This window comes from Sesamum indicum, linkage group LG5, assembly GCF_026168435.1.
Source record: "Sesamum indicum cultivar Baizhima isolate 11 linkage group LG5, ASM2616843v1, whole genome shotgun sequence".
NCBI classification, from domain to species: Eukaryota; Viridiplantae; Streptophyta; class Magnoliopsida; order Lamiales; family Pedaliaceae; genus Sesamum; species Sesamum indicum.
Window position 1 is genome coordinate 10,247,812 of NC_142661.1, and position 72,089 is coordinate 10,319,900.

Below are 72,089 nucleotides of genomic sequence, written 5' to 3' on the forward strand. Positions count from 1 at the left end.
AGTGTAAAAGGAAAACAAATTTGCTTTAATAAAATTGTGCAAAACAGCTAACTTTTGAACGTTCTACGAATTCGACGAAACTTGTCCCAAACATTGGTCTATATCCAAGCATTTGTGTTGTCTATTTGCTAAGCTTAATAATAACTACAAGTTAGTATAAAAGGAAAATGAATTTGCTTTATAAAACCATGCAAAAAAACTAAATTTTGAGCGTTCTCAAAATTCGACGAAACTTGACACAAACGTTGGTCTACGCCCAAGAATTTGTGTGGTAATTTTGGAAACCATAATAACAACTACAAGTTAGTACAAAAGGGAAACAAACTTGCTTTAATAAAATCGTGCAAAACAGCTAAATTTTAACGTTCACAGAATTCGACGAAACTTGACACAAATGTTGGTCCAGAGCTGCGAATTTGTGTGGTAAATTGGCTAAGCGTAATAATAACTACAAGTTAGTATAAAAAGGAAATAAACTTGCTTTAATAAAATCGTGCAAAAGTTTTGAACGTTGTCAGAATTCGACGAAACATGACCCAACCGTTGGTCTAGACCCAAAAATTTGTGGGGTAAATTTGCTAAGCGTAATATTACCTACAAGTTAGTATAAAAGGAAAACAAACTTGCTTTAATAAAACCGTGCAAAACAGCTATATTTTGAACGTTCACAGAACCCAACCGTAGGTCTAGACCGAAACATTTGTGTGGTAAATTTTCTAAGAGTAATAATACCTACAAGTTAGTATAAAAGGGAAACAAAAATAAAGCCGTGCAAAACAGCTAAATTTTGGACGTTCTCAGAATTCCACGAAACATAACCCAACCGTAGGTCTAGAACCAAGAATTTGTGTGGTTAATAATACCTACAAGTTAGTGTAAAAGGAAAACAAATTTGCTTTAATAAAATTGTGCAAAACAGCTAACATTTGAACGTTCTACGAATTCGACGAAACTTGTCCCAAACATTGGTCTATATCCAACCATTTGTGTTGTATATTTGCTAAGCTTAATAATAACTACAAGTTAGTATAAAAGGAAAATGAATTTGCTTTAATAAAACCGTGCAAAACAGCTAAATTTTGAGCGTTCTCAAAATTCGACGAAACTTGACACAAACGTTGGTCTACGCCCAAGAATTTGTGTGGTAATTTTGGAAAGCATAATAACAACTACAAGTTAGTACAAAAGGGAAACAAACTTGCTTTAATAAAATCGTGCAAAACAGCTAAATTTTAACGTTCACAGAATTCGACGAAACTTGACACAAATGTTGGTCCAGAGCTGCGAATTTGTGTGGTAAATTGGCTAAGCGTAATAATAACTACAAGTTAGTATAAAAAGGAAATAAACTTGCTTTAATAAAATCGTGCAAAAGTTTTGAACGTTGTCAGAATTCGACGAAACATGACCCAACCGTTAGTCTAGACCCAAGAATTTGTGGGGTAAATTTGCTAAGCGTAATATTACCTACAAGTTAGTATAAAAGGGAAACAAACTTGCTATAATAAAACCGTGCAAAACAGCTAAATTTTGAACGTTCACTGAATTCGAGGAAAGACCCAACCGTAGGTCTAGACCGAAGCATTTGTGTGGTAAGTTTTCTAAGCGTAATAATTCCTACAAGTTAGTATAAAAGGAAAACAAACTTGCTTTAATAAAACCGTGCAAAACAGCTAAATTTTGAACATTCTTAGAATTCGACGAAACTTAACCCAATCGTAGATCTAGAACCAAGAATTTGTGTGGTTAATAATACCTACAAGTTAGTGTAAAAGGAAAACAAATTTGCTTCTAATAAAATTGTGCAAAACAGCTAACTTTTGAACGTTCTACGAATTCGACGAAACTTGTCCAAACATTGGTCTATATCCAAGCATTTGTGTTGTATGTTTGCTAAGCTTAATAATAACTACAAGTTAGTATAAAAGCAAAATGAATTTGCTTTATAAAACCGTGCAAAAAAACTAAATTTTGAGCGTTCTCAAAATTCGACGAAACTTGACACAAAAGTTGGCCCACGCCCAAGAATTTGTGTGGTAATTTTGGAAAGCATAATAACAACTACAAGTTAGTACAAAAGGGAAACAAACTTGCTTTAATAAAATCGTGCAAAACAGCTAAATTTTAACGTTCACAGAATTCGTCGAAACTTGACACAAACGTTGGTCCAGAGCTGCGAATTTGTGTGGTAAATTGGCTAAGCGTAATAATAACTACAAGTTAGAATAAAAGGGAAATAAACTTGCTTTAATAAAATCGTGCAAAAGAGCTTACTTTTGAACATTGTCAGAATTCGACGAAACATGACCAACCGTCGGTCTAGACCCAAAAATTTGTGGGGTAAATTTGCTAAGCGTAATATTACCTAAAAGTTAGTATAAAAGGAAAACAAACTTGCTTTAATAAAACCGTGCAAAACAGCTATATTTTGAACGTTCACAGAATTCGAGAAAACTTGACCCAACCGTAGGTCTAGACCGAAGCATTTGTGTGGTAAATTTTCTAAGAGTAATAATACCTACAAGTTAGTATAAAAGGAAAACAAACTTGCTTTAATAAAACCGTGCAAAACAGCTAAATTTTGAACGTTCTCAGAATTCCACGAAACATAACCCAACCGTAGGTCTAGAACCAAGAATTTGTGTGGTTAATAATACCTACAAGTTAGTGTAAAAGGAAAACAAATTTGCTTTAATAAAATTGTGCAAAACAGCTAACTTTTGAACGTTCTACGAATTCGACGAAACTTGTCCCAAACATTGGTCTATATCCAAGCATTTGTGTTGTCTATTTGCTAAGCTTAATAATAACTACAAGTTAGTATAAAAGGAAAATGAATTTGCTTTATAAAACCATGCAAAAAAACTAAATTTTGAGCGTTCTCAAAATTCGACGAAACTTGACACAAACGTTGGTCTACGCCCAAGAATTTGTGTGGTAATTTTGGAAACCATAATAACAACTACAAGTTAGTACAAAAGGGAAACAAACTTGCTTTAATAAAATCGTGCAAAACAGCTAAATTTTAACGTTCACAGAATTCGACGAAACTTGACACAAATGTTGGTCCAGAGCTGCGAATTTGTGTGGTAAATTGGCTAAGCGTAATAATAACTACAAGTTAGTATAAAAAGGAAATAAACTTGCTTTAATAAAATCGTGCAAAAGTTTTGAACGTTGTCAGAATTCGACGAAACATGACCCAACCTTTGGTCTAGACCCAAAAATTTGTGGGGTAAATTTGCTAAGCGTAATATTACCTACAAGTTAGTATAAAAGGAAAACAAACTTGCTTTAATAAAACCGTGCAAAACAGCTATATTTTGAACGTTCACAGAACCCAACCGTAGGTCTAGACCGAAGCATTTGTGTGGTAAATTTTCTAAGAGTAATAATACCTACAAGTTAGTATAAAAGGGAAACAAAAATAAAGCCGTGCAAAACAGCTAAATTTTGAACGTTCTCAGAATTCCACGAAACATAACCCAACCGTAGGTCTAGAACCAAGAATTTGTGTGGTTAATAATACCTACAAGTTAGTGTAAAAGGAAAACAAATTTGCTTTAATAAAATTGTGCAAAACAGCTAACTTTTGAACGTTCTACGAATTCGACGAAACTTGTCCCAAACATTGGTCTATATCCAAGCATTTGTGTTGTCTATTTGCTAAGCTTAATAATAACTACAAGTTAGTATAAAAGGAAAATGAATTTGCTTTATAAAACCATGCAAAAAAACTAAATTTTGAGCGTTCTCAAAATTCGACGAAACTTGACACAAACGTTGGTCTACGCCCAAGAATTTGTGTGGTAATTTTGGAAAGCATAATAACAACTACAAGTTAGTACAAAAGGGAAACAAACTTGCTTTAATAAAATCGTGCAAAACAGCTAAATTTTAACGTTCACAGAATTCGACGAAACTTGACACAAATGTTGGTCCAGAGCTGTGAATTTGTGTGGTAAATTGGCTAAGCGTAATAATAACTACAAGTTAGTATAAAAAGGAAATAAACTTGCTTTAATAAAATCGTGCAAAAGTTTTGAACGTTGTCAGAATTCGACGAAACATGACCCAACCGTTAGTCTAGACCCAAGAATTTGTGGGGTAAATTTGCTAAGCGTAATATTACCTACAAGTTAGTATAAAAGGGAAACAAACTTGCTATAATAAAACCGTGCAAAACAGCTAAATTTTGAACGTTCACAGAATTCGAGGAAAGACCCAACCGTAGGTCTAGACCAAAGTATTTGTGTGGTAAGTTTTCTAAGCGTAATAATACCTACAAGTTAGTATAAAAGGAAAACAAACTTGCTTTAATAAAACCGTGCAAAACAGCTAAATTTTGAACATTCTTAGAATTCGACGAAACTTAACCCAATCGTAGATCTAGAACCAAGAATTTGTGTGGTTAATAATACCTACAAGTTAGTGTAAAAGGAAAATAAATTTGCTTCTAATAAAATTGTGCAAAACAGCTAACTTTTGAACGTTCTACGAATTCGACGAAACTTGTCCAAACATTGGTCTATATCCAAGCATTTGGGTTGTCTATTTGCTAAGCTTAATAATAACTACAAGTTAGTATAAAAGGAAAATGAATTTGCTTTATAAAACCGTGCAAAAAAACTAAATTTTGAGCGTTCTCAAAATTCGACGAAACTTGACACAAACGTTGTTCTATGCCCAAGTATTTGTGTGGTAATTTTGGAAAGCATAATAACAACTACAAGTTAGTACAAAAGGGAAACAAACTTGCTTTAATAAAATCGTGCAAAACAGCTAAATTTTAACGTTCACAGAATTCGTCGAAACTTGACACAAACGTTGGTCCAGAGCTGCGAATTTGTGTGGTAAATTGGCTAAGCGTAATAATAACTACAAGTTAGAATAAAAGGGAAATAAACTTGCTTTAATAAAATCGTGCAAAAGAGCTTACTTTTGAACATTGTCAGAATTCGACGAAACATGACCAACCGTCGGTCTAGACCCAAAAATTTGTGGGGTAAATTTGCTAAGCGTAATATTACCTAAAAGTTAGTATAAAAGGAAAACAAACTTGCTTTAATAAAACCGTGCAAAACAGCTATATTTTGAATGTTCACAGAATTCGAGAAAACTTGACCCAACCGTAGGTCTAGACCGAAGCATTTGTGTGGTAAATTTTCTAAGAGTAATAATACCTACAAGTTAGTATAAAAGGAAAACAAACTTGCTTTAATAAAACCGTGCAAAACAGCTAAATTTTGAACGTTCTCAGAATTCCACGAAACATAACCCAACCGTAGGTCTAGAACCAAGAATTTGTGTGGTTAATAATACCTACAAGTTAGTGTAAAAGGAAAACAAATTTGCTTTAATAAAATTGTGCAAAACAGCTAACTTTTGAACGTTCTACGAATTCGACGAAACTTGTCCCAAACATTGGTCTATATCCAAGCATTTGTGTTGTCTATTTGCTAAGCTTAATAATAACTACAAGTTAGTATAAAAGGAAAATGAATTTGCTTTATAAAACCATGCAAAAAAACTAAATTTTGAGCGTTCTCAAAATTCGACGAAACTTGACACAAACGTTGGTCTACGCCCAAGAATTTGTGTGGTAATTTTGGAAACCATAATAACAACTACAAGTTAGTACAAAAGGGAAACAAACTTGCTTTAATAAAATCGTGCAAAACAGCTAAATTTTAACGTTCACAGAATTTGACGAAACTTGACACAAATGTTGGTCCAGAGCTGCGAATTTGTGTGGTAAATTGGCTAAGCGTAATAATAACTACAAGTTAGTATAAAAAGGAAATAAACTTGCTTTAATAAAATCGTGCAAAAGTTTTGAACGTTGTCAGAATTCGACGAAACATGACCCAACCGTTGGTCTAGACCCAAAAATTTGTGGGGTAAATTTGCTAAGCGTAATATTACCTACAAGTTAGTATAAAAGGAAAACAAACTTGCTTTAATAAAACCGTGCAAAACAGCTATATTTTGAACGTTCACAGAACCCAACCGTAGGTCTAGACCGAAGCATTTGTGTGGTAAATTTTCTAAGAGTAATAATACCTACAAGTTAGTATAAAAGGGAAACAAAAATAAAGCCGTGCAAAACAGCTAAATTTTGGACGTTCTCAGAATTCCACGAAACATAACCCAACCGTAGGTCTAGAACCAAGAATTTGTCTGGTTAATAATACCTACAAGTTAGTGTAAAAGGAAAACAAATTTGCTTTAATAAAATTGTGCAAAACAGCTAACATTTGAACGTTCTACGAATTCGACGAAACTTGTCCCAAACATTGGTCTATATCCAACCATTTGTGTTGTATATTTGCTAAGCTTAATAATAACTACAAGTTAGTATAAAAGGAAAATGAATTTGCTTTAATAAAACCGTGCAAAACAGCTAAATTTTGAGCGTTCTCAAAATTCGACGAAAATTGACACAAACGTTGGTCTACGCCCAAGAATTTGTGTGGTAATTTTGGAAAGCATAATAACAACTACAAGTTAGTACAAAAGCGAAACAAACTTGCTTTGATAAAATCGTGCAAAACAGTTAAATTTTAACGTTCACAGAATTCGACGAAACTTGACACAAACGTTGGTCTAGAGCTGCGAATTCGTGTGGTAAATTGTCTAAGCGTAATAATAACTACAAGTTAGTATAAAAGGGAAATAAACTTGCTTTAATAAAATCGTGCAAAAGAGCTTACTTTTGAACGTTGTCAGAATTCGACGAAACCTGACCCAACCGTCGGTCTAGACCCAAGAATTTGTGGGGTAAATTTGCTAAGCGTAATATTACCTACAAGTTAGTATAAAAGGAAAACAAACTTGCTTTAATAAACAGTGCAAAACAGCTAAATTTTGAACGTTCATAGAATTCGAGGAAACTTGACCCAACTGTAGGTCTAGAACTAAGAATTTGTGTTGTTAATAATACCTACAAGTTAGTGCAAAAGGAAAACAAATTTGATTTAATAAAATTGTGCAAACCAGCTAACTTTTGAACATTCTACGAATTCGACGAACCTTGTCCCAAACATTGGTCTATATCCAAGCATTTGTGTTGTATATTTGCTAAGCTCAATAATAACTACAAGTTAGTATAAAAGGAAAATGAATTTGCTTTATAAAACCGTGCAAAAAAACTAAATTTTGAGCGTTCTCAAAATTCGACAAAACTTGACACAAACGTTGGTCTACGCCCAAGAATTTGTGTGGTAATTTTGGAAAGCATAATAACAACTACAAGTTAGTACAAAAGGGAAACAAACTTGCTTTAATAAAATCGTGCAAAACAGCTAAATTTTAACGTTCACAGAATTCGACGAAACTTGACACAAATGTTGGTCCAGAGCTGCGAATTTGTGTGGTAAATTGGCTAAGCGTAATAATAACTACAAGTTAGTATAAAAAGGAAATAAACTTGCTTTAATAAAATCGTGCAAAAGTTTTGAACGTTGTCAGAATTCGACGAAACATGACCCAACCGTTAGTCTAGACCCAAGAATTTGTGGGGTAAATTTGCTAAGCGTAATATTACCTACAAGTTAGTATAAAAGGGAATCAAACTTGCTATAATAAAATCGTGCAAAACAGCTAAATTTTGAACGTTCACTGAATTCGAGTAAAGACCCAACCGTAGGTCTAGACCGAAGCATTTGTGTGGTAAGTTTTCTAAGCGTAATAATACCTACAAGTTAGTATAAAAGGAAAACAAACTTGCTTTAATAAAACCGTGCAAAACAGCTAAATTTTGAACATTCTTAGAATTCGACGAAACTTAACCCAATCGTAGATCTAGAACCAAGAATTTGTGTGGTTAATAATACCTACAAGTTAGTGTAAAAGGAAAACAAATTTGCTTCTAATAAAATTGTGCAAAACAGCTAACTTTTGAACGTTCTACGAATTCGACGAAACTTGTCCAAACATTGGTCTATATCCAAGCATTTGTGTTGTATGTTTGCTAAGCTTAATAATAACTACAAATTAGTATAAAAGCAAAATGAATTTGCTTTATAAAACCGTGCAGAAAAACTAAATTTTGAGCGTTCTCAAAATTCGACGAAACTTGACACAAAAGTTGGCCCACGCCCAAGAATTTGTGTGGTAATTTTGGAAAGCATAATAACAACTACAAGTTAGTACAAAAGGGAAACAAACTTGCTTTAATAAAATCGTGCAAAACAGCTAAATTTTAACGTTCATAGAATTCAACGAAACTTGACACAAACGTTGGTCCAGAGCTGCGAATTTGTGTGGTAAATTGGCTAAGCGTAATAATAACTACAAGTTAGAATAAAAGGGAAATAAACTTGCTTTAATAAAATCGTGCAAAAGAGCTTACTTTTGAACATTGTCAGAATTCGACGAAACATGACCAACCGTTGGTCTAGACCCTAAAATTTGTGGGGTAAATTTGCTAAGCGTAATATTACCTACAAGTTAGTATAAAAGGAAAACAAACTTGCTTTAATAAAACCGTGCAAAACAGCTATATTTTGAACGTTCACAGAATTCGAGAAAACTTGACCCAACCGTAGGTCTAGACCGAAGCATTTGTGTGGTAAATTTTCTAAGAGTAATAATACCTACAAGTTAGTATAAAAGGAAAACAAACTTGCTTTAATAAAACCGTGCAAAACAGCTAAATTTTGAACGTTCTCAGAATTCCACGAAACATAACCCAACCGTAGGTCTAGAACCAAGAATTTGTGTGGTTAATAATACCTACAAGTTAGTGTAAAAGGAAAACAAATTTGCTTTAATAAAATTATGCAAAACAGCTAACTTTTGAACGTTCTACGAATTCGACGAAACTTGTCCCAAACATTGGTCTATATCCAAGCATTTGTGTTGTCTATTTGCTAAGCTTAATAATAACTACAAGTTAGTATAAAAGGAAAATGAATTTGCTTTATAAAACCATGCAAAAAAACTAAATTTTGAGCGTTCTCAAAATTCGACGAAACTTGACACAAACGTTGGTCTACGCCCAAGAATTTGTGTGGTAATTTTGGAAAGCATAATAACAACTACAAGTTAGTACAAAAGGGAAACAAACTTGCTTTAATAAAATCGTGCAAAACAGCTAAATTTTAACGTTCACAGAATTCGACGAAACTTGACACAAATGTTGGTCCAGAGCTGCGAATTTGTGTGGTAAATTGGCTAAGCGTAATAATAACTACAAGTTAGTATAAAAAGGAAATAAACTTGCTTTAATAAAATCGTGCAAAAGTTTTGAACGTTGTCAGAATTCGACGAAACATGACCCAACCGTTAGTCTAGACCCAAGAATTTGTGGGGTAAATTTGCTAAGCGTAATATTACCTACAAGTTAGTATAAAAGGGAAACAAACTTGCTTTAATAAACAGTGCAAAACAGCTAAATTTTGAACGTTCATAGAATTCGAGGAAACTTGACCCAACTGTAGGTCTAGAACTAAGAATTTGTGTTGTTAATAATACCTACAAGTTAGTGCAAAAGGAAAACAAATTTGATTTAATAAAATTGTGCAAACCAGCTAACTTTTGAACATTCTACGAATTCGACGAACCTTGTCCCAAACATTGGTCTATATCCAAGCATTTGTGTTGTATATTTGCTAAGCTCAATAATAACTACAAGTTAGTATAAAAGGAAAATGAATTTGCTTTATAAAACCGTGCAAAAAAACTAAATTTTGAGCGTTCTCAAAATTCGACAAAACTTGACACAAACGTTGGTCTACGCCCAAGAATTTGTGTGGTAATTTTGGAAAGCATAATAACAACTACAAGTTAGTACAAAAGGGAAACAAACTTGCTTTAATAAAATCGTGCAAAACAGCTAAATTTTAACGTTCACAGAATTCGACGAAACTTGACACAAATGTTGGTCCAGAGCTGCGAATTTGTGTGGTAAATTGGCTAAGCGTAATAATAACTACAAGTTAGTATAAAAAGGAAATAAACTTGCTTTAATAAAATCGTGCAAAAGTTTTGAACGTTGTCAGAATTCGACGAAACATGACCCAACCGTTAGTCTAGACCCAAGAATTTGTGGGGTAAATTTGCTAAGCGTAATATTACCTACAAGTTAGTATAAAAGGGAATCAAACTTGCTATAATAAAATCGTGCAAAACAGCTAAATTTTGAACGTTCACTGAATTCGAGGAAAGACCCAACCGTAGGTCTAGACCGAAGCATTTGTGTGGTAAGTTTTCTAAGCGTAATAATACCTACAAGTTAGTATAAAAGGAAAACAAACTTGCTTTAATAAAACCGTGCAAAACAGCTAAATTTTGAACATTCTTAGAATTCGACGAAACTTAACCCAATCGTAGATCTAGAACCAAGAATTTGTGTGGTTAATAATACCTACAAGTTAGTGTAAAAGGAAAACAAATTTGCTTCTAATAAAATTGTGCAAAACAGCTAACTTTTGAACGTTCTACGAATTCGACGAAACTTGTCCAAACATTGGTCTATATCCAAGCATTTGTGTTGTATGTTTGCTAAGCTTAATAATAACTACAAATTAGTATAAAAGCAAAATGAATTTGCTTTATAAAACCGTGCAGAAAAACTAAATTTTGAGCGTTCTCAAAATTCGACGAAACTTGACACAAAAGTTGGCCCACGCCCAAGAATTTGTGTGGTAATTTTGGAAAGCATAATAACAACTACAAGTTAGTACAAAAGGGAAACAAACTTGCTTTAATAAAATCGTGCAAAACAGCTAAATTTTAACGTTCATAGAATTCAACGAAACTTGACACAAACGTTGGTCCAGAGCTGCGAATTTGTGTGGTAAATTGGCTAAGCGTAATAATAACTACAAGTTAGAATAAAAGGGAAATAAACTTGCTTTAATAAAATCGTGCAAAAGAGCTTACTTTTGAACATTGTCAGAATTCGACGAAACATGACCAACCGTTGGTCTAGACCCTAAAATTTGTGGGGTAAATTTGCTAAGCGTAATATTACCTACAAGTTAGTATAAAAGGAAAACAAACTTGCTTTAATAAAACCGTGCAAAACAGCTATATTTTGAACGTTCACAGAATTCGAGAAAACTTGACCCAACCGTAGGTCTAGACCGAAGCATTTGTGTGGTAAATTTTCTAAGAGTAATAATACCTACAAGTTAGTATAAAAGGAAAACAAACTTGCTTTAATAAAACCGTGCAAAACAGCTAAATTTTGAACGTTCTCAGAATTCCACGAAACATAACCCAACCGTAGGTCTAGAACCAAGAATTTGTGTGGTTAATAATACCTACAAGTTAGTGTAAAAGGAAAACAAATTTGCTTTAATAAAATTATGCAAAACAGCTAACTTTTGAACGTTCTACGAATTCGACGAAACTTGTCCCAAACATTGGTCTATATCCAAGCATTTGTGTTGTCTATTTGCTAAGCTTAATAATAACTACAAGTTAGTATAAAAGGAAAATGAATTTGCTTTATAAAACCATGCAAAAAAACTAAATTTTGAGCGTTCTCAAAATTCGACGAAACTTGACACAAACGTTGGTCTACGCCCAAGAATTTGTGTGGTAATTTTGGAAAGCATAATAACAACTACAAGTTAGTACAAAAGGGAAACAAACTTGCTTTAATAAAATCGTGCAAAACAGCTAAATTTTAACGTTCACAGAATTCGACGAAACTTGACACAAATGTTGGTCCAGAGCTGCGAATTTGTGTGGTAAATTGGCTAAGCGTAATAATAACTACAAGTTAGTATAAAAAGGAAATAAACTTGCTTTAATAAAATCGTGCAAAAGTTTTGAACGTTGTCAGAATTCGACGAAACATGACCCAACCGTTAGTCTAGACCCAAGAATTTGTGGGGTAAATTTGCTAAGCGTAATATTACCTACAAGTTAGTATAAAAGGGAAACAAACTTGCTTTAATAAACAGTGCAAAACAGCTAAATTTTGAACGTTCATAGAATTCGAGGAAACTTGACCCAACTGTAGGTCTAGAACTAAGAATTTGTGTTGTTAATAATACCTACAAGTTAGTGCAAAAGGAAAACAAATTTGATTTAATAAAATTGTGCAAACCAGCTAACTTTTGAACATTCTACGAATTCGACGAACCTTGTCCCAAACATTGGTCTATATCCAAGCATTTGTGTTGTATATTTGCTAAGCTCAATAATAACTACAAGTTAGTATAAAAGGAAAATGAATTTGCTTTATAAAACCGTGCAAAAAAACTAAATTTTGAGCGTTCTCAAAATTCGACAAAACTTGACACAAACGTTGGTCTACGCCCAAGAATTTGTGTGGTAATTTTGGAAAGCATAATAACAACTACAAGTTAGTACAAAAGGGAAACAAACTTGCTTTAATAAAATCGTGCAAAACAGCTAAATTTTAACGTTCACAGAATTCGACGAAACTTGACACAAATGTTGGTCCAGAGCTGCGAATTTGTGTGGTAAATTGGCTAAGCGTAATAATAACTACAAGTTAGTATAAAAAGGAAATAAACTTGCTTTAATAAAATCGTGCAAAAGTTTTGAACGTTGTCAGAATTCGACGAAACATGACCCAACCGTTAGTCTAGACCCAAGAATTTGTGGGGTAAATTTGCTAAGCGTAATATTACCTACAAGTTAGTATAAAAGGGAATCAAACTTGCTATAATAAAATCGTGCAAAACAACTAAATTTTGAACGTTCACTGAATTCGAGGAAAGACCCAACCGTAGGTCTAGACCGAAGCATTTGTGTGGTAAGTTTTCTAAGCGTAATAATACCTACAAGTTAGTATAAAAGGAAAACAAACTTGCTTTAATAAAACCGTGCAAAACAGCTAAATTTTGAACATTCTTAGAATTCGACGAAACTTAACCCAATCGTAGATCTAGAACCAAGAATTTGTGTGGTTAATAATACCTACAAGTTAGTGTAAAAGGAAAACAAATTTGCTTCTAATAAAATTGTGCAAAACAGCTAACTTTTGAACGTTCTACGAATTCGACGAAACTTGTCCAAACATTGGTCTATATCCAAGCATTTGTGTTGTATGTTTGCTAAGCTTAATAATAACTACAAATTAGTATAAAAGCAAAATGAATTTGCTTTATAAAACCGTGCAGAAAAACTAAATTTTGAGCGTTCTCAAAATTCGACGAAACTTGACACAAAAGTTGGCCCACGCCCAAGAATTTGTGTGGTAATTTTGGAAAGCATAATAACAACTACAAGTTAGTACAAAAGGGAAACAAACTTGCTTTAATAAAATCGTGCAAAACAGCTAAATTTTAACGTTCATAGAATTCAACGAAACTTGACACAAACGTTGGTCCAGAGCTGCGAATTTGTGTGGTAAATTGGCTAAGCGTAATAATAACTACAAGTTAGAATAAAAGGGAAATAAACTTGCTTTAATAAAATCGTGCAAAAGAGCTTACTTTTGAACATTGTCAGAATTCGACGAAACATGACCAACCGTTGGTCTAGACCCAAAAATTTGTGGGGTAAATTTGCTAAGCGTAATATTACCTACAAGTTAGTATAAAAGGAAAACAAACTTGCTTTAATAAAACCGTGCAAAACAGCTATATTTTGAACGTTCACAGAATTCGAGAAAACTTGACCCAACCGTAGGTCTAGACCGAAGCATTTGTGTGGTAAATTTTCTAAGAGTAATAATACCTACAAGTTAGTATAAAAGGAAAACAAACTTGCTTTAATAAAACCGTGCAAAACAGCTAAATTTTGAACGTTCTCAGAATTCCACGAAACATAACCCAACCGTAGGTCTAGAACCAAGAATTTGTGTGGTTAATAATACCTACAAGTTAGTGTAAAAGGAAAACAAATTTGCTTTAATAAAATTATGCAAAACAGCTAACTTTTGAACGTTCTACGAATTCGACGAAACTTGTCCCAAACATTGGTCTATATCCAAGCATTTGTGTTGTCTATTTGCTAAGCTTAATAATAACTACAAGTTAGTATAAAAGGAAAATGAATTTGCTTTATAAAACCATGCAAAAAAACTAAATTTTGAGCGTTCTCAAAATTCGACGAAACTTGACACAAACGTTGGTCTACGCCCAAGAATTTGTGTGGTAATTTTGGAAAGCATAATAACAACTACAAGTTAGTACAAAAGGGAAACAAACTTGCTTTAATAAAATCGTGCAAAACAGCTAAATTTTAACGTTCACAGAATTCGACGAAACTTGACACAAATGTTGGTCCAGAGCTGCGAATTTGTGTGGTAAATTGGCTAAGCGTAATAATAACTACAAGTTAGTATAAAAAGGAAATAAACTTGCTTTAATAAAATCGTGCAAAAGTTTTGAACGTTGTCAGAATTCGACGAAACATGACCCAACCGTTAGTCTAGACCCAAGAATTTGTGGGGTAAATTTGCTAAGCGTAATATTACCTACAAGTTAGTATAAAAGGGAAACAAACTTGCTATAATAAAACCGTGCAAAACAGCTAAATTTTGAACGTTCACTGAATTCGAGGAAAGACCCAACCGTAGGTCTAGACCGAAGCATTTGTGTGGTAAGTTTTCTAAGCGTAATAATTCCTACAAGTTAGTATAAAAGGAAAACAAACTTGCTTTAATAAAACCGTGCAAAACAGCTAAATTTTGAACATTCTTAGAATTCGACGAAACTTAACCCAATCGTAGATCTAGAACCAAGAATTTGTGTGGTTAATAATACCTACAAGTTAGTGTAAAAGGAAAACAAATTTGCTTCTAATAAAATTGTGCAAAACAGCTAACTTTTGAACGTTCTACGAATTCGACGAAACTTGTCCAAACATTGGTCTATATCCAAGCATTTGTGTTGTATGTTTGCTAAGCTTAATAATAACTACAAGTTAGTATAAAAGCAAAATGAATTTGCTTTATAAAACCGTGCAAAAAAACTAAATTTTGAGCGTTCTCAAAATTCGACGAAACTTGACACAAAAGTTGGCCCACGCCCAAGAATTTGTGTGGTAATTTTGGAAAGCATAATAACAACTACAAGTTAGTACAAAAGGGAAACAAACTTGCTTTAATAAAATCGTGCAAAACAGCTAAATTTTAACGTTCACAGAATTCGTCGAAACTTGACACAAACGTTGGTCCAGAGCTGCGAATTTGTGTGGTAAATTGGCTAAGCGTAATAATAACTACAAGTTAGAATAAAAGGGAAATAAACTTGCTTTAATAAAATCGTGCAAAAGAGCTTACTTTTGAACATTGTCAGAATTCGACGAAACATGACCAACCGTCGGTCTAGACCCAAAAATTTGTGGGGTAAATTTGCTAAGCGTAATATTACCTAAAAGTTAGTATAAAAGGAAAACAAACTTGCTTTAATAAAACCGTGCAAAACAGCTATATTTTGAACGTTCACAGAATTCGAGAAAACTTGACCCAACCGTAGGTCTAGACCGAAGCATTTGTGTGGTAAATTTTCTAAGAGTAATAATACCTACAAGTTAGTATAAAAGGAAAACAAACTTGCTTTAATAAAACCGTGCAAAACAGCTAAATTTTGAACGTTCTCAGAATTCCACGAAACATAACCCAACCGTAGGTCTAGAACCAAGAATTTGTGTGGTTAATAATACCTACAAGTTAGTGTAAAAGGAAAACAAATTTGCTTTAATAAAATTGTGCAAAACAGCTAACTTTTGAACGTTCTACGAATTCGACGAAACTTGTCCCAAACATTGGTCTATATCCAAGCATTTGTGTTGTCTATTTGCTAAGCTTAATAATAACTACAAGTTAGTATAAAAGGAAAATGAATTTGCTTTATAAAACCATGCAAAAAAACTAAATTTTGAGCGTTCTCAAAATTCGACGAAACTTGACACAAACGTTGGTCTACGCCCAAGAATTTGTGTGGTAATTTTGGAAAGCATAATAACAACTACAAGTTAGTACAAAAGGGAAACAAACTTGCTTTAATAAAATCGTGCAAAACAGCTAAATTTTAACGTTCACAGAATTCGACGAAACTTGACACAAATGTTGGTCCAGAGCTGTGAATTTGTGTGGTAAATTGGCTAAGCGTAATAATAACTACAAGTTAGTATAAAAAGGAAATAAACTTGCTTTAATAAAATCGTGCAAAAGTTTTGAACGTTGTCAGAATTCGACGAAACATGACCCAACCGTTAGTCTAGACCCAAGAATTTGTGGGGTAAATTTGCTAAGCGTAATATTACCTACAAGTTAGTATAAAAGGGAAACAAACTTGCTATAATAAAACCGTGCAAAACAGCTAAATTTTGAACGTTCACAGAATTCGAGGAAAGACCCAACCGTAGGTCTAGACCAAAGGATTTGTGTGGTAAATTTTCTAAGAGTAATAATACCTACAAGTTAGTATAAAAGGAAAACAAACTTGCTTTAATAAAACCGTGCAAAACAGCTAAATTTTGAACGTTCTCAGAATTCCACGAAACATAACCCAACCGTAGGTCTAGAACCAAGAATTTGTGTGGTTAATAATACCTACAAGTTAGTGTAAAAGGAAAACAAATTTGCTTTAATAAAATTGTGCAAAACAGCTAACTTTTGAACGTTCTACGAATTCGACGAAACTTGTCCCAAACATTGGTCTATATCCAAGCATTTGTGTTGTCTATTTGCTAAGCTTAATAATAACTACAAGTTAGTATAAAAGGAAAATGAATTTGCTTTATAAAACCATGCAAAAAAACTAAATTTTGAGCGTTCTCAAAATTCGACGAAACTTGACACAAACGTTGGTCTACGCCCAAGAATTTGTGTGGTAATTTTGGAAAGCATAATAACAACTACAAGTTAGTACAAAAGGGAAACAAACTTGCTTTAATAAAATCGTGCAAAACAGCTAAATTTTAACGTTCACAGAATTCGACGAAACTTGACACAAATGTTGGTCCAGAGCTGCGAATTTGTGTGGTAAATTGGCTAAGCGTAATAATAACTACAAGTTAGTATAAAAAGGAAATAAACTTGCTTTAATAAAATCGTGCAAAAGTTTTGAACGTTGTCAGAATTCGACGAAACATGACCCAACCGTTAGTCTAGACCCAAGAATTTGTGGGGTAAATTTGCTAAGCGTAATATTACCTACAAGTTAGTATAAAAGGGAAACAAACTTGCTATAATAAAACCGTGCAAAACAGCTAAATTTTGAACGTTCACTGAATTCGAGGAAAGACCCAACCGTAGGTCTAGACCGAAGCATTTGTGTGGTAAGTTTTCTAAGCGTAATAATACCTACAAGTTAGTATAAAAGGAAAACAAACTTGCTTTAATAAAACCGTGCAAAATAGCTAAATTTTGAACATTCTTAGAATTCGACGAAACTTAACCCAATCGTAGATCTAGAACCAAGAATTTGTGTGGTTAATAATACCTACATGTTAGTGTAAAAGGAAAACAAATTTGCTTCTAATAAAATTGTGCAAAACAGCTAACTTTTGAACGTTCTACGAATTCGACGAAACTTGTCCAAACATTGGTCTATATCCAAGCATTTGTGTTGTATGTTTGCTAAGCTTAATAATAACTACAAGTTAGTATAAAAGCAAAATGAATTTGCTTTATAAAACCGTGCAAAAAAACTAAATTTTGAGCGTTCTCAAAATTCGACGAAACTTGACACAAAAGTTGGCCCACGCCCAAGAATTTGTGTGGTAATTTTGGAAAGCATAATAACAACTACAAGTTAGTACAAAAGGGAAACAAACTTGCTTTAATAAAATCGTGCAAAACAGCTAAATTTTAACGTTCACAGAATTCGACGAAACTTGACACAAACGTTGGTCCAGAGCTGCGAATTTGTGTGGTAAATTGGCTAAGCGTAATAATAACTACAAGTTAGAATAAAAGGGAAATAAACTTGCTTTAATAAAATCGTGCAAAAGAGCTTACTTTTGAACATTGTCAGAATTCGACGAAACATGACCAACCGTTGGTCTAGACCCAAGAATTTGTGGGGTAAATTTGCTAAGCGTAATATTAACTACAAGTTAGTATAAAAGGAAAACAAACTTGCTTTAATAAAACAGTGCAAAACAGCTATATTTTGAACGTTCATAGAATTCGAGGAAACTTGACCCAACCGTAGGTCTAGACCGAAGCATTTGTGTGGTAAATTTTCTAAGAGTAATAATACCTAAAAGTTAGTATAAAAGGAAAACAAACTTGCTTTAATAAAACCGTGCAAAACAGCTAAATTTTGAACGTTCTCAGAATTCCACGAAACATAACCCAACCGCAGGTCTAGAACCAAGAATTTGTGTGGTTAATAATACCTACAAGTTAGTGTAAAAGGAAAACAAATTTGCTTTAATAAAATTGTGCAAAACAGCTAACTTTTGAACGTTCTACGAATTCGACGAAACTTGTCCCAAACATTGGTCTATATCCAAGCATTTGTGTTGTCTATTTGCTAAGCTTAATAATAACTACAAGTTAGTATAAAAGGAAAATGAATTTGCTTTATAAAACCATTCAAAAAAACTAAATTTTGAGCGTTCTCAAAATTCGACGAAACTTGACACAAACGTTGGTCTACGCCCAAGAATTTGTGTGGTAATTTTGGAAAGCATAATAACAACTACAAGTTAGTACAAAAGGGAAACAAACTTGCTTTAATAAAATCGTGCAAAACAGCTAAATTTTAACGTTCACAGAATTCGACGAAACTTGACACAAATGTTGGTCCAGAGCTGTGAATTTGTGTGGTAAATTGGCTAAGCGTAATAATAACTACAAGTTAGTATAAAAAGGAAATAAACTTGCTTTAATAAAATCGTGCAAAAGTTTTGAACGTTGTCAGAATTCGACGAAACATGACCCAACCGTTAGTCTAGACCCAAGAATTTGTGGGGTAAATTTGCTAAGCGTAATATTACCTACAAGTTAGTATAAAAGGGAAACAAACTTGCTATAATAAAACCGTGCAAAACAGCTAAATTTTGAACGTTCACTGAATTCGAGGAAAGACCCAACCATAGGTCTAGACCGAAGCATTTGTGTGGTAAGTTTTCTAAGCGTAATAATTCCTACAAGTTAGTATAAAAGGAAAACAAACTTGCTTTAATAAAACCGTGCAAAACAGCTAAATTTTGAACATTCTTAGAATTCGACGAAACTTAACCCAATCGTAGATCTAGAACCAAGAATTTGTGTGGTTAATAATACCTACAAGTTAGTGTAAAAGGAAAACAAATTTGCTTCTAATAAAATTGTGCAAAACAACTAACTTTTGAACGTTCTACGAATTCGACGAAACTTGTCCAAACATTGGTCTATATCCAAGCATTTGTGTTGTATGTTTGCTAAGCTTAATAATAACTACAAGTTAGTATAAAAGCAAAATGAATTTGCTTTATAAAACCGTGCAAAAAAACTAAATTTTGAGCGTTCTCAAAATTCGACGAAACTTGACACAAAAGTTGGCCCACGCCCAAGAATTTGTGTGGTAATTTTGGAAAGCATAATAACAACTACAAGTTAGTACAAAAGGGAAACAAACTTGCTTTAATAAAATCGTGCAAAACAGCTAAATTTTAACGTTCACAGAATTCGACGAAACTTGACACAAACGTTGGTCCAGAGCTGCGAATTTGTGTGGTAAATTGGCTAAGCGTAATAATAACTACAAGTTAGAATAAAAGGGAAATAAACTTGCTTTAATAAAATCGTGCAAAAGAGCTTACTTTTGAACATTGTCAGAATTCGACGAAACATGACCAACCGTTGGTCTAGACCCAAGAATTTGTGGGGTAAATTTGCTAAGCGTAATATTAACTACAAGTTAGTATAAAAGGAAAACAAACTTGCTTTAATAAAACAGTGCAAAACAGCTATATTTTGAACGTTCATAGAATTCGAGGAAACTTGACCCAACCGTAGGTCTAGACCGAAGCATTTGTGTGGTAAATTTTCTAAGAGTAATAATACCTAAAAGTTAGTATAAAAGGAAAACAAACTTGCTTTAATAAAACCGTGCAAAACAGCTAAATTTTGAACGTTCTCAGAATTCCACGAAACATAACCCAACCGCAGGTCTAGAACCAAGAATTTGTGTGGTTAATAATACCTACAAGTTAGTGTAAAAGGAAAACAAATTTGCTTTAATAAAATTGTGCAAAACAGCTAACTTTTGAACGTTCTACGAATTCGACGAAACTTGTCCCAAACATTGGTCTATATCCAAGCATTTGTGTTGTCTATTTGCTAAGCTTAATAATAACTACAAGTTAGTATAAAAGGAAAATGAATTTGCTTTATAAAACCATTCAAAAAAACTAAATTTTGAGCGTTCTCAAAATTCGACGAAACTTGACACAAACGTTGGTCTACGCCCAAGAATTTGTGTGGTAATTTTGGAAAGCATAATAACAACTACAAGTTAGTACAAAAGGGAAACAAACTTGCTTTAATAAAATCGTGCAAAACAGCTAAATTTTAACGTTCACAGAATTCGACGAAACTTGACACAAATGTTGGTCCAGAGCTGTGAATTTGTGTGGTAAATTGGCTAAGCGTAATAATAACTACAAGTTAGTATAAAAAGGAAATAAACTTGCTTTAATAAAATCGTGCAAAAGTTTTGAACGTTGTCAGAATTCGACGAAACATGACCCAACCGTTAGTCTAGACCCAAGAATTTGTGGGGTAAATTTGCTAAGCGTAATATTACCTACAAGTTAGTATAAAAGGGAAACAAACTTGCTATAATAAAACCGTGCAAAACAGCTAAATTTTGAACGTTCACTGAATTCGAGGAAAGACCCAACCGTAGGTCTAGACCGAAGCATTTGTGTGGTAAGTTTTCTAAGTGTAATAATACCTACAAGTTAGTATAAAAGGAAAACAAACTTGCTTTAACAAAACCGTGCAAAACAGCTAAATTTTGAACATTCTTAGAATTCGACGAAACTTAACCCAATCGTAGATCTAGAACCAAGAATTTGTGTGGTTAATAATACCTACATGTTAGTGTAAAAGGAAAACAAATTTGCTTCTAATAAAATTGTGCAAAACAGCTAACTTTTGAACGTTCTACGAATTCGACGAAACTTGTCCAAACATTGGTCTATATCCAAGCATTTGTGTTGTATGTTTGCTAAGCTTAATAATAACTACAAGTTAGTATAAAAGCAAAATGAATTTGCTTTATAAAACCGTGCAAAAAAACTAAATTTTGAGCGTTCTCAAAATTCGACGAAACTTGACACAAAAGTTGGCCCACGCCCAAGAATTTGTGTGGTAATTTTGGAAAGCATAATAACAACTACAAGTTAGTACAAAAGGGAAACAAACTTGCTTTAATAAAATCGTGCAAAACAGCTAAATTTTAACGTTCACAGAATTCGACGAAACTTGACACAAACGTTGGTCCAGAGCTGCGAATTTGTGTGGTAAATTGGCTAAGCGTAATAATAACTACAAGTTAGAATAAAAGGGAAATAAACTTGCTTTAATAAAATCGTGCAAAAGAGCTTACTTTTGAACATTGTCAGAATTCGACGAAACATGACCAACCGTTGGTCTAGACCCAAGAATTTGTGGGGTAAATTTGCTAAGCGTAATATTAACTACAAGTTAGTATAAAAGGAAAACAAACTTGCTTTAATAAAACAGTGCAAAACAGCTATATTTTGAACGTTCATAGAATTCGAGGAAACTTGACCCAACCGTAGGTCTAGACCGAAGCATTTGTGTGGTAAATTTTCTAAGAGTAATAATACCTAAAAGTTAGTATAAAAGGAAAACAAACTTGCTTTAATAAAACCGTGCAAAACAGCTAAATTTTGAACGTTCTCAGAATTCCACGAAACATAACCCAACCGCAGGTCTAGAACCAAGAATTTGTGTGGTTAATAATACCTACAAGTTAGTGTAAAAGGAAAACAAATTTGCTTTAATAAAATTGTGCAAAACAGCTAACTTTTGAACGTTCTACGAATTCGACGAAACTTGTCCCAAACATTGGTCTATATCCAAGCATTTGTGTTGTCTATTTGCTAAGCTTAATAATAACTACAAGTTAGTATAAAAGGAAAATGAATTTGCTTTATAAAACCATTCAAAAAAACTAAATTTTGAGCGTTCTCAAAATTCGACGAAACTTGACACAAACGTTGGTCTACGCCCAAGAATTTGTGTGGTAATTTTGGAAAGCATAATAACAACTACAAGTTAGTACAAAAGGGAAACAAACTTGCTTTAATAAAATCGTGCAAAACAGCTAAATTTTAACGTTCACAGAATTCGACGAAACTTGACACAAATGTTGGTCCAGAGCTGTGAATTTGTGTGGTAAATTGGCTAAGCGTAATAATAACTACAAGTTAGTATAAAAAGGAAATAAACTTGCTTTAATAAAATCGTGCAAAAGTTTTGAACGTTGTCAGAATTCGACGAAACATGACCCAACCGTTAGTCTAGACCCAAGAATTTGTGGGGTAAATTTGCTAAGCGTAATATTACCTACAAGTTAGTATAAAAGGGAAACAAACTTGCTATAATAAAACCGTGCAAAACAGCTAAATTTTGAACGTTCACTGAATTCGAGGAAAGACCCAACCGTAGGTCTAGACCGAAGCATTTGTGTGGTAAGTTTTCTAAGCGTAATAATACCTACAAGTTAGTATAAAAGGAAAACAAACTTGCTTTAATAAAACCGTGCAAAACAGCTAAATTTTGAACATTCTTAGAATTCGACGAAACTTAACCCAATCGTAGATCTAGAACCAAGAATTTGTGTGGTTAATAATACCTACATGTTAGTGTAAAAGGAAAACAAATTTGCTTCTAATAAAATTGTGCAAAACAGCTAACTTTTGAACGTTCTACGAATTCGACGAAACTTGTCCAAACATTGGTCTATATCCAAGCATTTGTGTTGTATGTTTGCTAAGCTTAATAATAACTACAAGTTAGTATAAAAGCAAAATGAATTTGCTTTATAAAACCGTGCAAAAAAACTAAATTTTGAGCGTTCTCAAAATTCGACGAAACTTGACACAAAAGTTGGCCCACGCCCAAGAATTTGTGTGGTAATTTTGGAAAGCATAATAACAACTACAAGTTAGTACAAAAGGGAAACAAACTTGCTTTAATAAAATCGTGCAAAACAGCTAAATTTTAACGTTCACAGAATTCGACGAAACTTGACACAAACGTTGGTCCAGAGCTGCGAATTTGTGTGGTAAATTGGCTAAGCGTAATAATAACTACAAGTTAGAATAAAAGGGAAATAAACTTGCTTTAATAAAATCGTGCAAAAGAGCTTACTTTTGAACATTGTCAGAATTCGACGAAACATGACCAACCGTTGGTCTAGACCCAAGAATTTGTGGGGTAAATTTGCTAAGCGTAATATTAACTACAAGTTAGTATAAAAGGAAAACAAACTTGCTTTAATAAAACAGTGCAAAACAGCTATATTTTGAACGTTCATAGAATTCGAGGAAACTTGACCCAACCGTAGGTCTAGACCGAAGCATTTGTGTGGTAAATTTTCTAAGAGTAATAATACCTAAAAGTTAGTATAAAAGGAAAACAAACTTGCTTTAATAAAACCGTGCAAAACAGCTAAATTTTGAACGTTCTCAGAATTCCACGAAACATAACCCAACCGCAGGTCTAGAACCAAGAATTTGTGTGGTTAATAATACCTACAAGTTAGTGTAAAAGGAAAACAAATTTGCTTTAATAAAATTGTGCAAAACAGCTAACTTTTGAACGTTCTACGAATTCGACGAAACTTGTCCCATACATTGGTCTATATCCAAGCATTTGTGTTGTCTATTTGCTAAGCTTAATAATAACTACAAGTTAGTATAAAAGGAAAATGAATTTGCTTTATAAAACCATTCAAAAAAACTAAATTTTGAGCGTTCTCAAAATTCGACGAAACTTGACACAAACGTTGGTCTACGCCCAAGAATTTGTGTGGTAATTTTGGAAAGCATAATAACAACTACAAGTTAGTACAAAAGGGAAACAAACTTGCTTTAATAAAATCGTGCAAAACAGCTAAATTTTAACGTTCACAGAATTCGACGAAACTTGACACAAATGTTGGTCCAGAGCTGTGAATTTGTGTGGTAAATTGGCTAAGCGTAATAATAACTACAAGTTAGTATAAAAAGGAAATAAACTTGCTTTAATAAAATCGTGCAAAAGTTTTGAACGTTGTCAGAATTCGACGAAACATGACCCAACCGTTAGTCTAGACCCAAGAATTTGTGGGGTAAATTTGCTAAGCGTAATATTACCTACAAGTTAGTATAAAAGGGAAACAAACTTGCTATAATAAAACCGTGCAAAACAGCTAAATTTTGAACGTTCACTGAATTCGAGGAAAGACCCAACCGTAGGTCTAGACCGAAGCATTTGTGTGGTAAGTTTTCTAAGCGTAATAATACCTACAAGTTAGTATAAAAGGAAAACAAACTTGCTTTAATAAAACCGTGCAAAACAGCTAAATTTTGAACATTCTTAGAATTCGACGAAACTTAACCCAATCGTAGATCTAGAACCAAGAATTTGTGTGGTTAATAATACCTACATGTTAGTGTAAAAGGAAAACAAATTTGCTTCTAATAAAATTGTGCAAAACAGCTAACTTTTGAACGTTCTACGAATTCGACGAAACTTGTCCAAACATTGGTCTATATCCAAGCATTTGTGTTGTATGTTTGCTAAGCTTAATAATAACTACAAGTTAGTATAAAAGCAAAATGAATTTGCTTTATAAAACCGTGCAAAAAAACTAAATTTTGAGCGTTCTCAAAATTCGACGAAACTTGACACAAAAGTTGGCCCACGCCCAAGAATTTGTGTGGTAATTTTGGAAAGCATAATAACAACTACAAGTTAGTACAAAAGGGAAACAAACTTGCTTTAATAAAATCGTGCAAAACAGCTAAATTTTAACGTTCACAGAATTCGACGAAACTTGACACAAACGTTGGTCCAGAGCTGCGAATTTGTGTGGTAAATTGGCTAAGCGTAATAATAACTACAAGTTAGAATAAAAGGGAAATAAACTTGCTTTAATAAAATCGTGCAAAAGAGCTTACTTTTGAACATTGTCAGAATTCGACGAAACATGACCAACCGTTGGTCTAGACCCAAGAATTTGTGGGGTAAATTTGCTAAGCGTAATATTAACTACAAGTTAGTATAAAAGGAAAACAAACTTGCTTTAATAAAACAGTGCAAAACAGCTATATTTTGAACGTTCATAGAATTCGAGGAAACTTGACCCAACCGTAGGTCTAGACCGAAGCATTTGTGTGGTAAATTTTCTAAGAGTAATAATACCTAAAAGTTAGTATAAAAGGAAAACAAACTTGCTTTAATAAAACCGTGCAAAACAGCTAAATTTTGAACGTTCTCAGAATTCCACGAAACATAACCCAACCGCAGGTCTAGAACCAAGAATTTGTGTGGTTAATAATACCTACAAGTTAGTGTAAAAGGAAAACAAATTTGCTTTAATAAAATTGTGCAAAACAGCTAACTTTTGAACGTTCTACGAATTCGACGAAACTTGTCCCAAACATTGGTCTATATCCAAGCATTTGTGTTGTCTATTTGCTAAGCTTAATAATAACTACAAGTTAGTATAAAAGGAAAATGAATTTGCTTTATAAAACCATTCAAAAAAACTAAATTTTGAGCGTTCTCAAAATTCGACGAAACTTGACACAAACGTTGGTCTACGCCCAAGAATTTGTGTGGTAATTTTGGAAAGCATAATAACAACTACAAGTTAGTACAAAAGGGAAACAAACTTGCTTTAATAAAATCGTGCAAAACAGCTAAATTTTAACGTTCACAGAATTCGACGAAACTTGACACAAATGTTGGTCCAGAGCTGTGAATTTGTGTGGTAAATTGGCTAAGCGTAATAATAACTACAAGTTAGTATAAAAAGGAAATAAACTTGCTTTAATAAAATCGTGCAAAAGTTTTGAACGTTGTCAGAATTCGACGAAACATGACCCAACCGTTAGTCTAGACCCAAGAATTTGTGGGGTAAATTTGCTAAGCGTAATATTACCTACAAGTTAGTATAAAAGGGAAACAAACTTGCTATAATAAAACCGTGCAAAACAGCTAAATTTTGAACGTTCACTGAATTCGAGGAAAGACCCAACCGTAGGTCTAGACCGAAGCATTTGTGTGGTAAGTTTTCTAAGCGTAATAATACCTACAAGTTAGTATAAAAGGAAAACAAACTTGCTTTAATAAAACCGTGCAAAACAGCTAAATTTTGAACATTCTTAGAATTCGACGAAACTTAACCCAATCGTAGATCTAGAACCAAGAATTTGTGTGGTTAATAATACCTACATGTTAGTGTAAAAGGAAAACAAATTTGCTTCTAATAAAATTGTGCAAAACAGCTAACTTTTGAACGTTCTACGAATTCGACGAAACTTGTCCAAACATTGGTCTATATCCAAGCATTTGTGTTGTATGTTTGCTAAGCTTAATAATAACTACAAGTTAGTATAAAAGCAAAATGAATTTGCTTTATAAAACCGTGCAAAAAAACTAAATTTTGAGCGTTCTCAAAATTCGACGAAACTTGACACAAAAGTTGGCCCACGCCCAAGAATTTGTGTGGTAATTTTGGAAAGCATAATAACAACTACAAGTTAGTACAAAAGGGAAACAAACTTGCTTTAATAAAATCGTGCAAAACAGCTAAATTTTAACGTTCACAGAATTCGACGAAACTTGACACAAACGTTGGTCCAGAGCTGCGAATTTGTGTGGTAAATTGGCTAAGCGTAATAATAACTACAAGTTAGAATAAAAGGGAAATAAACTTGCTTTAATAAAATCGTGCAAAAGAGCTTACTTTTGAACATTGTCAGAATTCGACGAAACATGACCAACCGTTGGTCTAGACCCAAGAATTTGTGGGGTAAATTTGCTAAGCGTAATATTAACTACAAGTTAGTATAAAAGGAAAACAAACTTGCTTTAATAAAACAGTGCAAAACAGCTATATTTTGAACGTTCATAGAATTCGAGGAAACTTGACCCAACCGTAGGTCTAGACCGAAGCATTTGTGTGGTAAATTTTCTAAGAGTAATAATACCTAAAAGTTAGTATAAAAGGAAAACAAACTTGCTTTAATAAAACCGTGCAAAACAGCTAAATTTTGAACGTTCTCAGAATTCCACGAAACATAACCCAACCGCAGGTCTAGAACCAAGAATTTGTGTGGTTAATAATACCTACAAGTTAGTGTAAAAGGAAAACAAATTTGCTTTAATAAAATTGTGCAAAACAGCTAACTTTTGAACGTTCTACGAATTCGACGAAACTTGTCCCAAACATTGGTCTATATCCAAGCATTTGTGTTGTCTATTTGCTAAGCTTAATAATAACTACAAGTTAGTATAAAAGGAAAATGAATTTGCTTTATAAAACCATTCAAAAAAACTAAATTTTGAGCGTTCTCAAAATTCGACGAAACTTGACACAAACGTTGGTCTACGCCCAAGAATTTGTGTGGTAATTTTGGAAAGCATAATAACAACTACAAGTTAGTACAAAAGGGAAACAAACTTGCTTTAATAAAATCGTGCAAAACAGCTAAATTTTAACGTTCACAGAATTCGACGAAACTTGACACAAATGCTGGTCCAGAGCTGTGAATTTGTGTGGTAAATTGGCTAAGCGTAATAATAACTACAAGTTAGTATAAAAAGGAAATAAACTTGCTTTAATAAAATCGTGCAAAAGTTTTGAACGTTGTCAGAATTCGACGAAACATGACCCAACCGTTAGTCTAGACCCAAGAATTTGTGGGGTAAATTTGCTAAGCGTAATATTACCTACAAGTTAGTATAAAAGGGAAACAAACTTGCTATAATAAAACCGTGCAAAACAGCTAAATTTTGAACGTTCACTGAATTCGAGGAAAGACCCAACCATAGGTCTAGACCGAAGCATTTGTGTGGTAAGTTTTCTAAGCGTAATAATTCCTACAAGTTAGTATAAAAGGAAAACAAACTTGCTTTAATAAAACCGTGCAAAACAGCTAAATTTTGAACATTCTTAGAATTCGACGAAACTTAACCCAATCGTAGATCTAGAACCAAGAATTTGTGTGGTTAATAATACCTACAAGTTAGTGTAAAAGGAAAACAAATTTGCTTCTAATAAAATTGTGCAAAACAGCTAACTTTTGAACGTTCTACGAATTCGACGAAACTTGTCCAAACATTGGTCTATATCCAAGCATTTGTGTTGTATGTTTGCTAAGCTTAATAATAACTACAAGTTAGTATAAAAGCAAAATGAATTTGCTTTATAAAACCGTGCAAAAAAACTAAATTTTGAGCGTTCTCAAAATTCGACGAAACTTGACACAAAAGTTGGCCCACGCCCAAGAATTTGTGTGGTAATTTTGGAAAGCATAATAACAACTACAAGTTAGTACAAAAGGGAAACAAACTTGCTTTAATAAAATCGTGCAAAACAGCTAAATTTTAACGTTCACAGAATTCGACGAAACTTGACACAAACGTTGGTCCAGAGCTGCGAATTTGTGTGGTAAATTGGCTAAGCGTAATAATAACTACAAGTTAGAATAAAAGGGAAATAAACTTGCTTTAATAAAATCGTGCAAAAGAGCTTACTTTTGAACATTGTCAGAATTCGACGAAACATGACCAACCGTTGGTCTAGACCCAAGAATTTGTGGGGTAAATTTGCTAAGCGTAATATTAACTACAAGTTAGTATAAAAGGAAAAAACAAACTTGCTTTAATAAAACAGTGCAAAACAGCTATATTTTGAACGTTCATAGAATTCGAGGAAACTTGACCCAACCGTAGGTCTAGACCGAAGCATTTGTGTGGTAAATTTTCTAAGAGTAATAATACCTAAAAGTTAGTATAAAAGGAAAACAAACTTGCTTTAATAAAACCGTGCAAAACAGCTAAATTTTGAACGTTCTCAGAATTCCACGAAACATAACCCAACCGCAGGTATAGAACCAAGAATTTGTGTGGTTAATAATACCTACAAGTTAGTGTAAAAGGAAAACAAATTTGCTTTAATAAAATTGTGCAAAACAGCTAACTTTTGAACGTTCTACGAATTCGACGAAACTTGTCCCAAACATTGGTCTATATCCAAGCATTTGTGTTGTCTATTTGCTAAGCTTAATAATAACTACAAGTTAGTATAAAAGGAAAATGAATTTGCTTTATAAAACCATTCAAAAAAACTAAATTTTGAGCGTTCTCAAAATTCGACGAAACTTGACACAAACGTTGGTCTACGCCCAAGAATTTGTGTGGTAATTTTGGAAAGCATAATAACAACTACAAGTTAGTACAAAAGGGAAACAAACTTGCTTTAATAAAATCGTGCAAAACAGCTAAATTTTAACGTTCACAGAATTCGACGAAACTTGACACAAATGTTGGTCCAGAGCTGTGAATTTGTGTGGTAAATTGGCTAAGCGTAATAATAACTACAAGTTAGTATAAAAAGGAAATAAACTTGCTTTAATAAAATCGTGCAAAAGTTTTGAACGTTGTCAGAATTCGACGAAACATGACCCAACCGTTAGTCTAGACCCAAGAATTTGTGGGGTAAATTTGCTAAGCGTAATATTACCTACAAGTTAGTATAAAAGGGAAACAAACTTGCTATAATAAAACCGTGCAAAACAGCTAAATTTTCAACGTTCACTGAATTCGAGGAAAGACCCAACCATAGGTCTAGACCGAAGCATTTGTGTGGTAAGTTTTCTAAGCGTAATAATTCCTACAAGTTAGTATAAAAGGAAAACAAACTTGCTTTAATAAAACCGTGCAAAACAGCTAAATTTTGAACATTCTTAGAATTCGACGAAACTTAACCCAATCGTAGATCTAGAACCAAGAATTTGTGTGGTTAATAATACCTACAAGTTAGTGTAAAAGGAAAACAAATTTGCTTCTAATAAAATTGTGCAAAACAGCTAACTTTTGAACGTTCTACGAATTCGACGAAACTTGTCCAAACATTGGTCTATATCCAAGCATTTGTGTTGTATGTTTGCTAAGCTTAATAATAACTACAAGTTAGTATAAAAGCAAAATGAATTTGCTTTATAAAACCGTGCAAAAAAACTAAATTTTGAGCGTTCTCAAAATTCGACGAAACTTGACACAAAAGTTGGCCCACGCCCAAGAATTTGTGTGGTAATTTTGGAAAGCATAATAACAACTACAAGTTAGTACAAAAGGGAAACAAACTTGCTTTAATAAAATCGTGCAAAACAGCTAAATTTTAACGTTCACAGAATTCGACGAAACTTGACACAAACGTTGGTCCAGAGCTGCGAATTTGTGTGGTAAATTGGCTAAGCGTAATAATAACTACAAGTTAGAATAAAAGGGAAATAAACTTGCTTTAATAAAATCGTGTAAAAGAGCTTACTTTTGAACATTGTCAGAATTCGACGAAACATGACCAACCGTTGGTCTAGACCCAAGAATTTGTGGGGTAAATTTGCTAAGCGTAATATTAACTACAAGTTAGTATAAAAGGAAAACAAACTTGCTTTAATAAAACAGTGCAAAACAGCTATATTTTGAACGTTCATAGAATTCGAGGAAACTTGACCCAACCGTAGGTCTAGACCGAAGCATTTGTGTGGTAAATTTTCTAAGAGTAATAATACCTAAAAGTTAGTATAAAAGGAAAACAAACTTGCTTTAATAAAACCGTGCAAAACAGCTAAATTTTGAACGTTCTCAGAATTCCACGAAACATAACCCAACCGCAGGTCTAGAACCAAGAATTTGTGTGGTTAATAATACCTACAAGTTAGTGTAAAAGGAAAACAAATTTGCTTTAATAAAATTGTGCAAAACAGCTAACTTTTGAACGTTCTACGAATTCGACGAAACTTGTCCCAAACATTGGTCTATATCCAAGCATTTGTGTTGTCTATTTGCTAAGCTTAATAATAACTACAAGTTAGTATAAAAGGAAAATGAATTTGCTTTATAAAACCATTCAAAAAAACTAAATTTTGAGCGTTCTCAAAATTCGACGAAACTTGACACAAACGTTGGTCTACGCCCAAGAATTTGTGTGGTAATTTTGGAAAGCATAATAACAACTACAAGTTAGTACAAAAGGGAAACAAACTTGCTTTAATAAAATCGTGCAAAACAGCTAAATTTTAACGTTCACAGAATTCGACGAAACTTGACACAAATGTTGGTCCAGAGCTGTGAATTTGTGTGGTAAATTGGCTAAGCGTAATAATAACTACAAGTTAGTATAAAAAGGAAATAAACTTGCTTTAATAAAATCGTGCAAAAGTTTTGAACGTTGTCTGAATTCGACGAAACATGACCCAACCGTTAGTCTAGACCCAAGAATTTGTGGGGTAAATTTGCTAAGCGTAATATTACCTACAAGTTAGTATAAAAGGGAAACAAACTTGCTATAATAAAACCGTGCAAAACAGCTAAATTTTGAACGTTCACTGAATTCGAGGAAAGACCCAACCGTAGGTCTAGACCGAAGCATTTGTGTGGTAAGTTTTCTAAGCGTAATAATACCTACAAGTTAGTATAAAAGGAAAACAAACTTGCTTTAATAAAACCGTGCAAAACAGCTAAATTTTGAACATTCTTAGAATTCGACGAAACTTAACCCAATCGTAGATCTAGAACCAAGAATTTGTGTGGTTAATAATACCTACATGTTAGTGTAAAAGGAAAACAAATTTGCTTCTAATAAAATTGTGCAAAACAGCTAACTTTTGAACGTTCTACGAATTCGACGAAACTTGTCCAAACATTGGTCTATATCCAAGCATTTGTGTTGTATGTTTGCTAAGCTTAATAATAACTACAAGTTAGTATAAAAGCAAAATGAATTTGCTTTATAAAACCGTGCAAAAAAACTAAATTTTGAGCGTTCTCAAAATTCGACGAAACTTGACACAAAAGTTGGCCCACGCCCAAGAATTTGTGTGGTAATTTTGGAAAGCATAATAACAACTACAAGTTAGTACAAAAGGGAAACAAACTTGCTTTAATAAAATCGTGCAAAACAGCTAAATTTTAACGTTCACAGAATTCGTCGAAACTTGACACAAACGTTGGTCCAGAGCTGCGAATTTGTGTGGTAAATTGGCTAAGCGTAATAATAACTACAAGTTAGAATAAAAGGGAAATAAACTTGCTTTAATAAAATCGTGCAAAAGAGCTTACTTTTGAACATTGTCAGAATTCGACGAAACATGACCAACCGTCGGTCTAGACCCAAAAATTTGTGGGGTAAATTTGCTAAGCGTAATATTACCTAAAAGTTAGTATAAAAGGAAAACAAACTTGCTTTAATAAAACCGTGCAAAACAGCTATATTTTGAACGTTCACAGAATTCGAGAAAACTTGACCCAACCGTAGGTCTAGACCGAAGCATTTGTGTGGTAAATTTTCTAAGAGTAATAATACCTACAAGTTAGTATAAAAGGAAAACAAACTTGCTTTAATAAAACCGTGCAAAACAGCTAAATTTTGAACGTTCTCAGAATTCCACGAAACATAACCCAACCGTAGGTCTAGAACCAAGAATTTGTGTGGTTAATAATACCTACAAGTTAGTGTAAAAGGAAAACAAATTTGCTTTAATAAAATTGTGCAAAACAGCTAACTTTTGAACGTTCTACGAATTCGACGAAACTTGTCCCAAACATTGGTCTATATCCAAGCATTTGTGTTGTCTATTTGCTAAGCTTAATAATAACTACAAGTTAGTATAAAAGGAAAATGAATTTGCTTTATAAAACCATGCAAAAAAACTAAATTTTGAGCGTTCTCAAAATTCGACGAAACTTGACACAAACGTTGGTCTACGCCCAAGAATTTGTGTGGTAATTTTGGAAAGCATAATAACAACTACAAGTTAGTACAAAAGGGAAACAAACTTGCTTTAATAAAATCGTGCAAAACAGCTAAATTTTAACGTTCACAGAATTCGACGAAACTTGACACAAATGTTGGTCCAGAGCTGTGAATTTGTGTGGTAAATTGGCTAAGCGTAATAATAACTACAAGTTAGTATAAAAAGGAAATAAACTTGCTTTAATAAAATCGTGCAAAAGTTTTGAACGTTGTCAGAATTCGACGAAACATGACCCAACCGTTAGTCTAGACCCAAGAATTTGTGGGGTAAATTTGCTAAGCGTAATATTACCTACAAGTTAGTATAAAAGGGAAACAAACTTGCTATAATAAAACCGTGCAAAACAGCTAAATTTTGAACGTTCACTGAATTCGAGGAAAGACCCAACCGTAGGTCTAGACCGAAGCATTTGTGTGGTAAGTTTTCTAAGCGTAATAATTCCTACAAGTTAGTATAAAAGGAAAACAAACTTGCTTTAATAAAACCGTGCAAAACAGCTAAATTTTGAACATTCTTAGAATTCGACGAAACTTAACCCAATCGTAGATCTAGAACCAAGAATTTGTGTGGTTAATAATACCTACAAGTTAGTGTAAAAGGAAAACAAATTTGCTTCTAATAAAATTGTGCAAAACAGCTAACTTTTGAACGTTCTACGAATTCGACGAAACTTGTCCAAACATTGGTCTATATCCAAGCATTTGTGTTGTATGTTTGCTAAGCTTAATAATAACTACAAGTTAGTATAAAAGCAAAATGAATTTGCTTTATAAAACCGTGCAAAAAAACTAAATTTTGAGCGTTCTCAAAATTCGACGAAACTTGACACAAAAGTTGGCCCACGCCCAAGAATTTGTGTGGTAATTTTGGAAAGCATAATAACAACTACAAGTTAGTACAAAAGGGAAACAAACTTGCTTTAATAAAATCGTGCAAAACAGCTAAATTTTAACGTTCACAGAATTCGTCGAAACTTGACACAAACGTTGGTCCAGAGCTGCGAATTTGTGTGGTAAATTGGCTAAGCGTAATAATAACTACAAGTTAGAATAAAAGGGAAATAAACTTGCTTTAATAAAATCGTGCAAAAGAGCTTACTTTTGAACATTGTCAGAATTCGACGAAACATGACCAACCGTCGGTCTAGACCCAAAAATTTGTGGGGTAAATTTGCTAAGCGTAATATTACCTAAAAGTTAGTATAAAAGGAAAACAAACTTGCTTTAATAAAACCGTGCAAAACAGCTATATTTTGAACGTTCACAGAATTCGAGAAAACTTGACCCAACCGTAGGTCTAGACCGAAGCATTTGTGTGGTAAATTTTCTAAGAGTAATAATACCTACAAGTTAGTATAAAAGGAAAACAAACTTGCTTTAATAAAACCGTGCAAAACAGCTAAATTTTGAACGTTCTCAGAATTCCACGAAACATAACCCAACCGTAGGTCTAGAACCAAGAATTTGTGTGGTTAATAATACCTACAAGTTAGTGTAAAAGGAAAACAAATTTGCTTTAATAAAATTGTGCAAAACAGCTAACTTTTGAACGTTCTACGAATTCGACGAAACTTGTCCCAAACATTGGTCTATATCCAAGCATTTGTGTTGTCTATTTGCTAAGCTTAATAATAACTACAAGTTAGTATAAAAGGAAAATGAATTTGCTTTATAAAACCATGCAAAAAAACTAAATTTTGAGCGTTCTCAAAATTCGACGAAACTTGACACAAACGTTGGTCTACGCCCAAGAATTTGTGTGGTAATTTTGGAAAGCATAATAACAACTACAAGTTAGTACAAAAGGGAAACAAACTTGCTTTAATAAAATCGTGCAAAACAGCTAAATTTTAACGTTCACAGAATTCGACGAAACTTGACACAAATGTTGGTCCAGAGCTGTGAATTTGTGTGGTAAATTGGCTAAGCGTAATAATAACTACAAGTTAGTATAAAAAGGAAATAAACTTGCTTTAATAAAATCGTGCAAAAGTTTTGAACGTTGTCAGAATTCGACGAAACATGACCCAACCGTTAGTCTAGACCCAAGAATTTGTGGGGTAAATTTGCTAAGCGTAATATTACCTACAAGTTAGTATAAAAGGGAAACAAACTTGCTATAATAAAACCGTGCAAAACAGCTAAATTTTGAACGTTCACAGAATTCGAGGAAAGACCCAACCGTAGGTCTAGACCAAAGTATTTGTGTGGTAAATTTTCTAAGAGTAATAATACCTACAAGTTAGTATAAAAGGAAAACAAACTTGCTTTAATAAAACCGTGCAAAACAGCTAAATTTTGAACGTTCTCAGAATTCCACGAAACATAACCCAACCGTAGGTCTAGAACCAAGAATTTGTGTGGTTAATAATACCTACAAGTTAGTGTAAAAGGAAAACAAATTTGCTTTAATAAAATTGTGCAAAACAGCTAACTTTTGAACGTTCTACGAATTCGACGAAACTTGTCCCAAACATTGGTCTATATCCAAGCATTTGTGTTGTCTATTTGCTAAGCTTAATAATAACTACAAGTTAGTATAAAAGGAAAATGAATTTGCTTTATAAAACCATGCAAAAAAACTAAATTTTGAGCGTTCTCAAAATTCGACGAAACTTGACACAAACGTTGGTCTACGCCCAAGAATTTGTGTGGTAATTTTGGAAAGCATAATAACAACTACAAGTTAGTACAAAAGGGAAACAAACTTGCTTTAATAAAATCGTGCAAAACAGCTAAATTTTAACGTTCACAGAATTCGACGAAACTTGACACAAATGTTGGTCCAGAGCTGTGAATTTGTGTGGTAAATTGGCTAAGCGTAATAATAACTACAAGTTAGTATAAAAAGGAAATAAACTTGCTTTAATAAAATCGTGCAAAAGTTTTGAACGTTGTCAGAATTCGACGAAACATGACCCAACCGTTAGTCTAGACCCAAGAATTTGTGGGGTAAATTTGCTAAGCGTAATATTACCTACAAGTTAGTATAAAAGGGAAACAAACTTGCTATAATAAAACCGTGCAAAACAGCTAAATTTTGAACGTTCACAGAATTCGAGGAAAGACCCAACCGTAGGTCTAGACCAAAGTATTTGTGTGGTAAGTTTTCTAAGCGTAATAATACCTACAAGTTAGTATAAAAGGAAAACAAACTTGCTTTAATAAAACCGTGCAAAACAGCTAAATTTTGAACATTCTTAGAATTCGACGAAACTTAACCCAATCGTAGATCTAGAACCAAGAATTTGTGTGGTTAATAATACCTACAAGTTAGTGTAAAAGGAAAACAAATTTGCTTCTAATAAAATTGTGCAAAACAGCTAACTTTTGAACGTTCTACGAATTCGACGAAACTTGTCCAAACATTGGTCTATATCCAAGCATTTGTGTTGTATGTTTGCTAAGCTTAATAATAACTACAAGTTAGTATAAAAGGAAAATGAATTTGCTTTATAAAACCGTGCAAAAAAACTAAATTTTGAGCGTTCTCAAAATTCGACGAAACTTGACACAAACGTTGTTCTATGCCCAAGTATTTGTGTGGTAATTTTGGAAAGCATAATAACAACTACAAGTTAGTACAAAAGGGAAACAAACTTGCTTTAATAAAATCGTGCAAAACAGCTAAATTTTAACGTTCACAGAATTCGTCGAAACTTGACACAAACGTTGGTCCAGAGCTGCGAATTTGTGTGGTAAATTGGCTAAGCGTAATAATAACTACAAGTTAGAATAAAAGGGAAATAAACTTGCTTTAATAAAATCGTGCAAAAGAGCTTACTTTTGAACATTGTCAGAATTCGACGAAACATGACCAACCGTCGGTCTAGACCCAAAAATTTGTGGGGTAAATTTGCTAAGCGTAATATTACCTAAAAGTTAGTATAAAAGGAAAACAAACTTGCTTTAATAAAACCGTGCAAAACAGCTATATTTTGAACGTTCACAGAATTCGAGAAAACTTGACCCAACCGTAGGTCTAGACCGAAGCATTTGTGTGGTAAATTTTCTAAGAGTAATAATACCTACAAGTTAGTATAAAAGGAAAACAAACTTTGCTTTAATAAAACCGTGCAAAACAGCTAAATTTTGAACGTTCTCAGAATTCCACGAAACATAACCCAACCGTAGGTCTAGAACCAAGAATTTGTGTGGTTAATAATACCTACAAGTTAGTGTAAAAGGAAAACAAATTTGCTTTAATAAAATTGTGCAAAACAGCTAACTTTTGAACGCTCTACGAATTCGACGAAACTTGTCCCAAACATTGGTCTATATCCAAGCATTTGTGTTGTCTATTTGCTAAGCTTAATAATAACTACAAGTTAGTATAAAAGGAAAATGAATTTGCTTTATAAAACCATGCAAAAAAACTAAATTTTGAGCGTTCTCAAAATTCGACGAAACTTGACACAAACGTTGGTCTACGCCCAAGAATTTGTGTGGTAATTTTGGAAAGCATAATAACAACTACAAGTTAGTACAAAAGGGAAACAAACTTGCTTTAATAAAATCGTGCAAAACAGCTAAATTTTAACGTTCACAGAATTCGACGAAACTTGACACAAATGTTGGTCCAGAGCTGCGAATTTGTGTGGTAAATTGGCTAAGCGTAATAATAACTACAAGTTAGTATAAAAAGGAAATAAACTTGCTTTAATAAAATCGTGCAAAAGTTTTGAACGTTGTCAGAATTCGACGAAACATGACCCAACCGTTAGTCTAGACCCAAGAATTTGTGGGGTAAATTTGCTAAGCGTAATATTACCTACAAGTTAGTATAAAAGGGAAACAAACTTGCTATAATAAAACCGTGCAAAACAGCTAAATTTTGAACGTTCACTGAATTCGAGGAAAGACCCAACCGTAGGTCTAGACCGAAGCATTTGTGTGGTAAGTTTTCTAAGCGTAATAATACCTACAAGTTAGTATAAAAGGAAAACAAACTTGCTTTAATAAAACCGTGCAAAACAGCTAAATTTTGAACATTCTTAGAATTCGACGAAACTTAACCCAATCGTAGATCTAGAACCAAGAATTTGTGTGGTTAATAATACCTACATGTTAGTGTAAAAGGAAAACAAGTTTGCTTCTAATAAAATTGTGCAAAACAGCTAACTTTTGAACGTTCTACGAATTCGACGAAACTTGTCCAAACATTGGTCTATATCCAAGCATTTGTGTTGTATGTTTGCTAAGCTTAATAATAACTACAAGTTAGTATAAAAGCAAAATGAATTTGCTTTATAAAACCGTGCAAAAAAACTAAATTTTGAGCGTTCTCAAAATTCGACGAAACTTGACACAAAAGTTGGCCCACGCCCAAGAATTTGTGTGGTAATTTTGGAAAGCATAATAACAACTACAAGTTAGTACAAAAGGGAAACAAACTTGCTTTAATAAAATCGTGCAAAACAGCTAAATTTTAACGTTCACAGAATTCGACGAAACTTGACACAAACGTTGGTCCAGAGCTGCGAATTTGTGTGGTAAATTGGCTAAGCGTAATAATAACTACAAGTTAGAATAAAAGGGAAATAAACTTGCTTTAATAAAATCGTGCAAAAGAGCTTACTTTTGAACATTGTCAGAATTCGACGAAACATGACCAACCGTTGGTCTAGACCCAAGAATTTGTGGGGTAAATTTGCTAAGCGTAATATTAACTACAAGTTAGTATAAAAGGAAAACAAACTTGCTTTAATAAAACAGTGCAAAACAGCTATATTTTGAACGTTCATAGAATTCGAGGAAACTTGACCCAACCGTAGGTCTAGACCGAAGCATTTGTGTGGTAAATTTTCTAAGAGTAATAATACCTAAAAGTTAGTATAAAAGGAAAACAAACTTGCTTTAATAAAACCGTGCAAAACAGCTAAATTTTGAACGTTCTCAGAATTCCACGAAACATAACCCAACCGCAGGTCTAGAACCAAGAATTTGTGTGGTTAATAATACCTACAAGTTAGTGTAAAAGGAAAACAAATTTGCTTTAATAAAATTGTGCAAAACAGCTAACTTTTGAACGTTCTACGAATTCGACGAAACTTGTCCCAAACATTGGTCTATATCCAAGCATTTGTGTTGTCTATTTGCTAAGCTTAATAATAACTACAAGTTAGTATAAAAGGAAAATGAATTTGCTTTATAAAACCATTCAAAAAAACTAAATTTTGAGCGTTCTCAAAATTCGACGAAACTTGACACAAACGTTGGTCTACGCCCAAGAATTTGTGTGGTAATTTTGGAAAGCATAATAACAACTACAAGTTAGTACAAAAGGGAAACAAACTTGCTTTAATAAAATCGTGCAAAACAGCTAAATTTTAACGTTCACAGAATTCGACGAAACTTGACACAAATGTTGGTCCAGAGCTGTGAATTTGTGTGGTAAATTGGCTAAGCGTAATAATAACTACAAGTTAGTATAAAAAGGAAATAAACTTGCTTTAATAAAATCGTGCAAAAGTTTTGAACGTTGTCAGAATTCGACGAAACATGACCCAACCGTTAGTCTAGACCCAAGAATTTGTGGGGTAAATTTGCTAAGCGTAATATTACCTACAAGTTAGTATAAAAGGGAAACAAACTTGCTATAATAAAACCGTGCAAAACAGCTAAATTTTGAACGTTCACTGAATTCGAGGAAAGACCCAACCATAGGTCTAGACCGAAGCATTTGTGTGGTAAGTTTTCTAAGCGTAATAATTCCTACAAGTTAGTATAAAAGGAAAACAAACTTGCTTTAATAAAACCGTGCAAAACAGCTAAATTTTGAACATTCTTAGAATTCGACGAAACTTAACCCAATCGTAGATCTAGAACCAAGAATTTGTGTGGTTAATAATACCTACAAGTTAGTGTAAAAGGAAAACAAATTTGCTTCTAATAAAATTGTGCAAAACAGCTAACTTTTGAACGTTCTACGAATTCGACGAAACTTGTCCAAACATTGGTCTATATCCAAGCATTTGTGTTGTATGTTTGCTAAGCTTAATAATAACTACAAGTTAGTATAAAAGCAAAATGAATTTGCTTTATAAAACCGTGCAAAAAAACTAAATTTTGAGCGTTCTCAAAATTCGACGAAACTTGACACAAAAGTTGGCCCACGCCCAAGAATTTGTGTGGTAATTTTGGAAAGCATAATAACAACTACAAGTTAGTACAAAAGGGAAACAAACTTGCTTTAATAAAATCGTGCAAAACAGCTAAATTTTAACGTTCACAGAATTCGACGAAACTTGACACAAACGTTGGTCCAGAGCTGCGAATTTGTGTGGTAAATTGGCTAAGCGTAATAATAACTACAAGTTAGAATAAAAGGGAAATAAACTTGCTTTAATAAAATCGTGCAAAAGAGCTTACTTTTGAACATTGTCAGAATTCGACGAAACATGACCAACCGTCGGTCTAGACCCAAAAATTTGTGGGGTAAATTTGCTAAGCGTAATATTACCTACAAGTTAGTATAAAAGGAAAACAAACTTGCTTTAATAAAACCGTGCAAAACAGCTATATTTTGAACGTTCACAGAATTCGAGAAAACTTGACCCAACCGTAGGTCTAGACCGAAGCATTTGTGTGGTAAATTTTCTAAGAGTAATAATACCTACAAGTTAGTATAAAAGGAAAACAAACTTGCTTTAATAAAACCGTGCAAAACAGCTAAATTTTGAACGTTCTCAGAATTCCACGAAACATAACCCAACCGTAGGTCTAGAACCAAGAATTTGTGTGGTTAATAATACCTACAAGTTAGTGTAAAAGGAAAACAAATTTGCTTTAATAAAATTGTGCAAAACAGCTAACTTTTGAACGCTCTACGAATTCGACGAAACTTGTCCCAAACATTGGTCTATATCCAAGCATTTGTGTTGTCTATTTGCTAAGCTTAATAATAACTACAAGTTAGTATAAAAGGAAAATGAATTTGCTTTATAAAACCATGCAAAAAAACTAAATTTTGAGCGTTCTCAAAATTCGACGAAACTTGACACAAACGTTGGTCTACGCCCAAGAATTTGTGTGGTAATTTTGGAAAGCATAATAACAACTACAAGTTAGTACAAAAGGGAAACAAACTTGCTTTAATAAAATCGTGCAAAACAGCTAAATTTTAACGTTCACAGAATTCGACGAAACTTGACACAAATGTTGGTCCAGAGCTGCGAATTTGTGTGGTAAATTGGCTAAGCGTAATAATAACTACAAGTTAGTATAAAAAGGAAATAAACTTGCTTTAATAAAATCGTGCAAAAGTTTTGAACGTTGTCAGAATTCGACGAAACATGACCCAACCGTTAGTCTAGACCCAAGAATTTGTGGGGTAAATTTGCTAAGCGTAATATTACCTACAAGTTAGTATAAAAGGGAAACAAACTTGCTATAATAAAACCGTGCAAAACAGCTAAATTTTGAACGTTCACTGAATTCGAGGAAAGACCCAACCGTAGGTCTAGACCGAAGCATTTGTGTGGTAAGTTTTCTAAGCGTAATAATACCTACAAGTTAGTATAAAAGGAAAACAAACTTGCTTTAATAAAACCGTGCAAAACAGCTAAATTTTGAACATTCTTAGAATTCGACACCCAATCGTAGATCTAGAACCAAGAATTTGTGTGGTTAATAATACCTACAAGTTAGTGTAAAAGGAAAACAAATTTGCTTCTAATAAAATTGTGCAAAACAGCTAACTTTTGAACGTTCTACGAATTCGACGAAACTTGTCCAAACATTGGTCTATATCCAAGCATTTGTGTTGTATGTTTGCTAAGCTTAATAATAACTACAAGTTAGTATAAAAGCAAAATGAATTTGCTTTATAAAACCGTGCAAAAAAACTAAATTTTGAGCGTTCTCAAAATTCGACGAAACTTGACACAAAAGTTGGCCCACGCCCAAGAATTTGTGTGGTAATTTTGGAAAGCATAATAACAACTACAAGTTAGTACAAAAGGGAAACAAACTTGCTTTAATAAAATCGTGCAAAACAGCTAAATTTTAACGTTCACAGAATTCGACGAAACTTGACACAAACGTTGGTCCAGAGCTGCGAATTTGTGTGGTAAATTGGCTAAGCGTAATAATAACTACAAGTTAGAATAAAAGGGAAATAAACTTGCTTTAATAAAATCGTGCAAAAGAGCTTACTTTTGAACATTGTCAGAATTCGACGAAACATGACCAACCGTTGGTCTAGACCCAAAAATTTGTGGGGTAAATTTGCTAAGCGTAATATTACCTACAAGTTAGTATAAAAGGAAAACAAACTTGCTTTAATAAAACCGTGCAAAACAGCTATATTTTGAACGTTCACAGAATTCGAGAAAACTTGACCCAACCGTAGGTCTAGACCGAAGCATTTGTGTGGTAAATTTTCTAAGAGTAATAATACCTACAAGTTAGTATAAAAGGAAAACAAACTTGCTTTAATAAAACCGTGCAAAACAGCTAAATTTTGAACGTTCTCAGAATTCCACGAAACATAACCCAACCGTAGGTCTAGAACCAAGAATTTGTGTGGTTAATAATACCTACAAGTTAGTGTAAAAGGAAAACAAATTTGCTTTAATAAAATTGTGCAAAACAGCTAACTTTTGAACGTTCTACGAATTCGACGAAACTTGTCCCAAACATTGGTCTATATCCAAGCATTTGTGTTGTCTATTTGCTAAGCTTAATAATAACTACAAGTTAGTATAAAAGGAAAATGAATTTGCTTTATAAAACCATGCAAAAAAACTAAATTTTGAGCGTTCTCAAAATTCGACGAAACTTGACACAAACGTTGGTCTACGCCCAAGTATTTGTGTGGTAATTTTGGAAAGCATAATAACAACTACAAGTTAGTACAAAAGGGAAACAAACTTGCTTTAATAAAATCGTGCAAAACAGCTAAATTTTAACGTTCACAGAATTCGTCGAAACTTGACACAAACGTTGGTCCAGAGCTGCGAATTTGTGTGGTAAATTGGCTAAGCGTAATAATAACTACAAGTTAGAATAAAAGGGAAATAAACTTGCTTTAATAAAATCGTGCAAAAGAGCTTACTTTTGAACATTGTCAGAATTCGACGAAACATGACCAACCGTCGGTCTAGACCCAAAAATTTGTGGGGTAAATTTGCTAAGCGTAATATTACCTAAAAGTTAGTATAAAAGGAAAACAAACTTGCTTTAATAAAACCGTGCAAAACAGCTATATTTTGAACGTTCACAGAATTCGAGAAAACTTGACCCAACCGTAGGTCTAGACCGAAGCATTTGTGTGGTAAATTTTCTAAGAGTAATAATACCTACAAGTTAGTATAAAAGGAAAACAAACTTTGCTTTAATAAAACCGTGCAAAACAGCTAAATTTTGAACGTTCTCAGAATTCCACGAAACATAACCCAACCGTAGGTCTAGAACCAAGAATTTGTGTGGTTAATAATACCTACAAGTTAGTATAAAAGGAAAACAAACTTGCTTTAATAAAACAGTGCAAAACAGCTATATTTTGAACGTTCATAGAATTCGAGGAAACTTGACCCAACCGTAGGTCTAGACCGAAGCATTTGTGTGGTAAATTTTCTAAGAGTAATAATACCTAAAAGTTAGTATAAAAGGAAAACAAACTTGCTTTAATAAAACCGTGCAAAACAGCTAAATTTTGAACGTTCTCAGAATTCCACGAAACATAACCCAACCGCAGGTCTAGAACCAAGAATTTGTGTGGTTAATAATACCTACAAGTTAGTGTAAAAGGAAAACAAATTTGCTTTAATAAAATTGTGCAAAACAGCTAACTTTTGAACGTTCTACGAATTCGACGAAACTTGTCCCAAACATTGGTCTATATCCAAGCATTTGTGTTGTCTATTTGCTAAGCTTAATAATAACTACAAGTTAGTATAAAAGGAAAATGAATTTGCTTTATAAAACCATTCAAAAAAACTAAATTTTGAGCGTTCTCAAAATTCGACGAAACTTGACACAAACGTTGGTCTACGCCCAAGAATTTGTGTGGTAATTTTGGAAAGCATAATAACAACTACAAGTTAGTACAAAAGGGAAACAAACTTGCTTTAATAAAATCGTGCAAAACAGCTAAATTTTAACGTTCACAGAATTCGACGAAACTTGACACAAATGTTGGTCCAGAGCTGTGAATTTGTGTGGTAAATTGGCTAAGCGTAATAATAACTACAAGTTAGTATAAAAAGGAAATAAACTTGCTTTAATAAAATCGTGCAAAAGTTTTGAACGTTGTCAGAATTCGACGAAACATGACCCAACCGTTAGTCTAGACCCAAGAATTTGTGGGGTAAATTTGCTAAGCGTAATATTACCTACAAGTTAGTATAAAAGGGAAACAAACTTGCTATAATAAAACCGTGCAAAACAGCTAAATTTTGAACGTTCACTGAATTCGAGGAAAGACCCAACCATAGGTCTAGACCGAAGCATTTGTGTGGTAAGTTTTCTAAGCGTAATAATTCCTACAAGTTAGTATAAAAGGAAAACAAACTTGCTTTAATAAAACCGTGCAAAACAGCTAAATTTTGAACATTCTTAGAATTCGACGAAACTTAACCCAATCGTAGATCTAGAACCAAGAATTTGTGTGGTTAATAATACCTACAAGTTAGTGTAAAAGGAAAACAAATTTGCTTCTAATAAAATTGTGCAAAACAGCTAACTTTTGAACGTTCTACGAATTCGACGAAACTTGTCCAAACATTGGTCTATATCCAAGCATTTGTGTTGTATGTTTGCTAAGCTTAATAATAACTACAAGTTAGTATAAAAGCAAAATGAATTTGCTTTATAAAACCGTGCAAAAAAACTAAATTTTGAGCGTTCTCAAAATTCGACGAAACTTGACACAAAAGTTGGCCCACGCCCAAGAATTTGTGTGGTAATTTTGGAAAGCATAATAACAACTACAAGTTAGTACAAAAGGGAAACAAACTTGCTTTAATAAAATCGTGCAAAACAGCTAAATTTTAACGTTCACAGAATTCGACGAAACTTGACACAAACGTTGGTCCAGAGCTGCGAATTTGTGTGGTAAATTGGCTAAGCGTAATAATAACTACAAGTTAGAATAAAAGGGAAATAAACTTGCTTTAATAAAATCGTGCAAAAGAGCTTACTTTTGAACATTGTCAGAATTCGACGAAACATGACCAACCGTCGGTCTAGACCCAAAAATTTGTGGGGTAAATTTGCTAAGCGTAATATTACCTACAAGTTAGTATAAAAGGAAAACAAACTTGCTTTAATAAAACCGTGCAAAACAGCTATATTTTGAACGTTCACAGAATTCGAGAAAACTTGACCCAACCGTAGGTCTAGACCGAAGCATTTGTGTGGTAAATTTTCTAAGAGTAATAATACCTACAAGTTAGTATAAAAGGAAAACAAACTTGCTTTAATAAAACCGTGCAAAACAGCTAAATTTTGAACGTTCTCAGAATTCCACGAAACATAACCCAACCGTAGGTCTAGAACCAAGAATTTGTGTGGTTAATAATACCTACAAGTTAGTGTAAAAGGAAAACAAATTTGCTTTAATAAAATTGTGCAAAACAGCTAACTTTTGAACGCTCTACGAATTCGACGAAACTTGTCCCAAACATTGGTCTATATCCAAGCATTTGTGTTGTCTATTTGCTAAGCTTAATAATAACTACAAGTTAGTATAAAAGGAAAATGAATTTGCTTTATAAAACCATGCAAAAAAACTAAATTTTGAGCGTTCTCAAAATTCGACGAAACTTGACACAAACGTTGGTCTACGCCCAAGAATTTGTGTGGTAATTTTGGAAAGCATAATAACAACTACAAGTTAGTACAAAAGGGAAACAAACTTGCTTTAATAAAATCGTGCAAAACAGCTAAATTTTAACGTTCACAGAATTCGACGAAACTTGACACAAATGTTGGTCCAGAGCTGCGAATTTGTGTGGTAAATTGGCTAAGCGTAATAATAACTACAAGTTAGTATAAAAAGGAAATAAACTTGCTTTAATAAAATCGTGCAAAAGTTTTGAACGTTGTCAGAATTCGACGAAACATGACCCAACCGTTAGTCTAGACCCAAGAATTTGTGGGGTAAATTTGCTAAGCGTAATATTACCTACAAGTTAGTATAAAAGGGAAACAAACTTGCTATAATAAAACCGTGCAAAACAACTAAATTTTGAACGTTCACTGAATTCGAGGAAAGACCCAACCATAGGTCTAGACCGAAGCATTTGTGTGGTAAGTTTTCTAAGCGTAATAATTCCTACAAGTTAGTATAAAAGGAAAACAAACTTGCTTTAATAAAACCGTGCAAAACAGCTAAATTTTGAACATTCTTAGAATTCGACGAAACTTAACCCAATCGTAGATCTAGAACCAAGAATTTGTGTGGTTAATAATACCTACAAGTTAGTGTAAAAGGAAAACAAATTTGCTTCTAATAAAATTGTGCAAAACAGCTAACTTTTGAACGTTCTACGAATTCGACGAAACTTGTCCAAACATTGGTCTATATCCAAGCATTTGTGTTGTATGTTTGCTAAGCTTAATAATAACTACAAGTTAGTATAAAAGCAAAATGAATTTGCTTTATAAAACCGTGCAAAAAAACTAAATTTTGAGCGTTCTCAAAATTCGACGAAACTTGACACAAAAGTTGGCCCACGCCCAAGAATTTGTGTGGTAATTTTGGAAAGCATAATAACAACTACAAGTTAGTACAAAAGGGAAACAAACTTGCTTTAATAAAATCGTGCAAAACAGCTAAATTTTAACGTTCACAGAATTCGATGAAACTTGACACAAACGTTGGTCCAGAGCTGCGAATTTGTGTGGTAAATTGGCTAAGCGTAATAATAACTACAAGTTAGAATAAAAGGGAAATAAACTTGCTTTAATAAAATCGTGCAAAAGAGCTTACTTTTGAACATTGTCAGAATTCGACGAAACATGACCAACCGTCGGTCTAGACCCAAAAATTTGTGGGGTAAATTTGCTAAGCGTAATATTACCTACAAGTTAGTATAAAAGGAAAACAAACTTGCTTTAATAAAACCGTGCAAAACAGCTATATTTTGAACGTTCACAGAATTCGAGAAAACTTGACCCAACCGTAGGTCTAGACCGAAGCATTTGTGTGGTAAATTTTCTAAGAGTAATAATACCTACAAGTTAGTATAAAAGGAAAACAAACTTGCTTTAATAAAACCGTGCAAAACAGCTAAATTTTGAACGTTCTCAGAATTCCACGAAACATAACCCAACCGTAGGTCTAGAACCAAGAATTTGTGTGGTTAATAATACCTACAAGTTAGTGTAAAAGGAAAACAAATTTGCTTTAATAAAATTGTGCAAAACAGCTAACTTTTGAACGCTCTACGAATTCGACGAAACTTGTCCCAAACATTGGTCTATATCCAAGCATTTGTGTTGTCTATTTGCTAAGCTTAATAATAACTACAAGTTAGTATAAAAGGAAAATGAATTTGCTTTATAAAACCATGCAAAAAAACTAAATTTTGAGCGTTCTCAAAATTCGACGAAACTTGACACAAACGTTGGTCTACGCCCAAGAATTTGTGTGGTAATTTTGGAAAGCATAATAACAACTACAAGTTAGTACAAAAGGGAAACAAACTTGCTTTAATAAAATCGTGCAAAACAGCTAAATTTTAACGTTCACAGAATTCGACGAAACTTGACACAAATGTTGGTCCAGAGCTGCGAATTTGTGTGGTAAATTGGCTAAGCGTAATAATAACTACAAGTTAGTATAAAAAGGAAATAAACTTGCTTTAATAAAATCGTGCAAAAGTTTTGAACGTTGTCAGAATTCGACGAAACATGACCCAACCGTTAGTCTAGACCCAAGAATTTGTGGGGTAAATTTGCTAAGCGTAATATTACCTACAAGTTAGTATAAAAGGGAAACAAACTTGCTATAATAAAACCGTGCAAAACAGCTAAATTTTGAACGTTCACTGAATTCGAGGAAAGACCCAACCGTAGGTCTAGACCGAAGCATTTGTGTGGTAAGTTTTCTAAGCGTAATAATACCTACAAGTTAGTATAAAAGGAAAACAAACTTGCTTTAATAAAACCGTGCAAAACAGCTAAATTTTGAACATTCTTAGAATTCGACACCCAATCGTAGATCTAGAACCAAGAATTTGTGTGGTTAATAATACCTACAAGTTAGTGTAAAAGGAAAACAAATTTGCTTCTAATAAAATTGTGCAAAACAGCTAACTTTTGAACGTTCTACGAATTCGACGAAACTTGTCCAAACATTGGTCTATATCCAAGCATTTGTGTTGTATGTTTGCTAAGCTTAATAATAACTACAAGTTAGTATAAAAGCAAAATGAATTTGCTTTATAAAACCGTGCAAAAAAACTAAATTTTGAGCGTTCTCAAAATTCGACGAAACTTGACACAAAAGTTGGCCCACGCCCAAGAATTTGTGTGGTAATTTTGGAAAGCATAATAACAACTACAAGTTAGTACAAAAGGGAAACAAACTTGCTTTAATAAAATCGTGCAAAACAGCTAAATTTTAACGTTCACAGAATTCGACGAAACTTGACACAAACGTTGGTCCAGAGCTGCGAATTTGTGTGGTAAATTGGCTAAGCGTAATAATAACTACAAGTTAGAATAAAAGGGAAATAAACTTGCTTTAATAAAATCGTGCAAAAGAGCTTACTTTTGAACATTGTCAGAATTCGACGAAACATGACCAACCGTTGGTCTAGACCCAAAAATTTGTGGGGTAAATTTGCTAAGCGTAATATTACCTACAAGTTAGTATAAAAGGAAAACAAACTTGCTTTAATAAAACCGTGCAAAACAGCTATATTTTGAACGTTCACAGAATTCGAGAAAACTTGACCCAACCGTAGGTCTAGACCGAAGCATTTGTGTGGTAAATTTTCTAAGAGTAATAATACCTACAAGTTAGTATAAAAGGAAAACAAACTTGCTTTAATAAAACCGTGCAAAACAGCTAAATTTTGAACGTTCTCAGAATTCCACGAAACATAACCCAACCGTAGGTCTAGAACCAAGAATTTGTGTGGTTAATAATACCTACAAGTTAGTGTAAAAGGAAAACAAATTTGCTTTAATAAAATTGTGCAAAACAGCTAACTTTTGAACGTTCTACGAATTCGACGAAACTTGTCCCAAACATTGGTCTATATCCAAGCATTTGTGTTGTCTATTTGCTAAGCTTAATAATAACTACAAGTTAGTATAAAAGGAAAATGAATTTGCTTTATAAAACCATGCAAAAAAACTAAATTTTGAGCGTTCTCAAAATTCGACGAAACTTGACACAAACGTTGGTCTACGCCCAAGAATTTGTGTGGTAATTTTGGAAAGCATAATAACAACTACAAGTTAGTACAAAAGGGAAACAAACTTGCTTTAATAAAATCGTGCAAAACAGCTAAATTTTAACGTTCACAGAATTCGACGAAACTTGACACAAATGTTGGTCCAGAGCTGCGAATTTGTGTGGTAAATTGGCTAAGCGTAATAATAACTTCAAGTTAGTATAAAAAGGAAATAAACTTGCTTTAATAAAATCGTGCAAAAGTTTTGAACGTTGTCAGAATTCGACGAAACATGACCCAACCGTTAGTCTAGACCCAAGAATTTGTGGGGTAAATTTGCTAAGCGTAATATTACCTACAAGTTAGTATAAAAGGGAAACAAACTTGCTATAATAAAACCGTGCAAAACAGCTAAATTTTGAACGTTCACTGAATTCGAGGAAAGACCCAACCGTAGGTCTAGACCGAAGCATTTGTGTGGTAAGTTTTCTAAGCGTAATAATACCTACAAGTTAGTATAAAAGGAAAACAAACTTGCTTTAATAAAACCGTGCAAAACAGCTAAATTTTGAACATTCTTAGAATTCGACGAAACTTAACCCAATCGTAGATCTAGAACCAAGAATTTGTGTGGTTAATAATACCTACAAGTTAGTGTAAAAGGAAAACAAATTTGCTTCTAATAAAATTGTGCAAAACAGCTAACTTTTGAACGTTCTACGAATTCGACGAAACTTGTCCAAACATTGGTCTATATCCAAGCATTTGTGTTGTATGTTTGCTAAGCTTAATAATAACTACAAGTTAGTATAAAAGCAAAATGAATTTGCTTTATAAAACCGTGCAAAAAAACTAAATTTTGAGCGTTCTCAAAATTCGACGAAACTTGACACAAAAGTTGGCCCACGCCCAAGAATTTGTGTGGTAATTTTGGAAAGCATAATAACAACTACAAGTTAGTACAAAAGGGAAACAAACTTGCTTTAATAAAATCGTGCAAAACAGCTAAATTTTAACGTTCACAGAATTCGACGAAACTTGACACAAACGTTGGTCCAGAGCTGCGAATTTGTGTGGTAAATTGGCTAAGCGTAATAATAACTACAAGTTAGAATAAAAGGGAAATAAACTTGCTTTAATAAAATCGTGCAAAAGAGCTTACTTTTGAACATTGTCAGAATTCGACGAAACATGACCAACCGTTGGTCTAGACCCAAAAATTTGTGGGGTAAATTTGCTAAGCGTAATATTACCTACAAGTTAGTATAAAAGGAAAACAAACTTGCTTTAATAAAACCGTGCAAAACAGCTATATTTTGAACGTTCACAGAATTCGAGAAAACTTGACCCAACCGTAGGTCTAGACCGAAGCATTTGTGTGGTAAATTTTCTAAGAGTAATAATACCTACAAGTTAGTATAAAAGGAAAACAAACTTGCTTTAATAAAACCGTGCAAAACAGCTAAATTTTGAACGTTCTCAGAATTCCACGAAACATAACCCAACCGTAGGTCTAGAACCAAGAATTTGTGTGGTTAATAATACCTACAAGTTAGTGTAAAAGGAAAACAAATTTGCTTTAATAAAATTGTGCAAAACAGCTAACTTTTGAACGTTCTACGAATTCGACGAAACTTGTCCCAAACATTGGTCTATATCCAAGCATTTGTGTTGTCTATTTGCTAAGCTTAATAATAACTACAAGTTAGTATAAAAGGAAAATGAATTTGCTTTATAAAACCATGCAAAAAAACTAAATTTTGAGCGTTCTCAAAATTCGACGAAACTTGACACAAACGTTGGTCTACGCCCAAGAATTTGTGTGGTAATTTTGGAAAGCATAATAACAACTACAAGTTAGTACAAAAGGGAAACAAACTTGCTTTAATAAAATCGTGCAAAACAGCTAAATTTTAACGTTCACAGAATTCGACGAAACTTGACACAAATGTTGGTCCAGAGCTGCGAATTTGTGTGGTAAATTGGCTAAGCGTAATAATAACTTCAAGTTAGTATAAAAAGGAAATAAACTTGCTTTAATAAAATCGTGCAAAAGTTTTGAACGTTGTCAGAATTCGACGAAACATGACCCAACCGTTAGTCTAGACCCAAGAATTTGTGGGGTAAATTTGCTAAGCGTAATATTACCTACAAGTTAGTATAAAAGGGAAACAAACTTGCTATAATAAAACCGTGCAAAACAGCTAAATTTTGAACGTTCACTGAATTCGAGGAAAGACCCAACCGTAGGTCTAGACCGAAGCATTTGTGTGGTAAGTTTTCTAAGCGTAATAATACCTACAAGTTAGTATAAAAGGAAAACAAACTTGCTTTAATAAAACCGTGCAAAACAGCTAAATTTTGAACATTCTTAGAATTCGACGAAACTTAACCCAATCGTAGATCTAGAACCAAGAATTTGTGTGGTTAATAATACCTACAAGTTAGTGTAAAAGGAAAACAAATTTGCTTCTAATAAAATTGTGCAAAACAGCTAACTTTTGAACGTTCTACGAATTCGACGAAACTTGTCCAAACATTGGTCTATATCCAAGCATTTGTGTTGTATGTTTGCTAAGCTTAATAATAACTACAAGTTAGTATAAAAGCAAAATGAATTTGCTTTATAAAACCGTGCAAAAAAACTAAATTTTGAGCGTTCTCAAAATTCGACGAAACTTGACACAAAAGTTGGCCCACGCCCAAGAATTTGTGTGGTAATTTTGGAAAGCATAATAACAACTACAAGTTAGTACAAAAGGGAAACAAACTTGCTTTAATAAAATCGTGCAAAACAGCTAAATTTTAACGTTCACAGAATTCGACGAAACTTGACACAAACGTTGGTCCAGAGCTGCGAATTTGTGTGGTAAATTGGCTAAGCGTAATAATAACTACAAGTTAGAATAAAAGGGAAATAAACTTGCTTTAATAAAATCGTGCAAAAGAGCTTACTTTTGAACATTGTCAGAATTCGACGAAACATGACCAACCGTCGGTCTAGACCCAAAAATTTGTGGGGTAAATTTGCTAAGCGTAATATTACCTACAAGTTAGTATAAAAGGAAAACAAACTTGCTTTAATAAAACCGTGCAAAACAGCTATATTTTGAACGTTCACAGAATTCGAGAAAACTTGACCCAACCGTAGGTCTAGACCGAAGCATTTGTGTGGTAAATTTTCTAAGAGTAATAATACCTACAAGTTAGTATAAAAGGAAAACAAACTTGCTTTAATAAAACCGTGCAAAACAGCTAAATTTTGAACGTTCTCAGAATTCCACGAAACATAACCCAACCGTAGGTCTAGAACCAAGAATTTGTGTGGTTAATAATACCTACAAGTTAGTGTAAAAGGAAAACAAATTTGCTTTAATAAAATTGTGCAAAACAGCTAACTTTTGAACGTTCTACGAATTCGACGAAACTTGTCCCAAACATTGGTCTATATCCAAGCATTTGTGTTGTCTATTTGCTAAGCTTAATAATAACTACAAGTTAGTATAAAAGGAAAATGAATTTGCTTTATAAAACCATGCAAAAAAACTAAATTTTGAGCGTTCTCAAAATTCGACGAAACTTGACACAAACGTTGGTCTACGCCCAAGAATTTGTGTGGTAATTTTGGAAAGCATAATAACAACTACAAGTTAGTACAAAAGGGAAAGAAACTTGCTTTAATAAAATCGTGCAAAACAGCTAAATTTTAACGTTCACAGAATTCGACGAAACTTGACAAAAATGTTGGTCCAGAGCTGTGAATTTGTGTGGTAAATTGGCTAAGCGTAATAATAACTACAAGTTAGTATAAAAAGGAAATAAACTTGCTTTAATAAAATCGTGCAAAAGTTTTGAACGTTGTCAGAATTCGACGAAACATGACCCAACCGTTAGTCTAGACCCAAGAATTTGTGGGGTAAATTTGCTAAGCGTAATATTACCTACAAGTTAGTATAAAAGGGAAACAAACTTGCTATAATAAAACCGTGCAAAACAGCTAAATTTTGAACGTTCACAGAATTCGAGGAAAGACCCAACCGTAGGTCTAGACCAAAGTATTTGTGTGGTAAGTTTTCTAAGCGTAATAATACCTACAAGTTAGTATAAAAGGAAAACAAACTTGCTTTAATAAAACCGTGCAAAACAGCTAAATTTTGAACGTTCTCAGAATTCGACGAAACTTAACCCAATCGTAGATCTAGAACCAAGAATTTGTGTGGTTAATAATACCTACAAGTTAGTGTAAAAGGAAAACAAATTTGCTTTAATAAAATTGTGCAAAACAGCTAACTTTTGAACGTTCTACGAATTCGACGAAACTTGTCCCAAACATTGGTCTATATCCAAGCATTTGTGTTGTCTATTTGCTAAGCTTAATAATAACTACAAGTTAGTATAAAAGGAAAATGAATTTGCTTTATAAAACCATGCAAAAAAACTAAATTTTGAGCGTTCTCAAAATTCGACGAAACTTGACACAAACGTTGGTCTACGCCCAAGAATTTGTGTGGTAATTTTGGAAAGCATAATAACAACTACAAGTTAGTACAAAAGGGAAAGAAACTTGCTTTAATAAAATCGTGCAAAACAGCTAAATTTTAACGTTCACAGAATTCGACGAAACTTGACAAAAATGTTGGTCCAGAGCTGTGAATTTGTGTGGTAAATTGGCTAAGCGTAATAATAACTACAAGTTAGTATAAAAAGGAAATAAACTTGCTTTAATAAAATCGTGCAAAAGTTTTGAACGTTGTCAGAATTCGACGAAACATGACCCAACCGTTAGTCTAGACCCAAGAATTTGTGGGGTAAATTTGCTAAGCGTAATATTACCTACAAGTTAGTATAAAAGGGAAACAAACTTGCTATAATAAAACCGTGCAAAACAGCTAAATTTTGAACGTTCACAGAATTCGAGGAAAGACCCAACCGTAGGTCTAGACCAAAGTATTTGTGTGGTAAGTTTTCTAAGCGTAATAATACCTACAAGTTAGTATAAAAGGAAAACAAACTTGCTTTAATAAAACCGTGCAAAACAGCTAAATTTTGAACATTCTTAGAATTCGACGAAACTTAACCCAATCGTAGATCTAGAACCAAGAATTTGTGTGGTTAATAATACCTACAAGTTAGTGTAAAAGGAAAACAAATTTGCTTCTAATAAAATTGTGCAAAACAGCTAACTTTTGAACGTTCTACGAATTCGACGAAACTTGTCCAAACATTGGTCTATATCCAAGCATTTGTGTTGTATGTTTGCTAAGCTTAATAATAACTACAAGTTAGTATAAAAGCAAAATGAATTTGCTTTATAAAACCGTGCAAAAAAACTAAATTTTGAGCGTTCTCAAAATTCGACGAAACTTGACACAAAAGTTGGCCCACGCCCAAGAATTTGTGTGGTAATTTTGGAAAGCATAATAACAACTACAAGTTAGTACAAAAGGGAAACAAACTTGCTTTAATAAAATCGTGCAAAACAGCTAAATTTTAACGTTCACAGAATTCAACGAAACTTGACACAAACGTTCGTCCAGAGCTGCGAATTTGTGTGGTAAATTGGCTAAGCGTAATAATAACTACAAGTTAGAATAAAAGGGAAATAAACTTGCTTTAATAAAATCGTGCAAAAGAGCTTACTTTTGAACATTGTCAGAATTCGACGAAACATGACCAACCGTCGGTCTAGACCCAAAAATTTGTGGGGTAAATTTGCTAAGCGTAATATTACCTACAAGTTAGTATAAAAGGAAAACAAACTTGCTTTAATAAAACCGTGCAAAACAGCTATATTTTGAACGTTCACAGAATTCGAGAAAACTTGACCCAACCGTAGGTCTAGACCGAAGCATTTGTGTGGTAAATTTTCTAAGAGTAATAATACCTACAAGTTAGTATAAAAGGAAAACAAACTTGCTTTAATAAAACCGTGCAAAACAGCTAAATTTTGAACGTTCTCAGAATTCCACGAAACATAACCCAACCGTAGGTCTAGAACCAAGAATTTGTGTGGTTAATAATACCTACAAGTTAGTGTAAAAGGAAAACAAATTTGCTTTAATAAAATTGTGCAAAACAGCTAACTTTTGAACGTTCTACGAATTCGACGAAACTTGTCCCAAACATTGGTCTATATCCAAGCATTTGTGTTGTCTATTTGCTAAGCTTAATAATAACTACAAGTTAGTATAAAAGGAAAATGAATTTGCTTTATAAAACCATGCAAAAAAACTAAATTTTGAGCGTTCTCAAAATTCGACGAAACTTGACACAAACGTTGGTCTACGCCCAAGAATTTGTGTGGTAATTTTGGAAAGCATAATAACAACTACAAGTTAGTACAAAAGGGAAACAAACTTGCTTTAATAAAATCGTGCAAAACAGCTAAATTTTAACGTTCACAGAATTCGACGAAACTTGACACAAATGTTGGTCCAGAGCTGCGAATTTGTGTGGTAAATTGGCTAAGCGTAATAATAACTACAAGTTAGTATAAAAAGGAAATAAACTTGCTTTAATAAAATCGTGCAAAAGTTTTGAACGTTGTCAGAATTCGACGAAACATGACCCAACCGTTAGTCTAGACCCAAGAATTTGTGGGGTAAATTTGCTAAGCGTAATATTACCTACAAGTTAGTATAAAAGGGAAACAAACTTGCTATAATAAAACCGTGCAAAACAGCTAAATTTTGAACGTTCACTGAATTCGAGGAAAGACCCAACCGTAGGTCTAGACCGAAGCATTTGTGTGGTAAGTTTTCTAAGCGTAATAATACCTACAAGTTAGTATAAAAGGAAAACAAACTTGCTTTAATAAAACCGTGCAAAACAGCTAAATTTTGAACATTCTTAGAATTCGACGAAACTTAACCCAATCGTAGATCTAGAACCAAGAATTTGTGTGGTTAATAATACCTACAAGTTAGTGTAAAAGGAAAACAAATTTGCTTCTAATAAAATTGTGCAAAACAGCTAACTTTTGAACGTTCTACGAATTCGACGAAACTTGTCCAAACATTGGTCTATATCCAAGCATTTGTGTTGTATGTTTGCTAAGCTTAATAATAACTACAAGTTAGTATAAAAGCAAAATGAATTTGCTTTATAAAACCGTGCAAAAAAACTAAATTTTGAGCGTTCTCAAAATTCGACGAAACTTGACACAAAAGTTGGCCCACGCCCAAGAATTTGTGTGGTAATTTTGGAAAGCATAATAACAACTACAAGTTAGTACAAAAGGGAAACAAACTTGCTTTAATAAAATCGTGCAAAACAGCTAAATTTTAACGTTCACAGAATTCGACGAAACTTGACACAAACGTTGGTCCAGAGCTGCGAATTTGTGTGGTAAATTGGCTAAGCGTAATAATAACTACAAGTTAGAATAAAAGGGAAATAAACTTGCTTTAATAAAATCGTGCAAAAGAGCTTACTTTTGAACATTGTCAGAATTCGACGAAACATGACCAACCGTTGGTCTAGACCCAAGAATTTGTGGGGTAAATTTGCTAAGCGTAATATTAACTACAAGTTAGTATAAAAGGAAAACAAACTTGCTTTAATAAAACAGTGCAAAACAGCTATATTTTGAACGTTCATAGAATTCGAGGAAACTTGACCCAACCGTAGGTCTAGACCGAAGCATTTGTGTGGTAAATTTTCTAAGAGTAATAATACCTACAAGTTAGTATAAAAGGAAAACAAACTTGCTTTAATAAAACCGTGCAAAACAGCTAAATTTTGAACGTTCTCAGAATTCCACGAAACATAACCCAACCGCAGGTCTAGAACCAAGAATTTGTGTGGTTAATAATACCTACAAGTTAGTGTAAAAGGAAAACAAATTTGCTTTAATAAAATTGTGCAAAACAGCTAACTTTTGAACGTTCTACGAATTCGACGAAACTTGTCCCAAACATTGGTCTATATCCAAGCATTTGTGTTGTCTATTTGCTAAGCTTAATAATAACTACAAGTTAGTATAAAAGGAAAATGAATTTGCTTTATAAAACCATTCAAAAAAACTAAATTTTGAGCGTTCTCAAAATTCGACGAAACTTGACACAAACGTTGGTCTACGCCCAAGAATTTGTGTGGTAATTTTGGAAAGCATAATAACAACTACAAGTTAGTACAAAAGGGAAAGAAACTTGCTTTAATAAAATCGTGCAAAACAGCTAAATTTTAACGTTCACAGAATTCGACGAAACTTGACAAAAATGTTGGTCCAGAGCTGTGAATTTGTGTGGTAAATTGGCTAAGCGTAATAATAACTACAAGTTAGTATAAAAAGGAAATAAACTTGCTTTAATAAAATCGTGCAAAAGTTTTGAACGTTGTCAGAATTCGACGAAACATGACCCAACCGTTAGTCTAGACCCAAGAATTTGTGGGGTAAATTTGCTAAGCGTAATATTACCTACAAGTTAGTATAAAAGGGAAACAAACTTGCTATAATAAAACCGTGCAAAACAGCTAAATTTTGAACGTTCACAGAATTCGAGGAAAGACCCAACCGTAGGTCTAGACCAAAGTATTTGTGTGGTAAGTTTTCTAAGCGTAATAATACCTACAAGTTAGTATAAAAGGAAAACAAACTTGCTTTAATAAAACCGTGCAAAACAGCTAAATTTTGAACATTCTTAGAATTCGACGAAACTTAACCCAATCGTAGATCTAGAACCAAGAATTTGTGTGGTTAATAATACCTACAAGTTAGTGTAAAAGGAAAACAAATTTGCTTCTAATAAAATTGTGCAAAACAGCTAACTTTTGAACGTTCTACGAATTCGACGAAACTTGTCCAAACATTGGTCTATATCCAAGCATTTGTGTTGTATGTTTGCTAAGCTTAATAATAACTACAAGTTAGTATAAAAGCAAAATGAATTTGCTTTATAAAACCGTGCAAAAAAACTAAATTTTGAGCGTTCTCAAAATTCGACGAAACTTGACACAAAAGTTGGCCCACGCCCAAGAATTTGTGTGGTAATTTTGGAAAGCATAATAACAACTACAAGTTAGTACAAAAGGGAAACAAACTTGCTTTAATAAAATCGTGCAAAACAGCTAAATTTTAACGTTCACAGAATTCGACGAAACTTGACACAAACGTTCGTCCAGAGCTGCGAATTTGTGTGGTAAATTGGCTAAGCGTAATAATAACTACAAGTTAGAATAAAAGGGAAATAAACTTGCTTTAATAAAATCGTGCAAAAGAGCTTACTTTTGAACATTGTCAGAATTCGACGAAACATGACCAACCGTCGGTCTAGACCCAAAAATTTGTGGGGTAAATTTGCTAAGCGTAATATTACCTACAAGTTAGTATAAAAGGAAAACAAACTTGCTTTAATAAAACCGTGCAAAACAGCTATATTTTGAACGTTCACAGAATTCGAGAAAACTTGACCCAACCGTAGGTCTAGACCGAAGCATTTGTGTGGTAAATTTTCTAAGAGTAATAATACCTACAAGTTAGTATAAAAGGAAAACAAACTTGCTTTAATAAAACCGTGCAAAACAGCTAAATTTTGAACGTTCTCAGAATTCCACGAAACATAACCCAACCGTAGGTCTAGAACCAAGAATTTGTGTGGTTAATAATACCTACAAGTTAGTGTAAAAGGAAAACAAATTTGCTTTAATAAAATTGTGCAAAACAGCTAACTTTTGAACGTTCTACGAATTCGACGAAACTTGTCCCAAACATTGGTCTATATCCAAGCATTTGTGTTGTCTATTTGCTAAGCTTAATAATAACTACAAGTTAGTATAAAAGGAAAATGAATTTGCTTTATAAAACCATGCAAAAAAACTAAATTTTGAGCGTTCTCAAAATTCGACGAAACTTGACACAAACGTTGGTCTACGCCCAAGAATTTGTGTGGTAATTTTGGAAAGCATAATAACAACTACAAGTTAGTACAAAAGGGAAACAAACTTGCTTTAATAAAATCGTGCAAAACAGCTAAATTTTAACGTTCACAGAATTCGACGAAACTTGACACAAATGTTGGTCCAGAGCTGCGAATTTGTGTGGTAAATTGGCTAAGCGTAATAATAACTACAAGTTAGTATAAAAAGGAAATAAACTTGCTTTAATAAAATCGTGCAAAAGTTTTGAACGTTGTCAGAATTCGACGAAACATGACCCAACCGTTAGTCTAGACCCAAGAATTTGTGGGGTAAATTTGCTAAGCGTAATATTACCTACAAGTTAGTATAAAAGGGAAACAAACTTGCTATAATAAAACCGTGCAAAACAGCTAAATTTTGAACGTTCACTGAATTCGAGGAAAGACCCAACCGTAGGTCTAGACCGAAGCATTTGTGTGGTAAGTTTTCTAAGCGTAATAATACCTACAAGTTAGTATAAAAGGAAAACAAACTTGCTTTAATAAAACCGTGCAAAACAGCTAAATTTTGAACATTCTTAGAATTCGACGAAACTTAACCCAATCGTAGATCTAGAACCAAGAATTTGTCTGGTTAATAATACCTACAAGTTAGTGTAAAAGGAAAACAAATTTGCTTCTAATAAAATTGTGCAAAACAGCTAACTTTTGAACGTTCTACGAATTCGACGAAACTTGTCCAAACATTGGTCTATATCCAAGCATTTGTGTTGTATGTTTGCTAAGCTTAATAATAACTACAAGTTAGTATAAAAGCAAAATGAATTTGCTTTATAAAACCGTGCAAAAAAACTAAATTTTGAGCGTTCTCAAAATTCGACGAAACTTGACACAAAAGTTGGCCCACGCCCAAGAATTTGTGTGGTAATTTTGGAAAGCATAATAACAACTACAAGTTAGTACAAAAGGGAAACAAACTTGCTTTAATAAAATCGTGCAAAACAGCTAAATTTTAACGTTCACAGAATTCGACGAAACTTGACACAAACGTTGGTCCAGAGCTGCGAATTTGTGTGGTAAATTGGCTAAGCGTAATAATAACTACAAGTTAGAATAAAAGGGAAATAAACTTGCTTTAATAAAATCGTGCAAAAGAGCTTACTTTTGAACATTGTCAGAATTCGACGAAACATGACCAACCGTTGGTCTAGACCCAAGAATTTGTGGGGTAAATTTGCTAAGCGTAATATTAACTACAAGTTAGTATAAAAGGAAAACAAACTTGCTTTAATAAAACAGTGCAAAACAGCTATATTTTGAACGTTCATAGAATTCGAGGAAACTTGACCCAACCGTAGGTCTAGACCGAAGCATTTGTGTGGTAAATTTTCTAAGAGTAATAATACCTACAAGTTAGTATAAAAGGAAAACAAACTTGCTTTAATAAAACCGTGCAAAACAGCTAAATTTTGAACGTTCTCAGAATTCCACGAAACATAACCCAACCGCAGGTCTAGAACCAAGAATTTGTGTGGTTAATAATACCTACAAGTTAGTGTAAAAGGAAAACAAATTTGCTTTAATAAAATTGTGCAAAACAGCTAACTTTTGAACGTTCTACGAATTCGACGAAACTTGTCCCAAACATTGGTCTATATCCAAGCATTTGTGTTGTCTATTTGCTAAGCTTAATAATAACTACAAGTTAGTATAAAAGGAAAATGAATTTGCTTTATAAAACCATTCAAAAAAACTAAATTTTGAGCGTTCTCAAAATTCGACGAAACTTGACACAAACGTTGGTCTACGCCCAAGAATTTGTGTGGTAATTTTGGAAAGCATAATAACAACTACAAGTTAGTACAAAAGGGAAAGAAACTTGCTTTAATAAAATCGTGCAAAACAGCTAAATTTTAACGTTCACAGAATTCGACGAAACTTGACACAAATGTTGGTCCAGAGCTGTGAATTTGTGTGGTAAATTGGCTAAGCGTAATAATAACTACAAGTTAGTATAAAAAGGAAATAAACTTGCTTTAATAAAATCGTGCAAAAGTTTTGAACGTTGTCAGAATTCGACGAAACATGACCCAACCGTTAGTCTAGACCCAAGAATTTGTGGGGTAAATTTGCTAAGCGTAATATTACCTACAAGTTAGTATAAAAGGGAAACAAACTTGCTATAATAAAACCGTGCAAAACAGCTAAATTTTGAACGTTCACTGAATTCGAGGAAAGACCCAACCGTAGGTCTAGACCGAAGCATTTGTGTGGTAAGTTTTCTAAGCGTAATAATTCCTACAAGTTAGTATAAAAGGAAAACAAACTTGCTTTAATAAAACCGTGCAAAACAGCTAAATTTTGAACATTCTTAGAATTCGACGAAACTTAACCCAATCGTAGATCTAGAACCAAGAATTTGTCTGGTTAATAATACCTACAAGTTAGTGTAAAAGGAAAACAAATTTGCTTCTAATAAAATTGTGCAAAACAGCTAACTTTTGAACGTTCTACGAATTCGACGAAACTTGTCCAAACATTGGTCTATATCCAAGCATTTGTGTTGTATGTTTGCTAAGCTTAATAATAACTACAAGTTAGTATAAAAGCAAAATGAATTTGCTTTATAAAACCGTGCAAAAAAACTAAATTTTGAGCGTTCTCAAAATTCGACGAAACTTGACACAAAAGTTGGCCCACGCCCAAGAATTTGTGTGGTAATTTTGGAAAGCATAATAACAACTACAAATTAGTACAAAAGGGAAACAAACTTGCTTTAATAAAATCGTGCAAAACAGCTAAATTTTAACGTTCACAGAATTCGACGAAACTTGACACAAACGTTGGTCCAGAGCTGCGAATTTGTGTGGTAAATTGGCTAAGCGTAATAATAACTACAAGTTAGAATAAAAGGGAAATAAACTTGCTTTAATAAAATCGTGCAAAAGAGCTTACTTTTGAACATTGTCAGAATTCGACGAAACATGACCAACCGTCGGTCTAGACCCAAAAATTTGTGGGGTAAATTTGCTAAGCGTAATATTACCTACAAGTTAGTATAAAAGGAAAACAAACTTGCTTTAATAAAACCGTGCAAAACAGCTATATTTTGAACGTTCACAGAATTCGAGAAAACTTGACCCAACCGTAGGTCTAGACCGAAGCATTTGTGTGGTAAATTTTCTAAGAGTAATAATACCTACAAGTTAGTATAAAAGGAAAACAAACTTGCTTTAATAAAACCGTGCAAAACAGCTAAATTTTGAACGTTCTCAGAATTCCACGAAACATAACCCAACCGTAGGTCTAGAACCAAGAATTTGTGTGGTTAATAATACCTACAAGTTAGTGTAAAAGGAAAACAAATTTGCTTTAATAAAATTGTGCAAAACAGCTAACTTTTGAACGTTCTACGAATTCGACGAAACTTGTCCCAAACATTGGTCTATATCCAAGCATTTGTGTTGTCTATTTGCTAAGCTTAATAATAACTACAAGTTAGTATAAAAGGAAAATGAATTTGCTTTATAAAACCATGCAAAAAAACTAAATTTTGAGCGTTCTCAAAATTCGACGAAACTTGACACAAACGTTGGTCTACGCCCAAGAATTTGTGTGGTAATTTTGGAAAGCATAATAACAACTACAAGTTAGTACAAAAGGGAAAGAAACTTGCTTTAATAAAATCGTGCAAAACAGCTAAATTTTAACGTTCACAGAATTCGACGAAACTTGACACAAATGTTGGTCCAGAGCTGCGAATTTGTGTGGTAAATTGGCTAAGCGTAATAATAACTACAAGTTAGTATAAAAAGGAAATAAACTTGCTTTAATAAAATCGTGCAAAAGTTTTGAACGTTGTCAGAATTCGACGAAACATGACCCAACCGTTAGTCTAGACCCAAGAATTTGTGGGGTAAATTTGCTAAGCGTAATATTACCTACAAGTTAGTATAAAAGGGAAACAAACTTGCTATAATAAAACCGTGCAAAACAGCTAAATTTTGAACGTTCACTGAATTCGAGGAAAGACCCAACCGTAGGTCTAGACCGAAGCATTTGTGTGGTAAGTTTTCTAAGCGTAATAATACCTACAAGTTAGTATAAAAGGAAAACAAACTTGCTTTAATAAAACCGTGCAAAACAGCTAAATTTTGAACATTCTTAGAATTCGACGAAACTTAACCCAATCGTAGATCTAGAACCAAGAATTTGTGTGGTTAATAATACCTACAAGTTAGTGTAAAAGGAAAACAAATTTGCTTCTAATAAAATTGTGCAAAACAGCTAACTTTTGAACGTTCTACGAATTCGACGAAACTTGTCCAAACATTGGTCTATATCCAAGCATTTGTGTTGTATGTTTGCTAAGCTTAATAATAACTACAAGTTAGTATAAAAGCAAAATGAATTTGCTTTATAAAACCGTGCAAAAAAACTAAATTTTGAGCGTTCTCAAAATTCGACGAAACTTGACACAAAAGTTGGCCCACGCCCAAGAATTTGTGTGGTAATTTTGGAAAGCATAATAACAACTACAAGTTAGTACAAAAGGGAAACAAACTTGCTTTAATAAAATCGTGCAAAACAGCTAAATTTTAACGTTCACAGAATTCGACGAAACTTGACACAAACGTTGGTCCAGAGCTGCGAATTTGTGTGGTAAATTGGCTAAGCGTAATAATAACTACAAGTTAGAATAAAAGGGAAATAAACTTGCTTTAATAAAATCGTGCAAAAGAGCTTACTTTTGAACATTGTCAGAATTCGACGAAACATGACCAACCGTTGGTCTAGACCCAAGAATTTGTGCGGTAAATTTGCTAAGCGTAATATTAACTACAAGTTAGTATAAAAGGAAAACAAACTTGCTTTAATAAAACAGTGCAAAACAGCTATATTTTGAACGTTCACAGAATTCGAGGAAACTTGACCCAACCGTAGGTCTAGACCGAAGCATTTGTGTGGTAAATTTTCTAAGAGTAATAATACCTACAAGTTAGTATAAAAGGAAAACAAACTTGCTTTAATAAAACCGTGCAAAACAGCTAAATTTTGAACGTTCTCAGAATTCCACGAAACATAACCCAACCGCAGGTCTAGAACCAAGAATTTGTGTGGTTAATAATACCTACAAGTTAGTGTAAAAGGAAAACAAATTTGCTTTAATAAAATTGTGCAAAACAGCTAACTTTTGAACGTTCTACGAATTCGACGAAACTTGTCCCAAACATTGGTCTATATCCAAGCATTTGTGTTGTCTATTTGCTAAGCTTAATAATAACTACAAGTTAGTATAAAAGGAAAATGAATTTGCTTTATAAAACCATGCAAAAAAACTAAATTTTGAGCGTTCTCAAAATTCGACGAAACTTGACACAAACGTTGGTCTACGCCCAAGAATTTGTGTGGTAATTTTGGAAAGCATAATAACAACTACAAGTTAGTACAAAAGGGAAACAAACTTGCTTTAATAAAATCGTGCAAAACAGCTAAATTTTAACGTTCACAGAATTCGACGAAACTTGACACAAATGTTGGTCCAGAGCTGCGAATTTGTGTGGTAAATTGGCTAAGCGTAATAATAACTACAAGTTAGTATAAAAAGGAAATAAACTTGCTTTAATAAAATCGTGCAAAAGTTTTGAACGTTGTCAGAATTCGACGAAACATGACCCAACCGTTAGTCTAGACCCAAGAATTTGTGGGGTAAATTTGCTAAGCGTAATATTACCTACAAGTTAGTATAAAAGGGAAACAAACTTGCTATAATAAAACCGTGCAAAACAGCTAAATTTTGAACGTTCACTGAATTCGAGGAAAGACCCAACCGTAGGTCTAGACCGAAGCATTTGTGTGGTAAGTTTTCTAAGCGTAATAATACCTACAAGTTAGTATAAAAGGAAAACAAACTTGCTTTAATAAAACCGTGCAAAACAGCTAAATTTTGAACATTCTTAGAATTCGACGAAACTTAACCCAATCGTAGATCTAGAACCAAGAATTTGTGTGGTTAATAATACCTACAAGTTAGTGTAAAAGGAAAACAAATTTGCTTCTAATAAAATTGTGCAAAACAGCTAACTTTTGAACGTTCTACGAATTCGGCGAAACTTGTCCAAACATTGGTCTATATCCAAGCATTTGTGTTGTATGTTTGCTAAGCTTAATAATAACTACAAGTTAGTATAAAAGCAAAATGAATTTGCTTTATAAAACCGTGCAAAAAAACTAAATTTTGAGCGTTCTCAAAATTCGACGAAACTTGACACAAAAGTTGGCCCACGCCCAAGAATTTGTGTGGTAATTTTGGAAAGCATAATAACAACTACAAGTTAGTACAAAAGGGAAACAAACTTGCTTTAATAAAATCGTGCAAAACAGCTAAATTTTAACGTTCACAGAATTCGACGAAACTTGACACAAACGTTGGTCCAGAGCTGCGAATTTGTGTGGTAAATTGGCTAAGCGTAATAATAACTACAAGTTAGAATAAAAGGGAAATAAACTTGCTTTAATAAAATCGTGCAAAAGAGCTTACTTTTGAACATTGTCAGAATTCGACGAAACATGACCAACCGTTGGTCTAGACCCAAGAATTTGTGCGGTAAATTTGCTAAGCGTAATATTAACTACAAGTTAGTATAAAAGGAAAACAAACTTGCTTTAATAAAACAGTGCAAAACAGCTATATTTTGAACGTTCACAGAATTCGAGGAAACTTGACCCAACCGTAGGTCTAGACCGAAGCATTTGTGTGGTAAATTTTCTAAGAGTAATAATACCTACAAGTTAGTATAAAAGGAAAACAAACTTGCTTTAATAAAACCGTGCAAAACAGCTAAATTTTGAACGTTCTCAGAATTCCACGAAACATAACCCAACCGCAGGTCTAGAACCAAGAATTTGTGTGGTTAATAATACCTACAAGTTAGTGTAAAAGGAAAACAAATTTGCTTTAATAAAATTGTGCAAAACAGCTAACTTTTGAACGTTCTACGAATTCGACGAAACTTGTCCCAAACATTGGTCTATATCCAAGCATTTGTGTTGTCTATTTGCTAAGCTTAATAATAACTACAAGTTAGTATAAAAGGAAAATGAATTTGCTTTATAAAACCATGCAAAAAAACTAAATTTTGAGCGTTCTCAAAATTCGACGAAACTTGACACAAACGTTGGTCTACGCCCAAGAATTTGTGTGGTAATTTTGGAAAGCATAATAACAACTACAAGTTAGTACAAAAGGGAAACAAACTTGCTTTAATAAAATCGTGCAAAACAGCTAAATTTTAACGTTCACAGAATTCGACGAAACTTGACACAAATGTTGGTCCAGAGCTGCGAATTTGTGTGGTAAATTGGCTAAGCGTAATAATAACTACAAGTTAGTATAAAAAGGAAATAAACTTGCTTTAATAAAATCGTGCAAAAGTTTTGAACGTTGTCAGAATTCGACGAAACATGACCCAACCGTTAGTCTAGACCCAAGAATTTGTGGGGTAAATTTGCTAAGCGTAATATTACCTACAAGTTAGTATAAAAGGGAAACAAACTTGCTATAATAAAACCGTGCAAAACAGCTAAATTTTGAACGTTCACTGAATTCGAGGAAAGACCCAACCGTAGGTCTAGACCGAAGCATTTGTGTGGTAAGTTTTCTAAGCGTAATAATACCTACAAGTTAGTATAAAAGGAAAACAAACTTGCTTTAATAAAACCGTGCAAAACAGCTAAATTTTGAACATTCTTAGAATTCGACGAAACTTAACCCAATCGTAGATCTAGAACCAAGAATTTGTGTGGTTAATAATACCTACAAGTTAGTGTAAAAGGAAAACAAATTTGCTTCTAATAAAATTGTGCAAAACAGCTAACTTTTGAACGTTCTACGAATTCGGCGAAACTTGTCCAAACATTGGTCTATATCCAAGCATTTGTGTTGTATGTTTGCTAAGCTTAATAATAACTACAAGTAAGTATAAAAGCAAAATGAATTTGCTTTATAAAACCGTGCAAAAAAACTAAATTTTGAGCGTTCTCAAAATTCGACGAAACTTGACACAAAAGTTGGCCCACGCCCAAGAATTTGTGTGGTAATTTTGGAAAGCATAATAACAACTAAAAGTTAGTACAAAAGGGAAACAAACTTGCTTTAATAAAATCGTGCAAAACAGCTAAATTTTAACGTTCACAGAATTCGACGAAACTTGACACAAACGTTGGTCCAGAGCTGCGAATTTGTGTGGTAAATTGGCTAAGCGTAATAATAACTACAAGTTAGAATAAAAGGGAAATAAACTTGCTTTAATAAAATCGTGCAAAAGAGCTTACTTTTGAACATTGTCAGAATTCGACGAAACATGACCAACCGTTGGTCTAGACCCAAGAATTTGTGCGGTAAATTTGCTAAGCGTAATATTAACTACAAGTTAATATAAAAGGAAAACAAACTTGCTTTAATAAAACAGTGCAAAACAGCTATATTTTGAACGTTCACAGAATTCGAGGAAACTTGACCCAACCGTAGGTCTAGACCGAAGCATTTGTGTGGTAAATTTTCTAAGAGTAATAATACCTACAAGTTAGTATAAAAGGAAAACAAACTTGCTTTAATAAAACCGTGCAAAACAGCTAAATTTTGAACGTTCTCAGAATTCCACGAAACATAACCCAACCGCAGGTCTAGAACCAAGAATTTGTGTGGTTAATAATACCTACAAGTTAGTGTAAAAGGAAAACAAATTTGCTTTAATAAAATTGTGCAAAACAGCTAACTTTTGAACGTTCTACGAATTCGACGAAACTTGTCAAAACATTGGTCTATATCCAAGCATTTGTGTTGTATGTTTGCTAAGCTTAATAATAACTACAAGTTAGTATAAAAGCAAAATGAATTTGCTTTATAAAACCGTGCAAAAAAACTAAATTTTGAGCGTTCTCAAAATTCGACGAAACTTGACACAAAAGTTGGCCCACGCCCAAGAATTTGTGTGGTAATTTTGGAAAGCATAATAACAACTACAAGTTAGTACAAAAGGGAAACAAACTTGCTTTAATAAAATCGTGCAAAACAGCTAAATTTTAACGTTCACAGAATTCGACGAAACTTGACACAAACGTTGGTCCAGAGCTGCGAATTTGTGTGGTAAATTGGCTAAGCGTAATAATAACTACAAGTTAGAATAAAAGGGAAATAAACTTGCTTTAATAAAATCGTGCAAAAGAGCTTACTTTTGAACATTGTCAGAATTCGACGAAACATGACCAACCGTTGGTCTAGACCCAAAAATTTGTGGGGTAAATTTGCTAAGCGTAATATTACCTACAAGTTAGTATAAAAGGAAAACAAACTTGCTTTAATAAAACCGTGCAAAACAGCTATATTTTGAACGTTCACAGAATTCGAGAAAACTTGACCCAACCGTAGGTCTAGACCGAAGCATTTGTGTGGTAAATTTTCTAAGAGTAATAATACCTACAAGTTAGTATAAAAGGAAAACAAACTTGCTTTAATAAAACCGTGCAAAACAGCTAAATTTTGAACGTTCTCAGAATTCCACGAAACATAACCCAACCGTAGGTCTAGAACCAAGAATTTGTGTGGTTAATAATACCTACAAGTTAGTGTAAAAGGAAAACAAATTTGCTTTAATAAAATTGTGCAAAACAGCTAACTTTTGAACGTTCTACGAATTCGACGAAACTTGTCCCAAACATTGGTCTATATCCAAGCATTTGTGTTGTCTATTTGCTAAGCTTAATAATAACTACAAGTTAGTATAAAAGGAAAATGAATTTGCTTTATAAAACCATGCAAAAAAACTAAATTTTGAGCGTTCTCAAAATTCGACGAAACTTGACACAAACGTTGGTCTACGCCCAAGAATTTGTGTGGTAATTTTGGAAAGCATAATAACAACTACAAGTTAGTACAAAAGGGAAACAAACTTGCTTTAATAAAATCGTGCAAAACAGCTAAATTTTAACGTTCACAGAATTCGACGAAACTTGACACAAATGTTGGTCCAGAGCTGCGAATTTGTGTGGTAAATTGGCTAAGCGTAATAATAACTACAAGTTAGTATAAAAAGGAAATAAACTTGCTTTAATAAAATCGTGCAAAAGTTTTGAACGTTGTCAGAATTCGACGAAACATGACCCAACCGTTAGTCTAGACCAGAGAATTTGTGGGGTAAATTTGCTAAGCGTAATATTACCTACAAGTTAGTATAAAAGGGAAACAAACTTGCTATAATAAAACCGTGCAAAACAGCTAAATTTTGAACGTTCACTGAATTCGAGGAAAGACCCAACCGTAGGTCTAGACCGAAGCATTTGTGTGGTAAGTTTTCTAAGCGTAATAATACCTACAAGTTAGTATAAAAGGAAAACAAACTTGCTTTAATAAAACCGTGCAAAACAGCTAAATTTTGAACATTCTTAGAATTCGACGAAACTTAACCCAATCGTAGATCTAGAACCAAGAATTTGTGTGGTTAATAATACCTACAAGTTAGTGTAAAAGGAAAAAAATTTGCTTCTAATAAAATTGTGCAAAACAGCTAACTTTTGAACGTTCTACGAATTCGACGAAACTTGTCCAAACATTGGTCTATATCCAAGCATTTGTGTTGTATGTTTGCTAAGCTTAATAATAACTACAAGTTAGTATAAAAGCAAAATGGATTTGCTTTATAAAACTGTGCAAAAAAACTAAATTTTGAGCGTTCTCAAAATTCGACGAAACTTGACACAAAAGTTGGCCCACGCCCAAGAATTTGTGTGGTAATTTTGGAAAGCATAATAACAACTACAAGTTAGTACAAAAGGGAAACAAACTTGCTTTAATAAAATCGTGCAAAACAGCTAAATTTTAACGTTCACAGAATTCGACGAAACTTGACACAAACGTAGGTCCAGAGCTGCGAATTTGTGTGGTAAATTGGCTAAGCGTAATAATAACTACAAGTTAGAATAAAAGGAAAATAAACTTGCTTTAATAAAATCGTGCAAAAGAGCTTACTTTTGAACATTGTCAGAATTCGACGAAACATGACCAACCGTTGGTCTAGACCCAAGAATTTGTGGGGTAAATTTGCTAAGCGTAATATTAACTACAAGTTAGTATAAAAGGAAAACAAACTTGCTTTAATAAAACCGTGCAAAACAGCTATATTTTGAACGTTCACAGAATTCGAGGAAACTTGACCCAACCGTAGGTCTAGACCGAAGCATTTGTGTGGTAAATTTTCTAAGAGTAATAATACCTACAAGTTAGTATAAAAGGAAAACAAACTTGCTTTAATAAAACCGTGCAAAACAGCTAAATTTTGAACGTTCTCAGAATTCCACGAAACATAACCCAACCGCAGGTCTAGAACCAAGAATTTGTGTGGTTAATAATACCTACAAGTTAGTGTAAAAGGAAAACAAATTTGCTTTAATAAAATTGTGCAAAACAGCTAACTTTTGAACGTTCTACGAATTCGACGAAACTTGTCCCAAACATTGGTCTATATCCAAGCATTTGTGTTGTCTATTTGCTAAGCTTAATAATAACTACAAGTTAGTATAAAAGGAAAATGAATTTGCTTTATAAAACCATGCAAAAAAACTAAATTTTGAGCGTTCTCAAAATTCGACGAAACTTGACTCAAACGTTGGTCTACGCCCAAGAATTTGTGTGGTAATTTTGGAAAGCATAATAACAACTACAAGTTAGTACAAAAGGGAAACAAACTTGCTTTAATAAAATCGTGCAAAACAGCTAAATTTTAACGTTCACAGAATTCGACGAAACTTGACACAAATGTTGGTCCAGAGCTGTGAATTTGTGTGGTAAATTGGCTAAGCGTAATAATAACTACAAGTTAGTATAAAAAGGAAATAAACTTGCTTTAATAAAATCGTGCAAAAGTTTTGAACGTTGTCAGAATTCGACGAAACATGACCCAACCGTTAGTCTAGACCCAAGAATTTGTGGGGTAAATTTGCTAACCGTAATATTACCTACAAGTTAGTATAAAAGGGAAACAAACTTGCTATAATAAAACCGTGCAAAACAGCTAAATTTCGAACGTTCACAGAATTCGAGGAAAGACCCAACCGTAGGTCTAGACCGAAGTATTTGTGTGGTAAGTTTTCTAAGCGTAATAATACCTACAAGTTAGTATAAAAGGAAAACAAACTTGCTTTAATAAAACCGTGCAAAACAGCTAAATTTTGAACATTCTTAGAATTCGACGAAACTTAACCCAATCGTAGATCTAGAACCAAGAATTTGTGTGGTTAATAATACCTACAAGTTAGTGTAAAAGGAAAACAAATTTGCTTCTAATAAAATTGTGCAAAACAACTAACTTTTGAACGTTCTACGAATTCGACGAAACTTGTCCCAAACATTGGTCCATATCCAAGCATTTGTGTTGTATATTTGCTATGCTTAATAATAACTACAAGTTAGTATAAAAGAAAAATGAATTTGCTTTAATAAAACCGTGCAAAACAGCTAAATTTTGAGCGTTCACAGAATTCGAGGAAACTTGACCCAACCGTAGGTCTAGACCGAAGCATTTGTGTGGTAAATTTTCTAAGAGTAATAATACCTACAAGTTAGTATAAAAGGGAAACAAAAATAAAGCCGTGCAAAACAGCTAAATTTTGGACGTTCTCAGAATTCCACGAAACATGACCCAACCATAGGTCTAGAGCCAAGAATTTGTCTGGTTAATAATACCTACAAGTTAGTGTAAAAGGAAAACAAATTTGCTTTAATAAAATTGTGCAAAACAGCTAACATTTGAACGTTCTACGAATTCGACGAAACTTGTCCCAAACATTGGTCTATATCCAACCATTTGTGTTGTATATTTGCTAAGCTTAATAATAACTTCAAGTTAGTATAAAAGGGAAATGAATTTGCTTTAATAAAACCGTGC